Below are 60,948 nucleotides of genomic sequence, written 5' to 3'. Positions count from 1 at the left end.
AAGTGCATTTAATTGGACTCAATTTCAACCCTGCCTGTCTGAGGCACCCAAACACCTGGTCCAAATTAGCTATTGCCTGGGGGAATGTTTTAGCATGTACCAGGACGTCATCCAGGTACACAGGCAGGACTGCCATGGCATGCGGCCCAGTCCATGCTCCATTGCTCCATCAATCGTTCAAAGGTGGCGGGGGCGTTACACAAACCAAACGGCATCACGTTGAACTGATACAGCCCCTTACCTGTGGAAAATGCCGTTTTCTCCTTCCCTGCCCTATCCATCTCCACCTGCCAATACCCACTCTTGAGGTCCAAAGTTGAGAACCAATTTGAGCCCGCAACGGCATCGAGGGCGTCATCAATTCTTGGCAGGGGATTTGAGTCTTTGAGTGTCACGTTGTTTAGCTGGCGATAGTCCACGCAGAAACGAGTGGTCCCATCTTTCTTTTTGACCAGCACAACAGGTGACATCCAAGGACTTCCCGAGGGCTCGATGATACCTGCATCGAGCATTTTTTCTACCTGCTCGTCAGCTTCCTCCCTCTTGCTCCAAGGGAGCCGTCAGGCGGGCTGACGAATAGGCCGGGCCTCACCGGTGTGGATCTGATGTTTCACCAGGCCCGTCCGTCCAATATCCTCGGAGGACATGGAGAAGATATCCAAATGGGATTCAATTAATTTGTGTAAGGCCTCCCTCTGGGTACCTCCGAACTCTGCACTACTACGATTTACCATCTCGCAAATGGGCTCGGGCCAATTCCTAATACTTTTTGAAGGCTCCCCCTGGGGCCGGCTCGGCTGGACGTTCTCGTCCCTCAATGGCACGACTTCGTTAACTGGGGTGCAGCCGGCTATCTTCGTGCCCCTTACAAAAGTGTGTGGTTTTGCACTCATATTAATTACTCGGACGGCCACCACTGGCCCATCCGTTTTTACGAGGGTGCGGCCCACGATTAAACCCGGGATGGACTGCGCTGCCACCAGTTCGATCAGGCCGCAGGACTCCTGCCATGTTGGGCGAGCTAACCATCGGGCCGGCACTACGGCCTCGGCCCGCGTAGGGATGGTCACGGCCTCAGAAGCCTCCAGCTCCATCCTCTCGGCCATGCTCACCCCCTCCAATGGTCGCTCTTCTACTCCCACTTGCAGGGTCCCCCGGCACAAATCGATTTTACAACCGCTGGCAGTCAACAGATCCAACCCTATGAAGCATGGGTCGCACAGCTCCGCAACCCAAACTTCTATATCCCTCTTTACCGACCCCAACTTGAGGGTTACAAAACCATGCCCTATGATCGGGGCCGTTACCCCGGTAGCCAGCTGCAAACTATGATTTTCCAGACGCTGGATTTTATCCCAGCCATCTGCGCTCGAATTGAGGATCACAGGGCTGATGATCGTGGCGTTTGCTGCTGTGTCCACTACGGCGTCTACCCCCACACCGGCAATTTTGCACCAAATTGTCAAACTACCAGTACCAATTTGGCCACAATAGATGACCTGTCGCGTCAATGAGGGCGCTTCACCATCCCCTACTGCCGAACACGGCCCTGTATGTCCGGCACCTTCTAGTTTCCCGGGCCCTGGTGGGGGGGGGGGGGGGGGGGGGGAGGTGGGAGGTGTCTGGGGTCGGCTAGTCCGACCCGTTCGAGGTGGAGTTGATGGTCTCGGCTGTCGGGGTCCGTCCCGGCGAGGAGCTCGACACTCCCACGCACGGTGGCCCAGCTGGCTACAATTAAAGCACCTCACCTGGTAAGGTGCTTGCCTCCGGAATTTCAAATTTCTCCCCCCTGAAGGTCCGAATTGGGGCATTTGATCGTGGCCTACCGTGTGCCACCTCCGGAGCCGCCTGCCATGGTCCAGGTCCCGCCAGACGCTGGTCCACCAACCTCCGGACCATGCTCTCCAGTTCAGGGCCCCTTTTGGGGGCAGACCCCCGTGGGGGGCCACCACCAGCCACGGGCCCTGCCTGGCACACCGCCACGGCGTGGCGCTCGCTTCCCCGGGCCAGGGGCCTCGCTGCTTCCCAACGGGCTGCAGCGTCACCCTCCTGGCTCAAGGTCTGCGGGCACCACATGGCGAGCTGTTGTCTGAGATCCGGGTCCAGGAAGGCCTGGATAAAATGATCCAGCGCCAGCCTTTCCTGGGAACCCGCCGCCATGTCTGCGTGTGCAATCCCGACTGCACGGCGAATTTCGTATGCAAGTTCTGCTGTTCCACGCCGAACCTGTTAATTAAGGCCGCACGGAGGGCTGGCAGGGTGATAGCACCCGGTGGTAAGGCTGTCAGCACCTCCGCCGCCGCGCTGCACAGTGCCCCCACAAGGTGTATTCCACCTTCGTCCGGGTTCCAACCGTTACCCCGACACACATGGTCGAATTGCGCCAGATATGCCCTCAGATCACTCTTACCATCACAAGACGCGAGTGGAACCTTATAGCTACCCGAAGGCCGGACCCCGTGCGTCCGGCTTCGTTAACTTCTTGTGGGGTTAGCACGGGGCCGAACCGTTCGGGCCCCCACAGTACACTATTCCCGGGGGACTCTCGCGCATCCCCCGTCCCTCTAAAGACTACCCCTGTCGGTGTCGATGCCTGGGCTGCCCCTCCGCAACCCGCTACCCACTCCATACTCGCACATCCTGGCTCACCAACACCTCTCACACTCCCCATGATTGGACATCCTTGCACACATTCTCCTTCCACACACTCCGGACCAGTCGCACACCTTACCCATGGCCTCTCACGAACGCCCGGGTCTATACCAACCCCCAAGCTCGCTGTACCTCCCCTCACACCATATGCATTTCCGATCATATCGCCACTCACCTAGGCGCCTCTTCTTCTTCGCTCCTCCTCCGCCACCTGCAAACTCTTTATTTGGTTATTCAGCACGTCATCACGATGTGAGCACAGACCTTGTACCATTTCAATCACCTCCTCCTTTATTTCCTTCTTAGTCTCCCCCCGTCTCTTTTTAATTTCACTCACCCCTCTTCCACTTCATCTAACTTTTGTTTCACCTCTTCTATCTCCCGGTGCGCCCCCACAATTTCTTCTTCTAAGGCCACCTTAGTTGTCTTTATATGCCTCCTAACCTCTTGTTCTCTTGCCCCCAACGTCTCTACCACCGCATCCAACCTCTTTGTCAACCCCTTGTGTTCCATCTGACATTCTGTCTTCGTCGCTATAAGTTCTTTCTTAATTTCTTTTTGGGCTGATTTCAGGCCCCCTATCACGGCTGTGTTCTTACCTACTTGCTCCCCTAACTCCTTTTGTCCCACTGTCAGCTTCTCTACCTCCCGTGTCAACTCCTCTATACCCCCCTGTGACCTAGCCGTACTCTTCCTCACCTCTTTCTCCATGCGCTCCTCACACTGCTTTACCTCGCCGCGTACCCCTCCGACCTCCTCGCTCACCCCACGCCTTATAACCTCCCCCATCTCTCCCATTTCCCTGGTAGATGCCACCCTCATCTGTTCCAAATCATTCTTTTGAGCGTCCAATTTGCTGTCCATCCTGTTTTTGACCTCCTCTATCTGATCCCCCATTCGTTTGATTTCCCGGGCGGATTGATCCCCCATTTCCCTCAATTTGCCTCCCATCTTGTTTTCTAACCCCGGTAACCCATTCTTCACCCCTTCTATTTGGTTCTCCTGGGTGGCCATTCTATTTTCCAATCCCGTTAACCCGTCCTTCATTTCCCTAATTTGGCTACCCACGTCCTCCAATTGGCCCCCTAATTTGCCCTCGAATCCTCCCAATTTACCTTCTAATCCCCCAATTTGACCGCCCAATTCATTTCTCAACTCACCAATTTGACCTCCCAATTGCTCCCCCATTCTATTTTCCATTCCCTCACTATTGGCCCTCATTTCTCCCATTTCTTTCCTTAATCCCCCAATTTGGCTTCCCATGTCATTTCTCAATTCCCCAATTTGCTCCTGTGTTTTGTCCACCCCCATTTGTATGGCTGCCTGTATCTGTGCCATGAAGGCCTGCATGTCTACCCCCCACCCCCCATTTGTGCAGCGGGCGCGGCCCTCGTCGCCATGTGTGAGGCGCCGTCATTTTTTGCGCCTGCAACCCCCACTACCGCACCTTCATTGTTCTCCTCCTCCATTACTCCCACCTCCTCCCTGGAGTCTTGGGTTGACTCTAACCCCTCTTCTATTTCCCCCAACGGCATCCGATCGCCTTGATTATCCATGGCACGATTCAATTTGGTTGTTAATAAAAATTTCGGCCGCTCGTAATTTTGACCAAATCTTTTTCGGATTATAAAAAAATTTGGTTCGGGTCCAAATCCCACTCCTGACACCAATTGTAACGGTTTTGGGGGTCGGCTCTCCCCTTATCAAGGGGGGGTTAATCCCCTTGTCTTTTAAGCTGGCCGTTCCCAGGTCCTGGAAGCTATGACGTCACTTCCGGTCGGTGGTAAGTAGGGTTGTAAGCCGAATTAGTCTTAGTACCTAAGTATGACCACCGGCCGTAAAGCGAGGAGATAACTCCGACCCGAGCCGCGGCGGTAATGGACACGCTGAGCGAAGTGAGCCACGACTCAGGCCATTAACAAGAACTAAACCCGATCCTGAGCGGTTCCGAAATCATGCCACAGGTACTCAATTGGGAAAAGACTAAAGCGATCGGATGGAGAGGAAACCAGAGTAAAGGAAGAACAAAGCGTGGTTTATTAATTATGTACAAAACCAAAGAGGAAATGAAAGGAAAGAATGTACAGGAAGGAGAAGAAGCAAAAGGACACAGGGCAATTTTAACGATACAGTCTTAACGTATTACCCCGGACAAACATACACACACACGGGATGGTAGCTGGTCGGGGGGAAGGTCCAGGTAGATGGTTCCAGGTAGGTCGACTCCGTCCAGGCTCCGGTTCCGCGGGCGAAGAACGGCAGGCAGCTTCGCGTGTCGTCGACCACGAGCGGACCTTACATATAGCGGGGGGACCGGGATGCTGGGTACGTAATACGTTTATCGTGCCCAACGCTCTCTCTCTCTCTCCCGGTCAATGCTCATATCAAAAAGGCAGTTCGTATCAAAGAGCAATCAGCGCCGCTCAATAACTCCTCGCGCGGTTCATGCAAAGGAGTCCCCCCAGCGCAGTCCGTATAATCGAGCTGTCTCCACGCAGTCCGTATCAATCAAGCTCCCTCACGCAGTCCGTGCATACGTGCGCGCTCCCGACAAGTCCGTTAACAATGGAGTTCCCTCGCGCAGTCCGTGATAGGGCTTGGCGCGTGCGCTTATATAGTGCGCCTCCAGATCAATCCGCACGCTTGGAAACCACGCCCGCCAGCGAGCTCATCTCAGCCCTGGTTGGTTGGCGAGGGCTTACCGGCTCCGCCCTTGACGGCGAGTTGACAGGGCCACACCTTGTCCTTGGTGCTCCACCCCCTTCTTCCTTGAGCTTGACCACGTGCGTAATGGCGTCTGTGGCGAGCGCTAAGGCGCGTAACAGAATTGGGAGAGAGACAAGCCTGGCCTGTAGGGGCGCATAATGGCGTCACATGGAGAGACAGAGACTGCAAAATGACCGGAATTGGAATGGGAACTATTCTTATTTAATTGACGCAACGCAGATTCGACTATTGGGAACACAGCCTTAACGAAACACATAATAAGGAAATAACTGAGATCCTAAGGTGACCTACGTGTTGCTGTGGCCTAACTATGGGTGCTAGCTTTGACCTTTTAATGATGAGAATTATTTACAAGAGTGATTATTTATTTAGAAAAGTGTGGGTTCTCAAAACCGCAACACTGCACCCTCCTTTCCTCCAGGCCCGGCCCGGGCCGAAACAAAAAGGACTATTTTTTTTTAAATTAATGTGACACTGAGGTGTGGGTACCCTCTACTTTTAACCTCACCCTGAGTGCGACAGTTTTAATATTAAATATGTCCCACCTGCTGCGTTGGTCCTACCTAACTCTCAACCGAATTACGGAATGATTTTCAAACTACACATTTAGCCGGTGGGGAGCATTAGTTACAAGACACTAATTTGATTATTTACAAAACTGAAAAGTTCTGAATGTGGGGGACGGGGTAGCGGTCGGGGGTGGTGGCGTCGTTGAGGCGCCGGTAGTCCCCGCATGGTCGCCATCCCCCGCGGGGCTTGGGCACGATGTGGAGCGGGGATGCCCACGCGCTCTCGGAGCGCCGCACGATGCCGAGCCGCTCCAATGTAGCGAACTCCGCTTTCGCTACCGCAAACTTCGTCGGCTCGAGGCGGCGTGCCCTGGCGTAGACCGGTGGCCCGGCGGTGGGGATGTGGTGTTCCACCCCGTGCTTGACGGTCCTCGCCGAGAAGGTCGGCCGCATGAGGGCCGGAAAACCCGCGAGGAGGCGGGCGAATTCGTCCGCTGCCGGAATCGTACAGATGAACCTGGCCGGAACGGAACCGCTCAGCAAGCCACTCGGCGAGCCGCTCGAGGAGCCGCTCTGTGAGCTGCTCAACGAGCCGGGCAGTGCACACGCGAGCGAGCTGAACGTCTCAGCCTGGACAAGCCTTCTGCGCTTTACATCGACCAGTAATCCATTAGCACATAAGAAGTCCACGCCGAGCAGTGCCATGGGCACGTCGGCCGTAACGAACGACCAACAGAAAATCTGACCTCCGAACCGCAGGGAGAGACAGCGTTTTCCGTACGTGCGTATAGACGTACCATTGGCCGCAAGCAGCGCGGGACCTCGGCCCGCGGTGTGCTTGTCAGACGTACCGGCAGGAACGACACTCACCTGCGCTCCCGTATCGCACAGGTAACGGCGCCCGGACAAGGTGTCCATTATGTTTAGAAGGCTGTTGGAATTGCCGACGCTCACCGTTGCCACCGAGCGCCGGCTCGCCCGTTTCCCGACCTGCCGAATGAGCACGGCGGGTGACACTGCCGAGCCTCATGGCCGAACTTGGCGTGGAAGAAACACCAGGCGGGCAGCTGCGGCGTCGTAGGCCGCGGTTTTCTTCGCGACGGCGGTGGTGGTCGGGGCGTGGCGGCGGACACGAGGTGCGGTGCATCGGGGAAAACTTCGGGAGCCTCGGGAGCGGCAACCGCGCCAAGACTCGCCTGCGTGGCTAAAGCCGCGTAGTATTTGTCGGCCTCGGCAGCGAGCGCACGGGGTTCCGTTAACGCGGAACCAGCCAAAGCGAGGCGGACTTGTGCTGGCAGCTGGCGTCAAAACAACGCCCGGAATAGAGCGTTCGGGGTTTCGTCGCCCATGAGCACCAGCATATGGTCCATATGGACCGACAGTCGCGTGTCCCCGATCTCGGGGAGGTCCAAGAGGCGATCGGCCCGTGCGTCCACCGTAAGGCCGAACGTGGCGAGGAGGAGACGCTTGACCGCCTCGCACTTGCCGTCGGCAGGTGGATCCCTTAGGACCGATGCGACACCGGTGGCCGTGCCGGGCCCGAGGGCGGCGACCACGTTGCAGTACATGGTCTCGTCCACCGTGATGCCTCGAAGTCGGAACTGGGCTTCCGCCTGCAGGAACCAAACTTCGGGTGGTGACTCCCAGAATTCGGGGAGCTTGATGGAGACTGCGTTGGTAGCCATTGTTGCGGCGGTTTCGGGTAGTCAGCGATGGCTGACTCGAATGTCGGAGGTCACCAATTTAGCACGCGGTGCTACGCGCGTGACTTGCTACCAAGGAGGAAGCGGACAACGCGGTAAGTTTGATGTTCTTTATTCAAAGAGGTCACTGTAGCACTGGCGCGCTCCGGGCTGCGCACCCGGTGTATATCCTGAGGCCACGCCTACCCCTCGGGCGTGGCCGCCGCCCACTTGGTGCGCAGAATGATGTCACCACGCCAGTGGGCTTTCGTGTACGCCACAACATCATTTATTCATTCATATTTATCCTTAATATCCCTATTTCATTCCAAACAGCACTACTCCAATCACAAATTGAAACTATAACGAAACACCCTGCTAAATCACAATTGTATTTAGGTATTAACGGACACTTCTAATCTTGGCTCTCATGGATCGACACAACCATCGTATTCCGAGAACTTTTTGAATCTGCGTATGTAATATTTTTCGTATTAAACGATATTTCTTGAACGCATTATCTGATCTTTCCGATTCCTTCACAAGATTAGTTCAATTCCCGTGCTAAATCTTCGTGGATATAAATCAACGCATGTTATAAACTTTTAATTTCAATGCCTTTGACGTCCTCACTGTTCATCGTCTCGGTAATTCGTTAACGGCCTCTGCTAAAATATACTACACGTTGCACACAAGGCAGACCAATTCCAAATCTCCCCACATTGGGGAACACCATCGCTGGGCGAAACAGCTCACGCCTTTCGAAACACATTGACAGGCCAGATCTGCATCAAACGCAATGAAAACATAATTACACTGTTGTAAACTATTATGTTTTGTATGATGTTTTACCCGAAATTAACTTTTCCCATTACATAAGCCACCAAACTAAAAGAAAGGAACTACAATCTGTGTCGCACACCTTTGGTGTGTTCAGTTACCAATCAGCTTGCTATCACTTGCCAAGCCAACAATTCCTCACCAATGCTTTTGTTGGTGTGCTTGCTTGAGTACTGAAGCCACTTGGCTTAAGTACTTGCTTGCAAAATATTAGTGTTCTATCTTTCCATACAGTGCACACATATCGAGATGGATGTGGTGATATTTTTTTGATGGTTTGACCATTTTTACACTGGATCACCGATTCGATTTTTCTGACTTTTCCTTTGGAAAAAACAAGCTTAATTATTTTTGCTGGCGTGACTCGACGCGCACCGTGCCCCTCACCACACCTCGTTTCAGAGGGACAGGCATCTTTGATAATTTCGGTGTCTTTTGGGTCTTCGTGGTGTTTTGGGTCTTCAGGGCCATTTGGGTCTTCAGGGTCTCTTGGAGCCTCAGGGCCTTTAAGGGTATTTTGGGTCTTCTGGGACTTTGGGGTCTTTTGGGTCTTCAGGGGCTTTGGGTTTCTGGGGTCTTTTGGGTGTTTTGGGTCTTGGGGTATTTGGGGTCTTCAGTGTCTTTTGGGTCTTGGGGGACTTAAAGGGTCGTCAAAGGTCTGAGGGGTCTCAGCAGTCTAAACGTAATTAAGAGTTCATTGACTGTGTTTTGCGTGTTCATTTTATTTGAAGAAGACGTTTTGGTCGCATATAAACAAACATACATAACCATATACGTTTCCTCTATTATAATATAGATTCTCAGATTTTATGATTTTCACAGGCTTTGAAATTTTATGGGTCTTTTATTCATCCAATGGATTTCTCACACCTGACAACTGCCAGAGTGTAACATTTTGCCAGACCTGTGGAAATATCATCCAAATAAAAGCATCAATGAAGCATCTTCTTTATTTACCAAATACCCATCCACAAATTATGTATGCTATTTCAGTTTTCCAGTCAATTTGACCTTTATAGCAATCGGAGTCACTGCATACCTCCAGTACCCTTTATCAACTGAGTGACGCACACCCTCAGGACAGTTTGGTGCTGCAAATAAAATCTGTTTCCTTTTATCTTCATGAATTCACTTCACCACTTTCCTCACAGCACAAAACAAACAAGAAAGAGCAATCTGAGATTGCAGACCCTCACCAGGACGTGTTTTCAGTGTTTTTTTGTTTTGTTTGTTTTTTGTATACAAGTTCGAGGCTCGTGGAAGAGCTAACAATAATCACAAAAAAAGAAACGGACACACAAAACATACAATAAAGGGAGCGGGAGACAATATGGGGAGAGAGAGGGAAGCATACAAGTACAACAGTAGAGAACAGGGTCATCGGGAGATCTGTGGGAGGGAGAGGGCTGATTCAGTGGTTTTTCAGGCTTTTGTGTTAAAACAAATATGGCGGCCGAACCACGTGACCAATAACGTCATTATTTTTTTTTCTCAACCAATTATCCCAAGATGATGCTCAACAAATTTCATCTTGATCGAATGACATTTTGTAGTTGTCGAATTATGACGTCACAATGGAGGCACCTATGACATCATCATTAACCTATTTTATCCACATGGAGAGTTCTTTACAATGAGCCATGTCTCAATTTTTTCTGTTGAGCACTTTCGGAGATATACTTTCACGTGAATAAGTACGTACACCCCATGTAAAGTTTTGACTTTTTCAACATATTTCAACATAAAGCTATTTGATCTTCATTTCAACAATATTGAAAGATAAAGGTGATATTGTGGTGTTGCGCACACACGTCTCGATTGCCAGAGAGGTAGGCCACAACACGTTGGTACAAACAAAGAGTCTTCATTAAGAGCTCGCACTTCAGCACTGGGCGGGCTCGAACTCAGAGCCCGCATATATGTCCCGAGGCCACGCCTTGCCCGCGGGCGTGGCCGATAGGCGGGGCATGCATTACAGTTCCCCGCCTGGACGTTCGCGCCACCCACTGGTGCGCGTAATTATTGTCCCTTGTGCCCGCCACACACGCGCCCCCAGAATTCCCGCGCACCTGAAGGGTGAGTTTGCGGGGAAGCCGGATGACCCGGCCGAAACGCCCCCTGGCGATGCGTGCAGGGCTGGGGGGTAGCGGGACGGCGGGACTGGGGGGTGCCGGGGGTCTGACCGCCGGGGGGCGGCCTCGACGCGGAGGCAGAGCTGCCTGCGGGGGGTGGTCCAGATCGAGGTGGGCCGGCTTGAGGCGGTCCACGGAGATACGATCCGGGGCACCGCCGATGTCGATGGTGAAATATTTGTCCCCGGTCTCCAGCACGCGGAAGGGGCCGTCATACGGGGGCCATAGCGGTGCCCGGTGGGCGTCGTGCCGGACGAAGACGTACTCCGCCGTGCGAAGCTCTGGGGTGATGTGGGAGGACGGGCAACCGTGGTGTGCCGTCAGCACCGGGGCGAACCTCCAGGCGGTCTCCTGCAGGGTGGAGCGCTGTTGCGCCGCGGATCAAGGAGCCATGGAGTCGGGGATAAATTCGCCCGGTACCCGCAGCGGTTGCCTGAAAACCAGCTCCGCCGAGGACACGCGCAGGTCGTCCTTGGGCGCCGTCCTGAAGCCCAGCAGGACCCATGGGAGCCTGTCAGCCCAGCTGCCGTCGCGGAGGCTGGCCCGGAGCGCGGCCTTCATCGAGCGATGAAAGCGCTCGCACAGGCCATTGGCCTGGAGGTGGTAAGCCGTGGTGCAGTGCAGCTTTATGCCAAGCCCTTGCGCCACCGCGCCCCAGAGCTCCGAGGTGAACTGGGGGCCGCGGTCGGACGAGATGTCCGAGGGGGCATCGAACCGGGCAACCCAAGTGGCGATGAAGGCTTGCGCCACCTCAGCCGCAGACCTCGCCGCCAATGGCACGGCCTCCGGTCACCATGTGGTGCGGTCCACCATGGTGAGGAGGTGGGTGAATCCCTGTGAGGGAGGTAGAGGTCCCACCAAGTCGACGTGAACGTGGTCGAACCGATGCTTGGGCACCGTAAACGGGGCCAATGGGGCCTGGGTGTGGCGGTGGACCTTTGCACGCTGGCACGCGAGGCACGTCCTGGCCCAGTCGCGGACGTCCTTCCTGAGGCCATGCCAGACGAACTTCGCCGCGACGAGCTTCTGGGAGGCCTTCGTGCCCGGGTGGGACAGGCCATGGATGGCGTGAAAAACTGGGCGCTGCCAGCCAGCGGGCACGATGGGGCGAGGCCGGCCGAGGGAGACGTCGCACAGGAGGGCCGCTACCGCAACGTCGAACGGCACCTCGGTGATGCGGAGGCCCGTGACGGCGGTCCGCAAGGCCTGGACGCCGGGGTCGGCGGTCTGGTCCTCTGCCATCCGGGTATAGTCGATCCTGAGGTGGACCGCGTGCACGACGGACCGGGAAAGGCAATCCGCCACCGGGTTGTCTTTACCCGCCACGTGACGGATGTCCATCGTATACTCGGACATGGCAGAGAGGTGACGCTGCTGCCGTGCCAACCATGGCTCGGCGACCTTGGCCATCGTGAACACAAGTGGCTTGTGGTCAATGAAAGCCGTGAACGGGCGGCCCTCGAGCAGATGGCGGAAATGTCGGACCGCCAGGTGGAGCCCGAGCAGCTCGCGGTCGAAGGTGCTGTGGCGCCCTTCGTGCGGGCGAAGCTGCCGGCTAAAAAACGCCAGCGGCTGCCAAGCACCACGCACCCACTGCCCGTGCACCGCGCCCACCGCGTAGTCCGATGCGTCGGTGGTGAGGGCGATCGGTGCATCGGGCACCGGGTGCGCCAGCATGGTGGCGTTGGCCTGGGCCAGCTTTGCGCCCGCAAACGCCGTGGCCATCGGCTCCGAACAGGCGACGTCACCTTTGCCCGGCCTGCCCCGGAGGGCCTCGTGCAGGGGGCGGAGGAGCTGGGCGACTTGGGGCACGAAGCGGTGGTAAACATTTACCATGCCCAGGAACTCCTGGAGCCCCATGATCGTGCGGGGGCATGGGAAATCCCTGACCGCCTCCACCTTGGCCGGTAAAGGGACGGCCCCGTGCCTGGTGATGCGGTGCCCCAAGAAGTCGATTGTGGCGACGCCGAAACGGCACTTTACGGGGTTGATGATCAGGCCATGCTGGCCCAGGCGTTCGAAAAGCGTGCGGAGGTGGAGCAGGTGCTCCTCCCGGGACGCGCTCGCGACTAGGATGTCGTCCAGGTAGAGATTGATGAAAGGTAAGTCACGCAGGACGCTGTCCATGAGCCGTTGGAACGCCTGGGCCACATTCTTCAACCCGAAAGGCATTCGCAGGAACTCAAAGAGGCCGAAAGGGGTGATGACGGCCGTCTTTGGGACATCGCCCGGTTGTGCGGGGACCTGGTGGTAGCCCCGGATGAGGTCCACCTTGGAAAACACGGTTGTGTTTTCCAACCGGGCGGAAAAGTCCTGGACATGCGGGACCGGGTAGCGGTCGGGGATGGTGGCATCATTGAGCCGGCGATAGTCATCCTCCGCCGGGCTTTGGCACAATGTGCAGAGGAGAGGCCCAAGCGCTGTTTGAGCGCCGCACGATACCCAGCCGTTCCAGCGTGGCGAACTCCGCCTTCGCCACGGCGAGCTTGGTGGGGTCGAGTCGGCGTGCCCGGGCGTAGACCGGTGGCCCGACCGTGGGTATATGGTGCTCCACCTCGTCTTTAAGGGCCACCGCTGAGAAGGTGGGCCGCGTGAGGGCCGGGAAACTGGCGAGGAGGCGGGCAAACTCGTCCGCTGCCGGAAGCGTACAAACTAAACTCGCCGGGACGGAACCTTTCAGCAAGCCGCTCGGTGAGCCGCTCAGCGAGCTGCTCAGCGAACAACCGAGCGAGCTGAAGGTTTCGGCCTGGACGAGACGGCTGCGCTTAACGTCGACCAACAGACCCATGCGCACATAGGAAGTCTGCACCGAGCAGGGCCATTGGCACGCTGGCGGTGACGAACGACCATTGAAAGCGCTGCCCTCCGAACCGCAGTGAGAGGCAACGCTTCCCGAATGTGCGGATGGGTGTACCGTTGGCGGCAAGCAAAGCGGGGCCCCGGCCTGCGGCTTGCATGTCGGACATGGAGGCAGGGAGGACACTTACCTGCGCTCCTGTGTCGCAAAGGAAACGGCGCCCGGACAAGGCGTCCGTGATGAACAGGAGGCTGCCGGAATGGCCGACGCTTAGGGCCGCAAATGAGCGCCGGCCCGGTCGTTTCCCGACCCATCAAAAGAACACGACGGGCGGCACGTTTTAGCCTTGCGGCCGAACCTGGCATGGTAGTAGCACCAGGTTTGCGACAGTGATGGCCGCGTCGGCTGTGCCGGCGGCGGCGGTGGTGGTGGTGGCGGCGGTAGTGGGCGGGGCGCAGCCGCGGCCACGAGGGAAACCGGGGGCGCTGTAGCCTCTGCACCGAGATCCACTACGGCAGCACCGTAAACCGACCGCGTGTCGCAGGCCGCGAAAACCTTGTCGGCCTCTCCAGCCAGGGCGCGGGGTTCCTTTATTTTGGAACCGGCCAGCGCGAGGCGCACCTGTACAGGCAGCTGGCGTAGGAAAAGTGCCCGGAATAAGAAATCCGGGGGCGGTCTCCCAGCAGGGACAGCATGAAATCCATCCGTACGGATGGTCGTGTGTCGCCGAGGGCGGGAAGGTCCAGGAGGCGGTCGGTACGTTCGACCTCCGTGAGCCCGAACATGGCGAGGAGGAGACGTTTGAATGCCTCGTACTTGTGGTCACCCGGCGGGCACTGAAGGATGGACACCACGCGGGCGGCAGTGCGGGGCCCGAGGGCGGCGACCACGTGGTAGTACCAGGTCTCGTCCACCGTGATGCCCCGGAGTTGAAATTGAGCTTCGGCTTGTACAAACCAAACGTCGGCTTGCACCTCCCAAAAGTCCGGGAGCTTGATTGCGACGGCGTTGGTAGCCATGGCGCGTTCGGGGGTCAGCAACGGCTGAACCCAAGCGGGGTCACCAGTGTGGTGCTGCGCACACACGTCTCGATTGCCAGAGAGGTAGGCCACAACGCGTTGGTACAAACAAAGAGTCTTCATTAAGAGCTCGCATTTCAGCAGTGGGCGGGCTTGAGCTTAGAGCCCGCATATATGTCCCGAGGCCACGCCTTGCCCGCGGGCATGGCCGATCGGCCGAAAGGCGGGGCATGCATTACAGTTCCCCGCCTGGACGTTCGCGCCACCCACTGGTGCGCGGAATTATTGTCCCTTGTGCCCGCCACAATATAATACATATCCAGCTCAAACAACCAACAATGGCAGACAGGACAATTCGAGAGACAGCATTTATGTTTAATAAACATAAATGCAAATTTCGCATGTGGAAAAAGTAAGTACACCCCTACATTTATCACGACTTCAAATACCTAAATTTTTCCCTGTCGATGTCAGAGACTGGCAGACAGTTATAAGAAACGTCGACTTGAGGTTGTTTCTGCCAAAGGGGGCAATACCACCTATTAGAGCCAAGGGTGTACTTACTTTTTCCACATGCGAAATTTGCATTTATGTTTATTTAAATGACACAATGGACTACAAAATGTAAATGTTTCATGATATTTGATGTATTATATTGAAGGAGCTGCGCTCCAACGCGAGTCGAAAGAATTGACGCGACCAAAGACGGAATTCGTCCGAGTTGCTGTATTCCAACAAAACAGCTCAGGTATTCTGACAAGCCCGTTTATCGGGCAGCAATATATATACACATTTATGCCCGGGCGTTTGCCTGGGAAAACCGAGACCGGGCATGCCCGGGTGTCAAGGGCGAGTCCTGGAAAGGCGAGTCTGGACATGCCCGGGCGTCCTGGACGCGGCCTGGCAAGTCGAGGCTGGGCGTGCCCGAGCGCTCTGGGCGAGCCCTGGGAAGGCGAGAGCCGGCATGCCCGGACGCTCTGGGCGAGCCCTGGAAAGGCGAGTCTGGACATGCCCGGGCGTCCTGGACGCGGCCTGGCAAGTCGAGGCTGGGCGTGCCCGGGCGCTCTGGGCGAGCCCTGGAAAGGCGAGAGCGGGCATGCCCGGGAAAGACGAGACCGGGCGTGCCCGGGAGGTTCGGGCATGCCCGGGAACAGCGAGTCCGGGCATGCCCAGGAGAGGCGCGTCTGGGCCCGTCCGGCCGAGCCCGGCATGGCGATCGTGCCCTGGCCGCGTCCTGGCAGGTGCAAGGCGATTGTGTACATTCAGCGGGAACCGCTACAATATCACCTTTATCTTTCAATATTGTTGAAATGAAGATCAAATAGCTGTATGTTGAAATATGTTGAAAAAGTCAAAATTTTACATGGGGTGTACTTACTTTTTCACGTGACTGTATGTACTATATATACAGCACGTATAAAAAAAAAAGGTAATCCGAATTCAAGGGGTTAATATGCAAAGGTTATTTATTTTGACAATTTACATGTGGTTTACTAATTAAGAGGAGATCCTCAGCTTTCCATTGATACCTTCCATGCATCATTGCTGTCTGGCATGACCGAGTACATGTTCATTGAAAATGACAAGTTCAAATCGCATTTTCACGATTTACAGCATGACAAATCACACAAATTACAGCATTTTTACACACAAAGTAAAAACAGAAAACTATGTCATACCAGACAGCAAGATCAAGCTGTGAGCATCAGACAATCAAAATGTTTTAAGATCAAGACGACATGTTATTTTCACAGCTCGGCCAGACCCGGAATGGACCAGGACCATTGTCAGGCTCTGCAAAGGAAGCAACATGGACAAACTGGCAGAGACTTCTGGGAAGGTTGATGAACTATCTCTGCTCTGGCAGTGAGAGTGATGTCGCAGTCCTGATTCACAGGTTTAACTCCGGACCCTGCATGTAGTTCACCATTCCTCGGTGCAGAATTCTCTTTTTGATTTATAGGTTGATGGGACACCGCAACACATTCTGGAAGCCGCTGAATGTGAATAAGGATCACCTTACCCTCTTGTTGGAGTTGGGGGAACGGGTGGGAGGGATGTTGGAGATCGCTTTACGCTTCTGCTGGCAAGGTGTGAGGAAGATGCTCAAGATGGACTGAAGCTCCTGTATAAGGGTTGGGGGTGGCGGGGAGGGGATGCTGAAGATCACCTTGAAGGAGCGGCGCTCCAACGCGAGTCGAAAGAATTGACGCGACCAAAGACGTCCGAGTTGCTTTATTGAAACAAAACAGCTCAGGTATTCTGACCAAAAGCCCCTTTATCGGGCAGCAATATATATACACATTTATGTCGGGAAGTTTGCCCGGCAAAAGCTATACCGGGCATGCCCGGGTGTCAAGGGTGAGCCTTGGAAAGGCGAGTCTGGACCTGCCCGGGCGTGTTTGGCTGCGGCCTGGCAAGTCGAGGCTGGGCGTGCCCGGGCGCTCTGGACGAGCACTGGAAAGGCGAGAGCGGGCATGCCCGGACACTCTGGGCGAGCCCTGGAAAGGCGATAGCGGGCATGCCCGGACGCTCTGGGCGAGCCCTGGAAAGGCGATAGCGGGCATGCCCGGACGCTCTGGGCGAGCCCTGGAAAGGCGATAGCGGGCATGCCCGGATGCTCTGGGCGAGCCCTGGAAAGGCGAGAGCGGGCATGCCCGGGAAAGACGAGACCGGGCGTGCCCGGGAGGTTCGGGCATGCCCGGGAACAGTGAGTCCGGGCATGCCCGGGAGAGGCGCGTCTGGCCGTGTTCTGGCCGGTGCAAGGCGATTGTGTGCATCCAGCGGTAACCGCTACACACGCCCCTCCAGAATCGACCTGCATCAGCAGGGTCAATTTAAGGGGGGTCCGGATGACCCGGCCGAAGCGACCCCTGGAGGGTCGTGGGGAGGGGTCCGACGTGGTGGTGGGTGGTCGAGCGGGGGGAACTGTGGATGGGGGGCGGCCTCGCCGCGGAGGAAGGGCCAACCGTGGTGGTCGGTCAACGTCCATGTGCGCCGGTTTGAGGCGGTCCACAGAGATCCGGTCCGACCGGCCGCCAACGTCGACGACAAAGGACTTGTCGCCCCGTCGCAGGACCCGGAAGGGCCCGTTGTACGGCGGCCGGAGTGGCCCCCGGTGCGCGTCATGACGCACAAAGACGTACTCCGCTGCGCGAAGCGCCGGGGGGACGTAGGACTGAGGGCCACCGTGGCGGGACGTTGGCACGGGAGCAAATCGGCGGGCGGCCTCCTGGAGGTCCGAGCGCAGCGCTGATGTGCGGCGGACCAGGGACTGGTAGCGTCGGGCACGAACTCGCCCGGGACGCGGAGCGGCTGGCCGTAGACGAGCTCGGCGGCGGATGCCCGGAGGTCCTCCTTGGGGGCCGTGCGGAGGCCCAAAAGGACCCACGGCAGCCGGTCGGTCCAACCGTCGTCCTGAAGGCCGGCCATGAGTGCGGCCTTCATGGAGCGGTGAAACCGCTCGCACAACCCGTTGGCTTGGGGGTGGTAGGCCGTGGTGCGGTGCAGCGTGACCCCCAACGAGCGGGCGACGGCGCCCCAAAGTTCGGACATGAACTGTGGGCCGCGGTCGGACAAGATGTCTGCCGGTGCGCCGAAGCGCGCAACCCAGGTGGCGATGAACGCCTGCGCCACGTCGGCGGTGGTGGTGGAGGTGAGGGGCACGGCCTCCGGCCACCTGGTGGTCCTGTCCACCATGGTGAGCAGGTGGGTGAACCCCCGCGATGGGGGCAGGGGACCCACCAGGTCCACGTGGACGTGGTCGAAACGCCGTGCAGGCACGGTGAAAGGTGCCAGCGGGGCCTGGGTGTGGCGGTGGAACTTGGCCCGCTGGCAGGCCGTGCAGGCATTGGCCCAGTCGCGGACGTTCCGTCGAAGGCCGTGCCAGACGAAACGCGCCGACACCAGCTTCTGAGAAGCTTTCCGGCCCGGGTGAGAAAGGCCGTGGATGGAGGCGAAGATGCGGCGCTGCCAGGAAACGGGCACGATGGGGCGAGGCTGGCCCTGGGAGACGTCGCAGAGCAGGACGGTGCCCGCGAAGGGGATGTCGGCCAGGCGGAGGCCCGTGTCCGCCGCCCAGAGGGCCTGCACCGAGGTGTCGGTGGTCTGGTCGGCCGCCATGAGCGCGAAGTCCACGCCGAGGTGGACCGCGTTCGCGCTGGCCCGAGAAAGACAGTCGGCCACAGCGTTGTCTTTGCCGGCGACGTGCCGGATGTCCGTGGTGAATTCCGACACGGCGGAGAGGTGGCGCTGCTGGCGGGCCGACCACGGCTCTGTGACTTTGGCCATTGCGTAGACCAACGGCTTGTGGTCGACGAAAGCCGTGAACGGGCGGCCCTCCAGGAGGTGTCGGAAATGGCGAACGGCCAGGAATAGACCGAGCAGCTCTCGGTCGAACGTGCTGTACTTTAACTCGTTCGGCCGGAGCTGCCGGCTGAAAAAAGCGAGTGGCTGCCAAACCCCGTCCACCCATTGTTCATGGACAGCGCCCACCGCGTAGTTGGAGGCGTCCGTAGTGAGGGCGATGGGCGCGTTGAGCACCGGGTGAGCCAGCAGCGTTGCGTCGGCGAGGGCCCGTTTTGCGCTCGCGAAGGCCGCGTCCATGGCCGCGGACCAAACGATGTCATGCTTGGCCGGCTTGCCCCGGAGGGCCTCGTAAAGGGGCCGCATGAGCTGAGCAGCGCGTGGCACGAATTGGTGATAAAAATTCACCATGCCGAAGAACTCTTGTAGGGCCTTGATGGAACGGGGACGCGGGAACATGGTGATGGCCTCGACCTTGGTCGGCAGCGGCACGGCCCCGGTCTTGGTGATGCGGTGGCCCAAAAAGTCAACGGTCGTCGTGCCGAAGTGGCATTTGGCCGGGTTGACAATTAAGCCGTGCTCGCTGAGGCGACCGAACAGTGTTCGGAGGTGGAGGAGGTGCTCGGCGCGGGACGTGCTGGCGACGAGAATGTCGTCCAGATAGACGAAAAGAAATGGCAGGTCGCGCAGCACGCCGTCCATTAAGCGCTGGAACGCCTGGGCCGCGTTCTTGAGGCCAAACGGCATCTTCAAAAATTCGAGCAGGCCGAACGGCGTGATGACAGCCGTATTCGGGACGTCGGCCGCCCGGACAGGTACCTGGTGGTATCCCCGTATCAGGTCAATTTTGGAAAATATGACCCGTCCCGCCAAACGGGCGGAAAAGTCCTAGATGTACGGGATCGGGTACCTGTCGGGGGTGGTAGCGTCGTTGAGGCGGCGGTAGTCGCCACACGGGCGCCATCCGCCCCCCGGCTTTGGCACGATGTGCAGTGGTGAGGCCCACGCGCTATTGGAGCGCCGCACGATGCCGAGGTGCTCCAATGCGTCGAACTCGGCCTTTGCCATGGCGAGCTTGGCCGGGTCGAGGCGGCGGGCCCTGGCGTAGACCGGCGGGCCCGTAGTGGGTATGTGGTGCTCGATCCCATGCCGCACTGCGACGGCCGAAAACGTCGGCCGTGTGAGGGCGGGGAATTCCGCGAGCAGGCAAGCGAACTCGTTCGCCATCTGGAGGGCGTACGCCAGTTCGGTCGGCGCGGAGCTGCTCATCGTGCACGCCAGGGAGCTGAAGGTCTCGGCGTTGACAAGGCGACGACGTTTGACGTCGACCAGCAGCCCGTGCGCGCAGAGGAAGTCGGCGCCCAGCAAAGCCATGGGGATGCAGGCGGTCACAAAGGTCCACTGAAAGCGCTGGCTGCCGAAGCAGAGGGTGACGTTGCGCGGGCCGAAAGTGCGTATGGCCGAGCCATTAGCAGCGACCAAAGAGGGGCCGCAAACGGCGTCCCGCCTGTCCTGCTCGGAGGCGGGTATGACGCTCAGTTGGGCGCTGGTGTCACAAAGGAAACGCCGCCCGGACGCTTTGTCCCGAATAAAAAGCAAGTTGCCCGAGTGGCCGGCGCTCATGGCTGGGAATGAACGCCGGCCCGGCCGTTTCCTGACTTGCCGAAAGTGCACGGGGGTCGGCACGTCCGAGCCTTGTGTGCGAACCTGGCGTGGTAATAACACCACGCCTGGTCAGGTGGAGGCCCCGGCCGTCGTGTCGGAAGCGGTCGGTGCGGCGTGGCGGCCGCCAGTTTCACCGGCAGTTCGGCCTCCAACCGCGCAGGGTGCTCGGGCGTTGTGGGCGTCGCCTCGGACGGCGGCAGGCTCCAGGTAGCCGCGCCGATGTGTTGGCCCGCCGAGGAGATCTTATCGGCTTCCCTGGCGAGGGCGCGGGGATCGGTGATCGACGTGCCAGCCAGGGCGAGGCGTACCGGGTGAGGCAGCTGGCGAAGGAACAACTCGCGGAACAGAAAATCCGGAGAGTGCTCACCGAGCAACGAGAGCATATAGTCCATGCGCTCGGACGGGCGCGTGTCGCCGAGCTCGGGCAGGTCGAGCAGGCGCCGTGCGCGTGCCGCCGGTGAGAGGGCGAAAGCGTCGAGGAGGAGCGTCTTCAGTGCGTCATACTTGTCGGCAGCCGGCGGGTGCTCGAGGAGGCTCAGGGCGCGGGCCGCGGTGGCGGAACCGAGCGCTGCCACGACGTGGTGGAAGCGGGTGTCGTCCGCGGTGATGCCTCGCAGGGCGAACTGGGAGTCCGCCTGGGCGAACCAAACAGCCGCGTGAGCCTCCCAGAAGGTAGGCAGTTTAAGAGTCACTGCCGTGTCCATGTCGGTAGGTCACCAGTGAAGGAGCGGCGCTCCAACGTGAGTCGAAAGAATTGACGCGACCAAAGACGGAATTCGTCCGAGTTGCTTTATTGAAACAAAACAGCTCAGGTATTCTGACCAAAAGCCCGTTTATCGGGCAGCAATATATATACACATTTATGTCGGGAAGTTTGCCCGGCAAAAGCTATACCGGGCATGCCCGGGTGTCAAGGGCGAGCCTTGGAAAGGCGAGTCTGGACCTGCCCGGGCGTGTTTGGCTGCGGCCTGGCAAGTCGAGGCTGGGCGTGCCCGGGCGCTCTGGACGAGCACTGGAAAGGCGAGAGCGGGCATGCCCGGACGCTCTGGGCGAGCCCTGGAAAGGCGATAGCGGGCATGCCCGGACGCTCTGGGCGAGCCCTGGAAAGGCGATAGCGGGCATGCCCGGACGCTCTGGGCGAGCCCTGGAAAGGCGATAGCGGGCATGCCCGGACGCTCTGGGCGAGCCCGGGAAAGACGAGACCGGGCGTGCCCGGGAGGTTCGGGTGTGCCCGGGAACAGTGAGTCTGGGCATGCCCGGGAGAGGCGCGTCTGGCCGTGTTCTGGCCGGTGCAAGGCGATTGTGTGCATCCAGCGGTAACCGCTACAACCTTGTCTTTCTCCGTTCTGTTGGGAGGGATGGACAGATGGCCTTACTCACCCGTTGGGGGCTGGGGAGGGGGGGGGGTGGGGGTTAGGGTGTAATGCGAAAGATGGTCTTTCCCTCCTGTTGTGGGGGGGGGGGTGGGGGGTGGGGGAGGCGGTTGGTGCAAAAGACTACCACCTACTCTCCTGTTGCGTGGGAATGGGGACCTGGGGGTAAGGCGAAGTATGGTCTTAACCACCTGTTGGAGGGTGGGGTAATACTGAAGACGTCCTTGTCCTGTTGCGGGGATGCGAAAGATGGCCTTACCAGCAGGGGGAGGGAGAGCATGGTGAAGTTACAATTCTCTCAATTCAACATGCAATGTTTCGACATTTTGCTGTCTTAACCTCTAATCTTTCCCAGGTAAGGTCTCGTTTCTTGGACTGTATTATTTATTGCAAATAATCCATAGGCCTAACTGTATTTATTGTAATCCTTTGTGTTGTGTATATTTTTGTGCACCCGTCATTCTGATAGACTTTCCCCCTCCTCGTGTCATAAAGGAGAAAACACAAATAAAACTGCTGTTCGTGTAGTTTAGTAGATCGACCAGAATTTTGGTTTCGGTGTTTCCAAGAACAGTTGGATCGGGGGCAGGGTGGGACGGGGTGTGACGGGGTGTGACGGGGTGGGACGGGGTGGGACGGGGTGGGGTGGTGTGAGGGGCGAGTGGCACTCCGAAGGGCGCGGCATTGCTGGAAAGGGTTCTGATGTTCTCTCGTTCACTACGCGGTCAGTAGAAGGGGTTGTGTGTAACTCCAAACTTCTTGCCAAGTCGACGATCAAACAACAACTGAACGAAAGGGAATAACTCTCATGCATCAAGAATGGGAGTGGAAAAATGGCCGATCTGTGACTTCAGTTCTTTATGTGACGCCAATTGGTCAATGAGCCATCAACTGCAACATCATGTGGTGGAGCCCACGTCAGCCCTCCTCCTCCACCACTGATCTCGAGATCAGTGGGTGGAGTTTGGTGAATGCGGGGAGGAAGAAGAAGAATGAAATACTGTTACAGGAAAAATTGAATAACGAGGATAAACTTCCGGGTGATCTTGCAAACTTTGAACTAACTGTGACGAAGTGCTCGGTTCGGATCTTCTGAGGAAAAGGTTTGTTCGGAGTTTCTCATTTTTTTATTAATACTAAGAAAGATCTGTAAAACGATCATTTGAAGGGATTCTTCACAACAGAGAGATGGGGCCAACATTATGATTATACACATCACGATATGTCAAAGAGCGGTAATAAAAAATAAGCATCACATCCGGTCATGAAGGAACATCATATCCGGTATCGGCCCTCTGGTGAATTTCCACCTGCAGTCCATTTTTCGTCGGACGATCTTCGTTGTAAAAACACGATTATAATCGCTTTTTTTTGTAAGTATGGCATCATAATGGAAGTTTTAAAAGTTTCAATTGTTGTTCATTGGTATTTTATTCAAGTGATGCATTTATGACGTGAATGAATGACGATTTTATTTGCTTGTTTTATCCAATCTATCGGTGACTGATCGAGGCCTGTGTGGCAGGGACGGTTATCTGTAATCGATATCTGTCCGAGTTTTCAAAAAGAGTCCGGAAACATGAAATTGAAGTTCTTGTTGAAGTTTGATCAGGAAAACTCCTTCATTTCATGTGAACCCGGGGGCCCATTGGCCTTTTGGACCAAATTTCGATGGTTCATGGTTTGCAAGCTCTTACATTATCAAATACCAGTTAAACAAGATTTGATTCACAAAGATTGGCTTTCTACCTTCAGTACTTTATCAATGAACTAAGTTTCTGCATCGGAGATACTTTTCATCGAGTTCACAAAGTTAATTTATTCACGAAAGTAATTAATATCGCTAATTAGCAACATGTTAATTGCTTGATTATGAAGTATAAATTGAGTCATTAAAATGTGTGTCCCATTATCCCATGGGCTTTGTTCACTGAAAGTTTTATTTAAATATTTCAGGTGTTGAGGAAGTTGTATGTTCTGATCCTTTCTTTTCAATGACAATGAGCTCCCGCCTCCCCCACAATCAAAGAACTCCAAATGATCACGTCATTGCAAGGATCAGAACATGCATGATATTATAACATGTTAGATCAGGTCATTGAAAGGATCAGAACATGCATGATATTATAACATGTTAGATCAGGTCATTGAAAGGATCAGAACATGCATGATATGACGTGTTCAATCGGGTCATTGAAAGGATCAGAACATGCATGATATGATAACATGTTAGATCAGGTCATTGAAAGGATCAGAACATGCATGATAATATCACATGTAAGATCAGGTCATTGAAAGGATCAGAACATGCATGATATTGTAACATGTCAGATCAGGTCATTGAAAGGATCAGAACATACATGATATAACATGTTAAATCGGGTCATTGAAAGGATCAGAACATGCATGATATGATAATGTTAGATCAGGTCATTGAAAGGCTCAGAACATGCATGATATTATGACATGTTAGATCAGGTCATTGAAAGGTTTAGAACGTGCATGATATTATATCATGGTACATCAGGTCATTCAAAGGATCAGACAGTGCATGATATTATGATGTGTTCGATCAGGTCATTGCAAGGATCAGAACATGCATGATATTATAACATGTTTGATCAGGTAATTGAAAGGTTTAGAACATGCATGATATTAAAACATGTTAGATCAGGTCATTGAAAGGCTTAGAACATGCATGATATTATATCATGTTAGATCAGGTCATTGAAAGGATCAGACCGTGCATGATATCACAACATGTTCGATCAGGTCATTGAAATGATCAGACAGTGCATGATATTATGACATGTTCGATGAGGTCATTGATAGGATCAGAACATGCATGATATTATAACATGTTCGATCTGGTCATTGAAACGATCAGAATGTGCATGATATTATGACATGTTCGATCAGGTCATTGAAAGGATCAGACAGTGCATGATATTATAACATGTTCGATCAGGTCATTGAAAGGATCAGAACATGCATGCTATTATAACATGTTAGATCAGGTCATTGAAAGGTTTAGAACATGCATGATATTATATCATGTCACATCAGGTCATTGAAAGGATCAGACTGTATGATATGACATGTTTGATCCAGTCATTGCAAGGATCAGAACACGCATGATATTATAACATGTTTTGTCAGGTAATTGAAAGGTTTAGAACATGCATGATATATAAAACATGTTATATCACGTCATTGAAAGGTTTCGAACATGCATGATATTATAACATGTCAGATCAGGTAATTGAAAGGATCAGAATATGCATGATATTAAATCATGTTACATCAGGTCATTGAAAGGATCAGACGGTGCATGATATTATGACGTGCTCGATCAGGTCATTGATAGGATCAGAACATGCATGATATTATAACATGTTCGATCTGGTCATTGAAACGATCAGAATGTGCATGATATTATAACATGTTCGATCAGGTCATTGAAAGGATCAGACAGTGCATGATATCACATGTTCGATCAGGTCATTGAAATAATCAGACAGTGCATGATATTATGACATGTTCGATGAGGTCATTGATGGGATCAGAACATGCATGATATTATAATATGTTCGATCTGGTCATTGAAACGATCAGAATGTGCATGATATTATAACATGTTCGATCAGGTCATTGAAAGGATCAGACAGTGCATGATATTATAACATGTTCGATCAGGTCATTGAAAGGATCACAACATGCATGATATTATAACATGTTCGATGAGGTAATTGAAAGGATCAGAATGTGCATGATGTTATATCATGTTACATCAGGTCATTGAAAGGATTAGACAGTGCATGATATTATAACATGTTCGATCAGGTCATTGAAAGGATCAGAACGTGCATGATATTATAACATGTTAGATCTGGTCATTGAAACGATCACAACATGCTTAATATAATAACATGTAAGATCAGGTCATTGAAAGCATCAGAACATGCGCAAGATATTATAACATGGTAGATCTGTGCATGTTTTCGTGTTTAATGTGTTCGCTCTTGCACGAGCTTTGGCTTTCGATACCAAAATTTTTTTTATTTTAAATGATCAGAACATGCATGACATCATATCATGTTAGATCAGGTCATTGAAAGGATCAGACCGTACCTCACCATTTTAAATTACTGATCGTAATATTTACTTCAGTGAGGATTTTGAGGTGGGGGAGGGGGGAGGCAATATCTCAAACCACAAAACCCTTTGAGGAGTGGGGTTATTGTTTCATAACATAATTAATATTATGTGATCATCATGTTTTATTACTTTTGTAAAAAGAAGGAGCTTCCACACAAACGCCACAAAAACGCCTTGAAAGAACTCCACGGAAGCGGCAGGAAGGGTCGTGTTATTAACCCTTGGTGGGTATATTGAGTGCAGTAGATCTACGATCAGATGTGATAAGCATGGACAAATGTCCGAGTCTAAATCTATTTCAGTTCAGTGTGGAACAGCATTATCGACTCTTCATATAGGTAACCAAATATGTTTGTGGTTTATAATATTTTTTCTTCCTGTATTGGCCGTTACTCCCACAAAAACGGCACTTTAAGCGATTTATACACATTAACACGGCAGGGAAAAACCACTTGTGGAGGTGGGATATTATTACGATTAATGTTGTTTTGTAATTACATCAATCTTATGCTATTATCATTAGTTTTGTTAGTAGAAGCGGCCTTGAAAAAATGTAACAATATAGCTAACTTAACATTGATATACGCCTCAACACGTGTCACCAATGGTGGGAAAACACCTTTAAGGGAGAAAACCCCCCTTGGGAATGGGGGGGGGGGGAAATGAATGTGCTACAACCTTCATTGTGTGACTATTAGTCCTGTCAAGTTTGGTTGAGATTGGATAAGTGACGACGGAATGTATCGCGGTCAAAAATCATCAGACAGACAGACAGACCCCAAATTGGGTATTTTAATATGATGATTAAAATAAATGCATTTCCCCATTTGTATTTCATGCGCTTGGGATATGCCTGGTCGTGCCACAACGGCTCATCCGCATTCCTCCTCTCATTCCCCAAATGAAATTGCATTGTTTTGGCGGATAAAATTGGTTTGGTGTTGATGTAGCGCAGCATAATGGGTCGAATGGTCTCCTCTTGTGTTTACTCTGGGTTTATTTTTGTCTCTGTAAATAAAAACTTGCATTCATTAGATCCTTATTGATGGGAAAACTTACAAAATGGGACACAGTGGGTGAACAAACTGAATACAAACATGATCAGTGCATGATCAGTGCCCGTATTTATTGGATAATTATTGACTGGATTGTCCATGGAAATGAATCACAAAAATTCCAAACAGAGTAAGGAATATATCATGTTTAACTTTTCTGTGAGTAACATAAACATTGTATCCTTGGCAGGTCATCGGTGAAATGGAGAGCTTCTTGGAATGGCTCCAATCACAAGGCCTGAGAGCAGAAACAGCCCAAGCAGTGATCGACGAGCTTGGAATTGAGAATCAGAAGGTTATTCGAGCTTGTACGGAGTCAGATTCATTGCGGGATGAGCTCCTTGCTCTCTCCAAAGAGAAATTTCAATTTGCAATGTATGCTGACTTCTGTAAATTTATGAATTCTTTTTTAAAGCCACAAGATGTCCAGATTGCAGGTTCTTCTCTGTTGGGAAGTATTTTCGTCAACTTGGATAATGTTATTCGGGAACTTTCCAGTTTCTGCCAAAACTTTGTTCGATTCCAAAATGTGCAGCTGGAAAATCGTCCTGGTGTCTCTGGAATTGGGTTCAGTGATGTCTGCAGCCTCCGCTCTCAGGATGGATTAAGATCCACATCTGGTATGTGACAGGTTCCTGCGATATAGCATGTCAACAAATATCTTTATCTTCTACCATTGCTTTTTTAAAATTATTTTAACTTGTATACACTCTTTTGGTGCAGCTTTGTGTTGTCTAATATGAATGTATTTTTGATGTATGGTACAAAGTCAATTTTTAGCTCACCTGGAACATATATCCGGTTAGCTTATGGGATGGCGCATCTTCAGTTCGTCCATAAACACTTGCAACTTCTTCTCCTAAACTGCTGATGGGATTGTGACCAAACTTGGCTAAAATTATGTTTCTTGTGTTCGAACTTAAGTTTGTTCACGGCATTAAAAAAATCGAAGTCTCAGAGGTCTATCGGGGGTCAAATTAAGTCCAGATTTGACCCAACCCAGCCCCCCAAAGTGGAACTACCGGGGGTCAAAGGGGAGGGAGAGTGGGGGGGATCAGATTGGGTCCAGGTTTTAATCCCCCAAAATAGGTATTTGCTCTCTTCTCTGAAACCATCCACACGATTTCGATGACACTTGACCACAACCGTCATCACCTGTGATGTACCAAAATTTGTACACGACATAAAAAAATCGAGGTCTCATGAGCTCAATGTTGTTGGGGGTGGGGGGGGGGGGGGGGATGGGGGCGGCGCGGCGGTTGAGTTCCCCAAAATAGGTATTTGCTCGCTCCTACAAAACTACACACACAATTTCAATGAAATTTCACCACGACGTTCATCACCCGTGATGCACCGAAGTTTGTTCACAGCCTAAAAAATAAAAAAATCAGAGTTTAAGGGGAAGTGTGGGGGGAAGGGGAGTGGGTTATGATCTCCTAAAATTGGTATTTGTTCTTTTATCCGAAACTACACACAATTTTGATGAACCTTGATCACAACCTTCGTCACCTGTGATGTACCAATGTACCAAAGTTTGTTCACAGTTTTCGAAAAAAATTGGGGTCCATTGCCCCTATTTTTATTTTTGTTTTGTAAATTGTATGACATTCCTCAGTGTTCCGTGTTAAACGGTGCATTTAAGTTATTGGCATGCAAGAAGTGGTTTGTTGTCTCTCTTTTGTCATAGAAGGCTTATCCTTGTTTTCCCACACTTTTTGAAAAATATGAATATGCTTCATCGAATTCATATTGTAATCAGCTCCGTCCATCCGTCAGTTTGTCCGTCTGTCAGACATGCTATCTTCTCCTGAACGGTTGTGTAAAAATTCACAAACTTGGTTGTTTTGATCATATGGCAATAAGGTGCAACATCAGTATCCTTTTGACCCCGCCCCTTGGGTACATTGCCTAAAAAATGGAATACCATGAGGTAGAAAACCAAAAATTGTAATTTGAGGCACATTTTTGAACATTTTTTTTATGGCATAGCCCATAGGGCAAAGCCGTCTCGAACAGTGTTTGTCTGTCTGTATGTATGTTTGTATGTGTGTATGTATGTTCCCTCAAATGTACACCAATCAAAGCTGAGGATCTGGTCAAATGACAGGGGTGATGTGATGTCATGATGGCAGCACGACGCCTGACACCACACACCGCCATTTTGATTCCTTCGCCGTTCAAGCCGGACATATTGTTGAACCTGTCACGTATCACAATCTGCATGCTCTACCTTCATGTTTTTCATTCAGTCTGGAACACATGAAGTGAAACACGTGAAAATATGGATCTTTTATAACACTCAATTGTTATCATGGCTGTGCTTGTTGTTGTTTGTGGGTTCTTTCTGTGTAGTTTTATATGTTTCTATTGCTTCGCAAAATATCTCTACTCTATATTAGTGCTGGGCGATAATCGTGCTTTAGATTTACTATCGCGATAACGATAATCCATATTTGTTATCGCGATAGGTGCTGCGCATGCGCAGTCGGGATATAACTCACCTTGAACTGCTTTGTTCTGCTTTGAGCGGTTGGTTGTTTGGTTTCTCTCAAGGGATATACCTGTATTAAATGCAGCGCTATAAAATTCACCAGATAATATAATATGGAATGTATATTGTTATGTTTGTCGGGGGTAGGCAGTGATTACTTTTGTCCAGGTAGAATTGCACATGGGGTGTGCTCCGACTGTCGTGAAGAAGAAGAAACACATGTATCATAAGTAGGGATTCTGGAGACCGTATGTCGTGCAAGCGCGTGTTTTCGATCCCATCACGAGAGGTGGGGTTATGTTAATTAGTTGGGGATTAATTGAGAATCCCCTCTATGTAATGGCCTCTGTTATTTTTCCTTGTTCCTTATGGCACACACTGCACACACAAGAAAGAAATCGCGCATTTTCCACACGACATAAAAGCGACCGGAACTAGGACATTCAACTACTGCTGGTGCCACAGGCTTCACATCGCACCACAAGCAGGCAGGTCCGGGTGGTTACGCCCCGAAGAGCAGTGATTGGTCCAGGATTGATTGGTCAAGGACTGCTAAGATGGGACTATTGGATTGGTGGAGAAGGCACGGATAACGTCAGCGCCTTGAGTATAAAAAGAACCTTCTGCCCGACATTCTCTCTCCTTTTCGCCTTCTCGTGGCTGGCTCTGGTTTTCTGGGTTTGGTGGCGAACGGTCGTCTCCCTGGCATTTTGTCCTCTCTTGACTTCCTCGTATCTTCTGGCTTTGGCAGTGAGCGGTCACGATTTGATGTCTTGCTCTGCTTCGGGAGTTCACGGCGAGTGGTCGGAGTTCATAGCGCTCCTGCGCGAGGGGAATTCATTGAAGAGCACATGAACATTTTGTGGCGCTCTTGCACCAGGGACATTGGAAGTCTGGATGATCGGGAAGACGAGCGCGGCTGAGCGGACTGCGCAGCGAGGCCCAGTTCCCACCCATGGGCAGTACAGTCTGCGGTTTCCTGCGCAAGGACGTCAAGGCCTGTGACTAACCGGGACAATTCCTAACTAGTTTCCAGAGCAGATCAGAGCTAAGTGCCCACAAAAATAACACGCATTTAATTTTGTTCTTTTATATTTCCCTTTGTCTGTATTCGGGTCTGCAAGGGGACGTCCCATTTAGGATATTAGTCTTATCGCGCATTTTCTCGTTTGCTGGCATTTATTTTCATTAAACCTGTTTATTTGTACATTTTAATTCCGTGTCGGTTTGAGTTGATTGATTATCCAAGTGCGAAGACGTCGGGTGCATGCCGTCCAGGCAGGCAAGTTCATCATCCTCCTTTCCCTCACGTGTCAATAATACCGTCATTTTTGGATTGAACGCCTCGGAGTTAAAGCTCGTTTGGTTATCCGTGTCGCCCTGCGGTGTTCATTTCAGGGTAGTCACACGACAATATTCTCCAAGATGTAATTTAAATGGTATAAACATTAAAACAAACAACCGATTAAGGAACGCACCGAAAGGCTGCCGATGTCGAAATCGCCGATCTGTTTGAGTTCACTTTGTCTGTGCGCGAAGTTGAGCACTAAAGGCAACATCTTGTTGAAGATCGACAAGGTGAGCGTACTCTGTGTGTGGAGTTTTGGCTTTGAAGACAAGGATAAGCAGGTAATCTCGTTATTCTCCTCACCGTTCACGATGGACCAGACGAGAGGCAAACATGGCAACTTTATTTCGTTCATTTATTTGTTTTTACATTTTTGTCACGACATGGGATTGCTTGGCAATTATTATTCATGAAGTGCAACATCAAAGTTGTTCTTTAACGGCCACTATTATCCCACCTTGTGGGGTCTGCCGGGTGAAGCTTAGCCCAAGTCATTTAAGAACCGGCTGGTGAAGCCTGACATTCGCTAAGTTAGTTTGCTCCCACCTTTTGTTCATATGTTTGTTGTCCCGTCCACCATACAGTGATGACTCCATTTACATCTCGCTGTCTGACGACATCGACCAATTCTATCCACTCATCCCAACTCTCTCTTCCTCATATATGGCGACTTCAACTGTCATCATGCCAGCTGGCTGGGTGTGGATGCCTCTCACACCAGCCATGGCACCTCAGCAAAAGACTTCTTTGACTCATTTGGACTGACACAATCTCTCACTTTCCCAACCTGGATCCCAGTTAATGGTACGCCATCTCTTCTTGACTTGGTTATGACTAACTTCCCTGCAAATGTCTGATGTTCTTCTTCTGCTCCAATCGGTTCATCTGATTGTTGAAGCTTGTTAAAGTGGACGTCTCTTTGGCCGTTCTCAGAGAGCCTCCTCAGCACCGATGTGTCTGGCATTTCAATCAAGCTAACTGGTATTGTCTTCAAGCAGCCAACAAACATCTGGACTGGTCTCCCATCTCGACTGCCTCTGACATTCTGACATGAATGGAATTCTCTCATCCCCTTCCTGTCCAGGCTGGAGTTCCTCAAGGCAGTGTTCTGGGCGCTTTGCTGGTCTTCATTAATGATCCATCCGACTCTGGAAAATCCTCTCTATCTTTTTGCTGATGACCACTCTGTGCCGCTCCATATATCATCCCTCAGATCGGCAGGCAGCAGCCTCTTCACTCTCTGCAGCCCTAGATAAAATCACAAACTGGTCAAACCAGTGGAACATGTCTTTCAATCCTGATATATCTCACACCCTCACGATGTCTCTCCAAAAAGACCGACTGGACAACCCTCCCATCCAATTTCTGAATAATCCTCTCCAAGAAGTTATGTCACTCAAGCTTTTGGGTCTCACTATCTGCCATGATCTTTCCTGGGAAAACCACATTTCAAATCTGGCTTCCAAAGCCAATCGCCGACTGGCCATCCTCCGTCGTGTTTTCTTTGCACGACTTTTGCATGGTCCTTTCTTTGCACGACTGAGGTTCTCACCACATACAAAGCGTTCAGCCGTTCACCCGCAGCTCAATGGAGTACTGCTCTCCCCTCTTCATGTTCTTCATGCTGTGGAAACGAAAGCTTTTAATATCATTGGTGTCTCACGTAATTAAGCTGATTCTGAGGGCCTTTCACTCTCTCACCGCAGGCAGATTGGTGGTCTTTCTTTCTTCTACCGACTCCTCTCAGGCCGAGCTCCCCCTGCTCTGTCTGTGCTCTGTCCCCCAAATATTCCTTTAGGATGCATATGATCTGCCAGCAACCCTCTTCTGCTGAAACAGTCAAAATCATGACTTTCACTCGACATTGCTCTTTTCTCCCACCTTTGGAAGAAACTCCCACACTCTCTTCAATCCTACTGCTCCTTCCAGGTCTTTAAAACAGCTGTTCACCACCATCTCTTATCTTCCTTCATCCACAACCTTTCTTGGTCTTTTCTATCTCTGTTAATTCACCCCAAATTCACCTTTTTTAAACTCCAACTTCTTTTGCGAAAGTCCTAGTCGTGTCCATTTGTCTTGTACGTCTCCCCCACCCCCCTCCCCAACCCCATCCTTCTCCCTCCCACAGATCTCCCGATGTCCCTGCTCTACTGTAACTTGTGTGCTTCCCTCTCTCTCTCCCCCTCTTGTCTCCCACTTCCTTTATTTTATGTTTTATGTGTCAATGTTTAAATTTTATGTGTTGGCGCTCTTACAGTGCCTCGACTTTGTATAAGAAAAAAAAAAAAAATCTCCACCCTTGAGGAAATTCTGATCATGTCCACATCAAATTGCAGGTTTGTTCTTCTTCACCATCAACTGTTGTTCATCCTGTCCATTGAACTGTCTTCCAATATAGCAAGGCTGACAGGGATGTCTTGCATTCTTTTCTTGTCGATGTTCACTGGAACTCAATCCTGTGTCACAACCCATCTGAAGCTGCCAAGGAAGTCATTGAGTGGATCCCTGTTGGTGTGGATCTCTTTCTCCCTTCTTGGACCCACCAGGTGAAACCATACTCTCAGCCATGGTTCACTCCGGCTTGTTCTGCTGCCATCGCCCATCGCAATCACTTTTTCAACCAGTATCGAGCTCGAGAGAGGCACATCTTTTGTGAGCAACCAATGTAAACGAGGATTGGAAAATGCGAAGCGACAGAATGCAGAATCTGTTTGTAATTCTATCTCAAATAAACAGCTTGGTTCTCGAGATTTTTGGAGAATTGCTGACAGCATTTTCAACCGTAATCAGTCATCGATTCCTGTCCTCTTCAATTGCCCTGAAGTGCTTTTGATAAAGTCAACCTCCTTGTTGAGCATTTTTCTCCAAACTCCACACTTGAAGACCACGGACAAACATTGCCTGTTTGTCCTTCCCGTCTTGACACCAGGCTTTCCACCATCATCAGCACACCCAGGAAAGTTTCTAAGATTATTCAAAGGCTTGACATTTCAAAATCTACTGCACCACATAGAATCCCTACAATTGCTTCGAAGATGTATTCATTTGAGCTGTCTTGTGTCCTCTCAAAACTGAATTGATTGTGCATGTCAAAGTCTGTATTTCCACTTGGCTGGAAGCAGGCTTCTGTAGTCCCTGTCTTTAACGGCTCCTGTGAGTAATCAGATCCTTCTAACTATCGGCCTGTTAGCCTTCTACCTATTATCAGCAAAGTGTTTCAATCCTTCATAAAACAACAACTCATGACTCATCTGGAAACCCACATCCTCCTAATTGATATGCAGTGTGGCTTTCGACTGTCTAGGTCGACTGGTGATGTTCTATCCCTTATCACTGAATGTGTGAAGAGGGCTTTGTATCATCGTGGACAAGCCAGGGTTGTTGCTCTTGACATCTAAAAGGCTCAAATCAAAAGGCATTTATGGAAAATTGCTTGATACAATCTCTGATTTCCTTGCAAATCATAAAATATCTGTGTTACATGAGGGACAGTAATTCCCTGTCCATAATACAAATTTGAGTGTTATCCAGGTTCTGTCCGAGCTTGGGCTAGGAGTTGGGGCTGGGAGTTGGGGCACGGAGTTGGGGCTGGGAGTTGGGGCACGGAGTTGGGGCTGGGAGTTGGGGCACGGAGTTGGGGCACGGAGTTGGGGCTGGGAGTTGGGGCACGGAGTTGGGGCACGGAGTTGGGGCACGGAGTTGGGGCTCGGAGTTGGGGCTCGGAGTTGGGGCTCGGAGTTGGGGCTCGGAGTTGGGGCTCGGAGTTGGGGCTCGGAGTTGGGGCTCGGAGTTGGGGCTCGGAGTTGGGGCTCGGAGTTGGGGCTCGGAGTTGGGGCTCGGAGTTGGCGCTCGGAGTTGGGGCTCGGAGTTGGCGCTCGGAGTTAGGGATCTTTGGTCTTTTCACATTGCTTTTGACTTTTTCATATTTCTCTTTCGTCATTCTAATTCTTGCTGCTTCTTTTTTTCCCTCCGCCAGCAAAGGTGGATGGAGGTTATGTTTTCACCCCTGTCTGTCTGTCTGTTTGTTTGTTACTTGGAAAAAAGTAAAAGGTCAACACAAAAAAGTTTACTATTTTGAAATCAGCATTGACCAAAAGGTCAACATATGCCAAAGGTCAACCACTTTTTTTCAAATTTCTAAAATCCTCAATTATAATCCGATTGACTTGAAATTTGAATAGGATTTACATGTCAGCGGACTGAATTCAACCACCAACTATTTTGAAGATCAACATTGGCGAAAAGGTCAACATAGGCCAAAAGGTCAACATTTTGAAATTTCTAAAATCCGAAATTTTCATCCGATTGACTTGAAATTTGAATATGATTTTCATATCAGTTAACTGAATTCAACCAACAACTATTTTAGGTCAACATATGCCAAAAAGTGTATACATAGGTCAACATACATAACGACAACAATCAACATATAACATAACATATATGCATAGCAACATAGGTCAACTATAACAATAAACACCAAAACTATATCAACTATAACATAACATAGTCAACTTTAACATAGGTCAACATTTTCAAGTTTTTATAATCCTCAATTTTCATCTGATTGACTTGAAATTTGAATAGGATTTTCATTACAGCAAATTGAATTCAACTACCATCTATTTTTGAGATCAACATAGGTCACAAGGTCAACATAGGCCAAAGGTAAACACTTTTTTCAAATTCTTTAAAACCTCAATTTTCATCCGATTGACTTGAAATCTGAATAAGATTTGCTTATCATCAGACTGAAATCAACCGCCAACTATTTTTGAGGTCAACATTGGCTAAAAGGTCAACATAGGCCGGATTTCTAAAATTGTCAATTTTCATCCGATTAACACAAAATTTGAAGACTATTTGTATATCAGGTCACTGAATTCAACCACCAATTATTTTTGAGGTCAGAAGGATGCTCTAGTCAGTGCCATTCTACTTTGTTCTCCTTTGCTAAGTGTCACGCCATGAGTGATTTTTCATTTGTTTGTGAACAAGATATCTCAAAAAGTTGTGGACGGATTCGGACGAAATTTGGCACAAATGTAGCGTATGTGACAAGGACGAAATGATTAGATTTTGGTGAAGATCCGGACTCGGATCCGGCTACTATAGTTTTTGAAGTGATTCTTCACCATTGGGAGATGGGGCCAAAAACGATACATAGCAGGATATCTCAAAAAAGTTGTGGACGGTAGTAGAAGGAAAATCTTGGTTTTGGGACACATGAAATTTAACATTGAAGTCAATGGGGAAAATTAAGGAAACTTATTGACTCACACCCCCTCTCTCATAAAATTACATGCCTTTTTCTCATTAAATTGTGCACCCTTATTTCTCCCCCACTGAGACATGATCAAGTCTAGCCAGTTTCATATTTATCAAATCAACCCCCTGGTGTGTATTGACAACTGTTGCAAACTCAAACAAGGAGCCAATGAACACCCCTTCAACCTTTGGCATCAACCTAAGTTTATTATCCCTCAGGAGACTATTTGTATATCAGGTCAACCTCCTTGTTGAGCCACCATATCATTGGTGTCTCACGTAATTTCAATCCTTATCCATCCCTCAGGAGAGCCAGGAAACAATATCTCTCCGTCCTCAGGACCGAACTCTCTTATCTGTCTCCCTCTTCCAAATCCTGGTGGCGTCTGGTGAAATCTGTTTCTGGTGTTTGTTCCCCCTCCATCCCCTCCCTCACCTTAAATGGCCACACGGCTGACTCCGCACGTTAAAAAGCTGAATGCCTCAACTCTGTGTTTGCCTCTAAATCTTGTGTCCCAAACCCATCCCTCTCTGTACCCACCGTACCCAGTCGTACCCAGCTGCTCCTGGACTCTGTGTCCTTTCCTCCTGACAAGGTGGAAAAGTTTCTGTCAACCCTCGACTCTGATTCTGCAACTGGACCTGACGGCATCAGCACGGGTCCTAAAATCATGTTCTTCCGCTCTTTCACTCCCCCTCTCTGTTCTCTTCACCCTCTCTTTTGCTCAAGGTCATCTTCCATCTGCTTGGAAATCTGCCAACATCACCGCTTTGCACAAAAAAGGTGCAAAAACAGATCCCAGCAACTACAGACCAATCAGCCTTCTCCCAATTATCAGCAAAGTCATGGAATCCATCATTGCTTCACATATGAAATCTTTCCTCTTCTCCAATGGCTTGATCTCTGATCATCAATTTGGTTTCAGACCTGGACACTCCACTCTGGACATGCTGCTTCTGCTTTCTCAACAATGGATGGAGGTCCTCAATGCCAAACAGGAAATTAGAGCAGTCTCCCTTGACATATCACGTGCCTTCGATACGGTCTGGCACCCCGCTCTGCTCACCAAACTCTCCTCTTTTGGTATCCATGGAAATCTCCACGCATGGCTGGCGGACTTCCTCTCTAGTCGTAGTCAACGTGTGGCCCTGAATGGGTTTCTCTCATCTCCTCTTCCTGTTCAGGCTGGAGTTCCCCAAGGCAGTGTTCTGGGCCCTGTGCTTTTTCTGGTCTTCATCAATGATCTCTCTGACTCTCTTGAAAATCCTCTCTATCTCTTTGCTGACGACTCTACTCTCTGTCACTCCATTCTTCATCCCTCAGATCGGCAGTCTGCAGCCTCCTCACTCTCTGCAGACCTTGACAAAATCACAGACTGGGCAAACAAGTGGAACATGTCTTTCAATCCTGACAAATCTCACACTCTTACGATGTCTCTCCGAAAAGACCGACTGGACAACCCTCCCATCCACTTTCTGAATAATCCTCTCCAAGAAGTTCTGTCACTCAAGCTTTTGGGTTTCACTATCTGCCATGATCTTTCCTGGAAAAACCACATTTCAAATCTGGCCTCCAAAGCCAGTCGCTGACTGGGCATCCTCCGTCGTGCGAAGTCCTTCCTTGGCACACCTGAGCTCCTCACCACATACAAGGCTTTCATCCGCAGCTCAATGGAATACTGCTCTCCCCTCTGGGCTGGTGCTCCTGCCTCACACCTAGCTCGCCTTCACGCTGTTGAAACCAAAGCATTCAGAATCATTGGAATCTCCCGCGATGAAGCTAACTCCAAGGGCCTCTCACTCACTCACCGCAGGCAGGTTGGTGGTCTTTCCGTCTTCTACCGACTCCTCTCTGGCCTTGCCCCCCCAGCTCTCTCTGGGCTCTGTCCCGCAAATATTCCTACAGGTCGCACAAGATCTGCCTGCAACCCTCTTTTGGTTAAACTGCCAAAATCAAGACTCTCTGCTCACCTTCACTCCTTCATTCCTGTTTTCTCCCGCCTCTGGAACAAACTCCCTCACTCTCTTCAATCCCACTCCACCCTCCAAGTCTTTAAAAGAGCTGTTCACCACCATCTCTTATCTTCCCCCATCCAAAACCTTGATCTTTTCTACCCCCGCAAATTTCACCCCAATTCCACTTTTTGAAATACCAACTTTTGTCCTGGAAGTCCTTGGTGTCCTTGTGCTTTATACTTCTCCCTCCCACCCCCCACCCCTTCCTACGCCTCCTCCCCCCGGGCCCTCTCCCTTCCACACATCTCCCTGCTCTCGGATGTTGTGTGTGTGTGCTTCCCCATATCTCCCCATCTTGTCTTCCGCTCTCTCTTTTTGTGTATTTTGTTTGTCTGGTAGATTTGTTTGTGAAGTTAATGTTAGCTCTTTCACGAGCCTCGATTCAGTATACAAAAAAAAATAAAAAATAATTGTGACATTCATCTCCATCCAGTATATTGATGAATAATACATTATCATTTTGTTCCAAGTATTTCTTTTGAACCAAGATAAAATGATACACCTCTCTTTATGACCTTGTTTGACCACCCCCCGAGCCACATATCATTTTAAGATTATAGTAATAGGGCGGGCCATACTTCTTTTTTTTTGTAAATCAATCGAGAGGGGTGTTCACATTATGTATTTTTGTGTGTAGAACATAAATCTGAGGTTTAAAAAAATTCTGATAACCCTAACCTTCATCAATTTGCAGTTGATTATTATTAAATTTTTGATTATTTTGCTATTCTTCTGGAAAAAAAGAGACATTTTTTATTTTGAAGTTAGGGCTTTTATTTTGGTAACTTCCTGTTGGGATGGCAGTTGTAGCCATCTTGTTGCTGAAAGCTCGATGTTGAGGAGGTTGGCAATCCTTATCCATCTCTGTCTTCTCTTCTCTTCTTATGGCATTGCCAGTAAGTACGTTTTTGATTAGGAACCTGAGGAACAAATAGATAATAATTTTAGATGTAAATTACCTTATTTTATATTATATTTGTAAATTGATTTGTGTACTTACCTATTGCTAGCCTGATTTACATGTGAAGGAAAATAGTGACCTGTGAAGTGAATATTTTGACGGTTTTCTGTAATACCTGTGTAATACCTTAATATCTGTCTGTAGTGGATACTTACCTGTGTATTACTGTTTTTATTTCAGTGTGAACTACTAAAAATGGCTCAAGTCAGAACAAGGATGAAATCAAGTTCTCATTTAAGTAATCTTGTTGGCACTGGGCATGAGCTGTTGGTGTCTGAACTGCCAACTGTGAGGGATATCCTGAGGTATGGCCTCTACTTGAGGGAGCAAAGTGAAGATGACAGGAGGAACTACCCAGTGGACCAGCTCGTATCTGACATCTACCCTGGTCTGATTTGTCAGTGGAGCAAAGCTAATGCTCTTTTCAAGCCTCCTGTTATCAATGAAAAGGTGACCATCATGTCCAAGCTCAAGGAGGTCTGGAATCAGGCAGTGAAGTTTTCTCTTGGGAAGGGCAACCTTGATGCCAAAGAGAGGTTCATTGTCAAGTTAGACAAGTTATTTGATATTTTGACTTGCAAGTGTCAGATTACCAGTTGTGAGGGGGGAGGCTGTGAGGGCTGTGTGATCCAAGTCCACATTAACTGTTCCTGCAGCAGAGAGAAAATGATTCCTGTGAAAGATCTTGCCTACATCAAGGGACAGAAAGAGAAGGTTGGAAGTAAAGGACCCCACCAAATGGGGAGCCCTGATCTGCCAGAGCACAAGAGACAGGTGAGGACATTGGAAAGGCAGGAAAAGAAAAAGAATGCAGAGAAAAGGAGAAGGAGCAAGGAGGAAAATGCTGCAGCAGCAGAGAAGGCAGCCAGGAAGGATGTTGAGAGATTTTTGTCAGATGGTGATGAGGATCTGGAATTGGAGAGAAGTGGTGCTGAAGATGAGTTTGTCACTGAAGTTGAGCTCTTCCCTGAAACTGACACTGAGCCTGCAGCTTCAGCAAGGTCCAGAAAAACTATGATGAGATTCCAAACATTGCCCTTGCTAGTGTAAGGTATGGCATAGGGCTGAGGCCAACTGCAGCGATAGCAACTGCAGCTCTGATTGATGCAGGAGTCATCACAGAAGACAATACAAGTAAAGTGATTGATAAGAACAAGGTCAATAGAGCACAGGAGAAGATGTCCAAGAATGAGTCAAAGCAGGACTTGTGCAACCTGGTAAAGTTCAAGAAGTAAGGAGATTGATCTTTGTAATTGTAACCAGTGATATACATGCAGTTCACCTGTGAATAAATATGTGCATTTGATTTGGTTGTGTCAATATGAATGATTTCCCTTATATATTTTAATATCTTATAAAGGGGTTCGAAAGGGTAAAATTGGCCATTTAGAAATACAAATTGATGTAGGTTAGAGTTATCCTATCCAAAAAATAAACTCATATTTGAATTCCCCATTAAAAAAACATGATATAGACACCCCTCATGTTAGGATTTCCTTCAGATTCATTTTGGCACCTGAGTATGACCCGCCCTATTATAGTAAATTATTTTTCACTCGATTTCTTGACAACCATCAAAGTTTTCTGTCCACTCAAGGATATTACTGCCCAGAGACTCCAACTTATTAGTATTTAAATTTATTCTTTTATTTGTTTTCTTCACCTTCACCCCTGTTATCTCCTCAATTATACCTATTTGGTATTTCTCACATTCGTTATGCTTTCCATTTGGACCATGGAATGAAGGTATTGGAAAGGGTGTTGGAGAGGAGGATAAGGAAGAAAGTGAAGATCGACGAAATGCAGTTTTGATTTATGCCAGGAAGAGGAACGACAGATGCGCTTTTCATTGTGAGGCAGTTGCAGGAGAAGTACATGGATAAGAGGAAGAAGTTGTTTTTTGGGTTTGTTGATCTGGAGAAAGCATTCGATAGGGTTCCACGCAAAGTATTGACATGGGCATTGAGGAAGTTAGGAGTAGAGGAATGGTTGATCAGAGTAGCGATGGCAATGTATAAAAGAGCGCGCACAGCTGTAAGGACGAAGGACAGGAACAGTAGTGAGTTTGAGGTGAAGGCGGGCGTGCATCAGGGGTCGGTACTAAGTCCACTACTATTTGTAGCTGTGATGGAGGTGCTGGCTCAGAACGTAAAAGAGGGTTTACCGTGGGAGTTGTATGCAGATGATCTGGTGTTGATTGCGGAAAGTATGGATGGACTGAAGGAAAAGATGAACAAGTGGAAGGAATGTATGGAGACAAAAGGTCTGAAGGTGAATATCGGAAAGACAAAGGTGATGGCAAGTGGTAAAGCATGTGGTGAGTTGGAAAGAACTGGGAAGTGTCCGTGTGCTGTGTGCAGGAAGGGTGTCGGAGTGAACTCCATTCAATGTACAATGTGTGCTGAGTGGGTTCATCAAAAATGTAGTGGTCTGAGAGGGTCATTTACCAGTGTGGACAGCTACATTCAAATGTAAGGTGTGCACAGAGGGAGCTGCAGATGGAGGAAATGTTGAGTTGGATCTTGGAGACGGCATGAAGCTGGAAGGTGTGAAAACATTTTGCTACCTCGGAGACATGCTGAATGGAGAAGGTGGATCAGACTCGGCAACGGTTGCTCGAGTGAGATGTGCATGGAAGAAGTTTCGGGAACTGAGTGGCGTGCTGATGAGGAGGAGAGTGTCGCTGAAGCTGAAGGGAAAGGTGTATGCTGCATGTGTGAGAAGTGTTATGATTTATGGGAGCGAGACATGGGTAATGAACGTAGAGCAGCAACGAAGGCTGGAAAGGGTGGAAATGCGAATGGTTCGATTGATGTGCGGAGTATCGTTGAGAGAGAGGAAGACAAATGTTGAATTGCGAAAGATGATGGGAATATTGCCTGTGATTGATGCTGTGAAGAGGAACAGGTTGAGATGGTTTGGTCATGTGTTGAGGAAGGATGAAAGTGACTGGTTGAGAAGAGTGATGGAAGTTAATGTAGAAGGAAGTAGAGGACGGGGAAGACCGAGAAAGACTTGGCTAAAGATGGTGGAAGAAGAAATGCGGGCAAGGGGGTTAACAAGGAGAGATGCAGAAAATAGGGCAAAATGGAGAAGATTGTCATGGGGACCGCAAGGCTAACCCCCGCTCCAGCAGGGAAAATGGCCTTAAAATGCATGTTGTTGTTGTGTTGTTATGCTTTCCATTTATATACCAAAGTTGATTACACCATTCCTTGGTTTGGTTATAACCTGGTTCAATCATTTATATAATGGTAAAAAAGGTGGCAGAAGCCCGTTGAAATTCCAACACACCCCCCCCCCCCCTTTAAAAAAAAAAAAAATCTTATCACTGATAACCATGAGGGACACTGTCAATTCCATTCTCTGAAATAAATCTCTTATCATCAAAAGCCCCCAATGCTTTCTTATTCACCTCTTCAGTATATAACTCATGCTTATAACTTCTTATCGTATTCATTTTTCTAAACTCTTCTTTCTTTAAAGTTAAACAATTATAATCATTTTCGAAGTTTATTGTTTCTTTAAGAACATTTTTCTTTATTCCTTTCAAATTTTTGTCACTTTTCAATATTATTATCAATATATTTATAAGCATAAGCCTTAGACCTCAATCCCACAAATTCACTCATAACATTTCTTCCTAATTCATCCTTGAACTTTCCAATCACCTTTTTATTTTTAGAAGAGAACAACTCACTCTCTGGACTATAATTACTAGTGTCATAGATATTAGTCTTTTTTCATGTCTGAATAAACACCATCAGTATTAATTTTCAAGATGAAGCCATCTGAATCCGTGTATGGAAGATTAAGATCTTTTTGATATTTCTTCTTTAAATTATAATAACTAGGGCATGCCCGCACTATATATATATGCCCGTACTTCTATATATATATGCCCGTACATGCCCGTACTTCCTAGGGCATGCCCGTACTATATATATATCTAAAATTATATCCCCCCCCTCTATTTACATGAAATGGTTTGGTCCATTCGCAAAGCCAGTAACGACCACAGAACCCCCCCCCCCCCTCTATTTACATGAAATGGTTTGGTCCATTCGCTCGCGCCAAAGTGAACGGCGAACGGCTAAATCGCCATAGCTCGGTAACTACTTGTCCGATTAATATGAAACCTTGAAAAGGCACATCCTCGGGTCCCCAGCAATATACCTGGCAAGTTGCAAGTATATCGGACCCGTGGTTGTCGAGAAACAGCGGTCACAGACACACAGACACACAGACACACAGACACACACACATACACACAGAGATTACTGGAATTATAGATAGATAATAATCATACATCAAAGACTTTGAAAGATCAAGAATTGTTGTTCCAATATAAATCGGTTTGTTCATTTCTATGCTTTCCTTAACCAAATGGATCGCACAAAAGTTCTCTGTAAACACCTCGGCTCTTAAAAAACTCGGTCTATTAATTCATTTTGATGCTTGTTCCCAAGATGTTGCAAGTCTTATGTTTTGTCTATTCCTAACATTTTCCATGGTCTTACCAAAGACCGCATTATTCATCAATTTATAAAAGTCCTTTTCAAAATCAGTTTTTGCTTCAGTTCTCTGGAGTGTATTAAAATCAATATACTCCTTCAACCATTGGCTTTGTTTAAACTGTAAAACTCCATGGATCTTCTTTATTCTCAACCCTGCTGATAAACATTGTCTCAAGTTCCATTGATGTAAAACATAATTTCCTTTGTTATATAATGTAGTAAGTAATTTTTCTGTTGATTTGCCTTTTGTATAAAATGATTGTTGATAATCGCTTAACCATTCTTTTCTTGGTCTTGCTTTATCAGGAGCGTAAGGCAGATCTTTATGTTTATTATGAAGGTCTTCAGGATATTTCAAATCGACCTCAAAATAATATCCAATTTTAGCTTTATCCAATTCTTTTTGTGTAGAGATAACGATATCCTGTAAAACCTTTTCATAATCTTTCTCTTTAATCCATTTGAGTTTTCCATAAGGTAGGGCTTGAGACATAGCCCATCCATACAATTATTAGCATCATAATACAACAAATACATCTCTCGACGGATGTGCGGAGTATCGTTGAGAGAGAGGAAGACAAATGATGAATTGCGAAAGATGATGGGAATAGAGCCTGTGATTGATGCTGTGAAGAGGAACAGGTTGAGATGGTTTGGTCATGTGTTGAGGAAGGATGAAAGTGACTGGTTGAGAAGAGTGATGGAAATGGATGTAGAAGGAAGTAGAAGACGGGGAAGACCGAGAAAGACTTGGCTAAAGATGGTGGAAGAAGAAATGCGGGCAAGGGGGTTAACAAGGAGAGATGCAGAAAATAGGGCAAAATGGAGAAGATTGTCATGGGGACCGCAAGGCTAACCCCCGCTCTAGCAGGGAAAATGGCCTTTAAAATGCATGTTGTTGTTTGTTGTTACAAACTCCTCTGGCACATTTGAGCCTCTATACTCCTCAGTAGGGGAAGAATGTTGGTTCTGGGGCACAATCCATTTAACATGTAAGTGAATGGGGAAAGCGCATTGAAACGCACTAAATCATCCCTTTTTTTCTCTTTTTCTGAGCCAATTTACCTACTACTAAAACACATTGAAGTCAATGGTCCGCATTTAGCTGATTAACTCTCCCCATTTTTCATAATACTCGTACAGAGACCCAACTAATATTTGTGTTTCATTTTGAGGTAACAGCTTAATTCTCTTAAAAGAACAATCACCATCTAAAATATTGATAAATATGGTATTGGAATTTAACTCCTGGTTTGGGTATCGCCACTGAGCTGATATAAAATGATACACCTCTCTTAATGACCTTGTCTGAAATCCCCCTGAGCAACATATCATTTTAAGATTATAGTAAATTATTTTTCCCTCGATTTCTTGACAACCATAAAAATTTTCTGTCCACTCTAGGATATTACCTCCCAGAGCCTCCAACTTATTAGTATTGAAATTTATTCTTTTATTTGTTTTATTTACCTTCACCCCCGTTATTTCCTCAATTATACCTATTTGGTATTTCTCACATTAGTTATGCTTTCCATTTATATACCAAGGTTGATTACACCTCCATTCCTTGGTTTGGTTATAACCTGGTTCAATCATTTATATAATGGTAAAAAGGTGGCGGTAGCCCTTTAAAATCCCTAACCCCCCTTTAAAAAAAAAAAAATCTTGTCACTTTTAACCATAAGGGCCACCATCAATTCCATTCTCTGAAATAAATCTCTTATCATCAAAAGCCCCCAATGCTTTCTTATTCACCTCTTCAGTATATAATTGATTATTATAACTTCTTATCGCATTCATTTTTCAAAACTCTTCTGTCTTTAATGTGTTACGTGGTCCTCCCGGTAACTACCTGGTCTTGGTGACCCCCGGACCGTGGGAGGACCCCGCCAGAAAGATCTCTGATTTATACGCTTTCGTAGCGCAATCAATATGAAAGACACAATAATTCAAATCAATAAGAAACCCCACACCAAGGATCCAGATTACTCAATAATATATTCCCCAATCAATCAACAACCATCAACAATCAACCACCAATATTACTAAGATGGCCATCTCATATATTTCCCCCCTTTCCCCACTCACGACCCCTCAATGGTCACTGTCCCTCACAATGTCTCTGGGCCCCTCCAGACCAAGGGGAAGGTCGACTTCTCCGCACACGGGCGGTTGAACGAACCCCTGGCTGACGTGCTCCAAACGTGCACGTCGCGTACCGGGAACAGCTGCTGCAGCGCACACCTCCTTGCAAAGCAAAGCGGGCAAAGCAAAGCGCGGCTCGCAAAGCGCCCGAGGCCCAAGGTGCGACCCGTACGCGTCCTTGTAGACGTGGAGGCGAACTGTGCCGGACGCTTGGTTCCGTGCACGAACCCACGGCAACTTGACGTGTAACCGGTAATTACCCCGCACAGGTAACTCCTCTCGCCAGACGGGCTTTCAAACGCAGCGTTACCCACGCTGCTCAATATCGACACCGCTCGCGTCGGAGCTGGGCGATGAGACGAAGATGGCCGCTTCTCCCGGACCTTGTCTTCTTCTTTTCTTCCGGTTCACCATCCCGTTTCCGGTCTCCTGTTATCCAGAGCGCCTCTAACCATTTAACCACAACAACCTTTAATAGAATAAACATTAATAAGGAATGACCTGAATAGTAATTCACATAAATTCACATAAATCCGTAACACTCCCCCCCCTTCAAGAAAGAAAGTTTGAACCCAGCGAAAACTTTCTTTGCCGGCCAACTTTGATAAACAAACCCGATAACTCACACCCCCAAATCCTCAGTTCCCCCCGGGCACAATTATCACTTAAAAATAAAGCAACAAAATTTCACAAAAACCCCCAGATTAATTCACTCTGGACAAAGCGTCAACAACTTCTAGTTGCTCTTGGATGGAGGCCCAGCTGAGTACTCACTACATGGACGCCTTAAGGAATGTGGGGTTCACGGTTAGTCCGGGGAGGAAAGTTCATTACATGGACGCCTTTAAGAACGTGGAGTTCACGGTTAGTCCGTGTAGGAACGTTCCCTACCGGGACGCCTTTTAAGAACGTGGCGTTCACGGTTAGCCCGTGTAGGAGCCCAGGCTTGGCGGCTCCGCCGTATATAGAGTGCTTCAACTTTTCCGGACTCCTAACAGTTACGGTGGGACCCCTTGTCCCAGCAGTCACCAGACTGGCGGTCTCCTTCTCGGCCAGTCCTCTGCCAATCATTCTTTCGGGAGATGCCGTAACTCTGGGAGCCTCCATAGTAATATCGGCTGCTGCCAACACCAAAACTACCGCCAAGTGGTCCTCTTCTGTAGACCTCTCGACGCCTACGAAATGCCTTCCCTACTGTTATGGTCCGACCCTCCAAATCCTTACCATTCCAATTCTTCTCTGCCTCCCTGGCGTCTCTTGTGCTTGCAAACGTGACAAAGCCGAATCCTCTTGACCGTTGCGTTTCCCTGTCTTTTACCACCCGCACTTCCACCAGCGGCCCATATCTGTTGAAGACAGAGGTCAGAACTTCTTCCTCTGTGTTGAAGTTCAGTCCCCCTACAAATAACTTGGAACTTTTGTCGCCATCCCGAGCTGGGGTGGTGTTATTTCCCCTGCGGGGCTCTTTACCCACCCTCGGGTTACCATAAATTTGCCCCCCGGCCAAATCATTCCCGATAATCACCGATACTCCCTCTACAGGAAGCGTGGCTTGCAAACCGACGGTGACCGGTCCTGACACCAAATCGGATTCCAAATGGATGACATGAAGTGGGGCACTAACACAGCCACCGATCCCTTGTAACCGAACACTATCACCAGTTGCGGTACTCTTTGACAATGGCAAAATGCCTTCAAGCATTAAGGATTGATGGGCGCCTGTGTCCCTCAATACCCTAACAGGTCTTGGGTTAGTCAAGTCTCCCTCGAGTGAGACAAACCCCTCGTAAATAAATGATTGGTAACTCTTCTGTGGGCGATTTCTTACGCTAGCCATCGCATTCGGAGTTGTAATAGTCGGACTCTGCTCTGGGTTGTCCCTTTTCATGAGGTAACAACTGGACATCAAGTGTCCAGTTTTTTGCAAAAGGCGCAAGTAGGCCCGGAGGAAAAACTTGTGGTCTGCCTCGGGCCCCCCAGGAAATAAGTTTGTCTTGGGCCCGTAGCCCTCTGATTTCGAACAGTTGGGGTATCAGCGTTGTCCCCATAATCCTCTCGAGGCCGCCGCCATGTATTGTCGTTCTCCGCAACGGGTGTTCCATAACTCCCCTGCTGAAGTCTAGGCGAGGAGCTAGGTGTGTGGACCCCTATCCGGTGTGTTAAGGCATAATCATCTGCCATGGTGGCTGCGTCCCACAACTTTGGTACTTTCTTTTCCTGCAGGTACACTTTGATGTCCTCGTGGACACACTGTTGAAATTCCTCCACCAGCATCAGGTCACGCAATGCTTCGAAGTCATTCCCGACTCCTTTCGACTCACACCACCGATCAAACATGTTTTCTTTCACTCTGGCAAACTCCACATGGGTCTCACTCTCCCTCTTCCTGGCATTCCTGAATTTTGCCGGTAAGCTTCAGGAACCAACTCATAGGCTTTGAGGATGTGCTTCTTCAATACCTCATAATCTGCACATTGGTCCATTGGTAGCGCCGAATAAATCTCTTGAGCTTTACCCACCAGCACACTTTGCACTAGTATGGTCCAGGCCTCCTCCGGCCAGTTTAACTGTCGAGCCACTTTCTCAAAGTGTGGAAAAAATTGAGTGACTTCCTTTTCACTGAAGGGTGGAACCAGCCTCACATGTCTGCCCACATCCCAGGTTTTCTGGCTAGGTGTCGACTCCGTCAGCAAGGGTGGTACCTCTCCCCGTTCTCTCATTAAATCCAGCTCCTTGAATTTAATTTCTTGCTGAAGCGCCATGTCACGTTCCTTTAATTCCCTTTCGGCTTTTCTCTCCTCTGCTTCGAGTTCCCTTGCAGCTCTCCTCTCCTCTGCTTTTCTCCCTTCTAACCTTTCCTGGAGTTCTCGTTCCACTCTCCTTTCCTCTGCTTGTTTCTCTTCTCTCCTCTCTTCTGCTTTCCTTTCTTCTTCTGCTCTTTCCTTTTCCGCTTTCCTTTCTTCTTCTGCTCTTTCCTTTTCTGCTTTCCTTTCCTCTTCTGATCTTTCCTTTTCTGCTTTCCTTTCTTCTTCTGCTCTTTCCTTTTCTGCTTTCCTTTCTTCTTCTGCTCTTTCCTTTTCTGCTTTCCTTTCTTCTTCTTTGATCCGTTCCTGGAGTTCTCGTTCCACTCTCCTTTCCTCTGCTTGTTTCGCTTCTCTCCTCCCTTCTGCTTTCCTTTCCTCTTCTGCTCTTTCCTTTTCTGCTTTCCTTTCTTCTTCTGCTCTTTCCTTTTCCGCTTTCCTTTCTTCTTCTTTTAACCTTTCCTGGAGTTCTCGTTCCACTCTCCTTTCCTCTGCTTGTTTCTCTTCTCTCCTCTCTTCTGCTTTCCTTTCCTCTTCTTTGATCCGTTCCTGGCTCCGTAATTGCAACTCCAGTTTCCGGAGCTCAACGTCTTCTGGTTCTTCGGGTAGCCACTGCCAGGCTAACTCGTCCCATGTTCCTAATCCCACCATAGATTGTATCACCGTGGTCTGCAACTCTGCCTTCCTCAAATTAGTTCGGACCTCCAAGTTAAAATGTTTGGCCAATTTCAAGAGGGCCGCTTTTAGTAACGCTCGGAACTGTGCCTCACTAGGTGTTACCGCAAAGTTCTGTGCAACAAACGCCATGGTGACTATCGTTAACACCTGTTAACCTTCACCCAAGACTTTACCACAATTTCTAAAAAATTTACCAATTAATAATTAATTAATTAATTTTAATTAATAAAAAATAGTATTTTATTATGTTATACAATTTTAGATCCCGGAATTCAATTGGACGAGCCCCCAATTTCTGTTACGTGGTCCTCCCGGTAACTACCTGGTCGTGGTGACCCCCGGACCGTGGGAGGACCCTGCCAGAAAGATCTCTGATTTATACGCTTTCGTAGCGCAATCAATATGAAAGACACAATAATTCAAGTCAATAAGAAACCCCACACCAAGGATCCGGATTACTCAATAATAGTGTTGCGGATATGAGGACTGTATTTTTTTTTGATTGTGTGCTTTATTATTATTATTATTGTTATTCTGCGCCTCCTGCCTCCGGAGCTGTGTAAAGGTCAAAGGGCATCCCATAATTAGTCCACAAGCATACACGTCAGCCAATAATAGAATACCCCTGTTCGATAGTTATATCTTATTCTGTGTTTTAGGGTAAGGCTGTGTCTCCCATTAATAGAAGTACTCCATTGCACCAAGCAAAAGAGATAGATTCCCTTCATTCCCATTCCCAAAACCTCCATTCCCCCTTTTCGTCGATTAGAAATTACCTCCCCTCCAATAACCGCCATTGACCACGAGGCAGGGTCGGAGAAGAAAGGCGTGTCTCCACCTCGTCATAGAGGGGAGGAGTGAGCCAGCCCCACTCGACCAACCATGAGCCAGGGGTTTGGCTAGGGAGGGCGGAGGAAGAGCTATCGGGGAGGTTCGCAAAGGTTGAGGGGCGGGGCCTATATAACCCGCAGCGCGACGCTCCCCAAGCAGTCGAGCTTTGAAGAAGAAAGAGATGAGTACTGAGCATTGAGATGAGAAGAGGCTGCGCTTTTAGAGAGAGGCGCTGAGAGGAGGGAATGAGGAGGCGTGACCGCAGCTAAAATCCGCAGCGCGACGCTCCCAAAAGAGAAGCTGAGACAAGCTTTGGCAGAGATGAGCTTTTACCGGCAGAGAAAAGGGAGCCCAAGCCGTTGAGGAGAGAGAGGGTCCAAGAAGCAGAGCTGAGTTGTGTGGTTTTGGTCGTCAGTGGTTGCGTTGTGGTGGTCAGTGGTTGCGTTGGTTGCGTTGAGTTGTCGGTGGTGAGGAGTGATTGGACCAAGAGAACATAGAGAACATCCAAGGAGAGGACATCCCAGAAAGTACAAAGCCTGCTGTCTTCCTGGAAAAGCACACGACGTCCACAGCAGCAGCAGCAGCGGCGGCCACAGCAGCAACCACACTCAACAGCCGCTTGGGGCCTGGACGGCGGTTTTGAGCAGGGCCGTGAAGGAACGGCGGCTGCTAAACGCGCCGATCGTGCTGCACAATACAACTCCTAGCCATCCTCTCCTTCCAGCCAATTCCTGTCATCATTCCCCGCGTGAGTCTGTCTTTTGTTTGTTCTGTCCCTGGGTTAATTAAGACTGTAGGTAAGCTAGCGTTGCACTGTGTATCTAATCTCGTCTGTAAATAAACGTGACTGCTTTCTTTTTGCTTGTGTGTATAATAAATCCAATTACTCTTCTGTACGTCTTCTCGTCTTATTCCTTTTCCTCTTTGCATTCAGTCGTTTTAGAGTTTTCCAGATTGGGCAGCTGCGGTGCGATACGGCCAAAGTTTGGGGTGAATCGGGTGAGTTGGGGAAGAATCGGGGGAACTGTTAGGTCGCGGTAATACACCACCGCTCGGTCAAAATAATATCTTGTCCGCGACCCGTAACAATATATTCCCCAATCAATCAACAACCATCAACAATCAATCACCAATATTACTAAGATGGCCATCTCATATATTTCCCCTGTGCTGTCTTTCCCTCGCGGTCCCTCTGTGCTGTCTTTCCCTCGCGGTCCCTCTGTGCTGTCTTTCCCTCGTGGTCCCTCTGTGCTGTCTTTCCCTCGTGGTCCCTCTGTGCTGTCTTTCCCTCGCTGTCCCTCTGTGCTGTCTTTCCCTCGCGGTCCCTCTGTGCTGTCTTTCCCTCGCGGTCCCCCTGTGCTGTCTTTCCCTCGCGGTCCCTCTGTGCTGTCTTTCCCTCGCGGTCCCCCTGTGCTGTCTTTCCCTCGCGGTCCCCCTGTGCTGTCTTTCCCTCGTGGGCCCCTTGTGCTGTCTTTCCCTCGTGGTCCCACTGTGCTGTCTTTCCCTCGTGGTCCCTCTGTGCTGTCTTTCCCTCGTGGTCCCTCTGTGCTGTCTTTCCCTCGCGGTTGTCAGCTCTTTCACGAGCCTCGATTCAGTATCAAAAAAAAAAAAAAAAAAAGCCATACCAGGTTTGCCACAGTGTATTCTGTCGACGACGAAACAGCTAACCTGCCGCTGAAGTGGTTTCGGTGGGAGACAATTGAGCAGCAGGCCACAAAAGTAGCTAGAGATGGGACTGTTCAGGATGCCCTGCATGAGGTATTGCAAACAACTTCCATGCTTCAGCTTGCACTCATTCATCAAGAGGAAGCAGAGCTACTTCTTTGAAGATAGAAGGAAGGCAGTTGATGGTGATCGCATTGTCGTCCAGGTCGATTTTGCGGAGAACTATGCTGCGATAGAACAGAATGAAATCCAGAGTGCTCATTGGAGCCACGTCCAAGTCACTCTATTCACAGTGCGCGCCTGGATTGATGTTAATGTTACCGAGTCTTTCGTTATTGTTAGCGATGACCTCCAGCATGGCAAATATGCTGTTCATACCTTCTTGTCCAATATCATCACCACACTAATATCACGCCACCCCAGGATTAGGGCGAGTGACTTTTTTTCAGATGGGGCAGCCAGTCAATTTAAACAGAAATTCTTGTTTTCCAATCTAACATTCCTTCAAGAATTGTTCATGATTCAATTATCCTGGAATTTCTTTGCGACATCTAACGGTAAGGGCGCTGTTGATGGGATAGGAGGTGAGGTAAAGAGGAGAGTTTGGTTGGCAAATCTGGCTGGGGATCCTGTATCTGATGCAGAATCCTTCTTCCACGTAGCAGCGGCACAGTGCAAAAAGATCGAAGTTTTATTCATCGCAGCAGGAGACATTCAGAAGTGCCAGTCGCAATTGGACGAGCGCTGGCAGTTAGTGAAGTCGCTTCCGAATACACACCAAACACAGTGTGAAACCTGTGAGGAAATATGTTGTGAGCGCCTCGATGTACTCAACAGCGGCAGAATTTGAATTGGTGAGTCTTCACCCCGAGTGCCATGTATCATCCATGGAATGTCAAAATACTGCTAGTCCAGCACCTGCTGAGCGCCCCAGGTCAGACAGTCAACCCCAAGTGCACCCTGGTGACTTTGTGACTGTGCAGTATGTCACAAAAAAATCTAAGAAGTTGTTTGTTGGCCAGGTGACTCAGATAGTAGATGATGGTTGTTTGGAAGTATCATTTTTGCGAAAAGCGGGCCTATCTGACTTGGCATATACATTCCCAGAGGTGGAAGATAAATCCTGGATTGATCCCAACCAAGTCGTCAGATTCCTTCTTCAGCCATCCCTCGACCATCGCAATCATCATGTATTTGCTGAATGCCCTTTGGGAAAGGGAACCTTTTGCAGGGCAGTCATGTGAAGTTTTGTGATGTGGCCAACTGATTAATTCCAAACTTTGTTTTGTTTCTGGTCATCCACTCGTAAATTGTTCTCAATTTGTTTAGTCTATTTCTTGACTTTTGTATATGTTTATTGTATATTTTCTCAGTTCAGATTTTTATTTTTATTATTTTCTAACGTGTTAGATGTTGAAACGCCAGCACAAGTCAGTTGGGTTCAGAATGAAAGTCTGGCGTAATCTAGAAATGATTTGTTGCTTTGGGAGAAATCTCAAAATTGACGCGTCACTCCGTAACGGGATTTTACGTCACTCCGTAACGGGACTATTGTAATTATTTCAGAGTAATTAGGTCATGTCTGGAATTTTGAAACCCCTGTACTGAAGGTACAACTATTAGTGTATCTTCCCAGTATTTCATTACAATTTTATAACTATTGTGAGAGCAGAGTTTTCAATAAATGTTGTTATTGTTTAATAAATCACAAAAGACAGTGTCACTCCGTAACACAGTTTTTGAATGTTAATTACTTGACAATGGTCCAACTTACAGGAACTCCATTAATATCTCTGGAAAGTGCAATTCTTCCTTTACAATATGATAGATAGAGAGTAGGTACTAGTGGCTTTATCGCTGTGCTAGAGCAATCAAAGTTCACAAAAATGACTCAAAGTGTCACTCCGTAACGTCGTGGAATTGCCCTTTTCTCAAATTAATCTCCTTTTCATATTCTAATTTTGTAAATGTTTCCGATGGTTTTGATTTTGTTGATGAATGAATTGTATTATTGTAATGATCGACAATATCCTGAATTAAATATACCCATTGTTTAGAACCGAGTTGTGTGAATTTTTTACATAGTTTCTCTTTCAAAGTACGATTAAAACGCTCAATAACAACTGCCTTCCCTTCATTAAAGGTGCTGTATAATTTAATACCCTCCCCCTGAAGAGATTTTATGAATATTTTGTTATAGAGCTCTGCTCCCTCATCAGTCCATAACTTCTTTGCTTTCCTTTTGCTTTTACTAAATATTCCACTGAAAGCTAAGATAAGAGTATCACCCCTTTTGTTGTCCCCTGTCGCACCGCGGAGCGAAAGGGGGACTATGGTTTTCCCCTCCGTCCGTGTGTCCGTCCGTCCGTCCGTCCGTCTGTGCGGGCATGCATGAATGCGTAAGCGAAGGACCGCATTCGAATTTGGTGTGGAGGTGCAACCCACGTCAAAATCCAAGATGGCCGCCGCCATGTATGTCTGAACCCATGTATGTCTGAACCTTGTGAGCTGAATATTTTGAAAAATAAGTGAAGTACCAACTTCGAATCTGGTGTGTGGGTGGATCTCGGCACAAGGAAGAACGCTATTTAAAATTCTGCTTCTGCTTCTTGTGTTTGTTCCCCCATCCATCCCCTCCCTTAACTCAAAGGGCTACACAGCTGACACCGCACGTGAAAAAGCCGAATGCCTCAACTCTGTGTTTGCGTCAAAATCTTGTGTCCCAAACCCATCTCTCTCTGTACTCACCGTACCCAGTCGTACCCAGCTGCTCCTGGACTCTGTGTCCTTCTCTCCTGACAAGGTGGAGAACTTTTTGTCAAACCTTGACTGATTCTGCAACTGGACCAGACTGCATCAGCCCACGGGTCCTAAAATCCTTCTCTGCCTCTTTACCTCACCCTTTCTCTGTTCTCTTCACCCTCTATTTTGTTCAAGGTCATCTGTCATCTGCTTGGAAATCAGCCAACATTACCGCTTTGCACAAAAAGGTGCAAAAACAGATCCTTGAAACTACAGACTAATCAGCCTGCTCCAAACAATCAGCAAGGTCATGGAATCGATCATCGCTTCTGACATAAAATCCTTCCTCTTCTCTAATGGCTTGATCTTGGATCATAAATTTGATTTCTTAGCAGGACGTTCTACTCTGGACATGCTGCTTCTGCTCTCAACAATGGATGGAGATCCTTAATGCCAAACAATAAATCAGAGCCGTCTCCCTCGACAGAGCACATGCCTTCGATACGGTCGAGCACCCCGCTCTGCTCACCAAACTCGATGGAAATCTCCACGCATGGCTTGCGGACTTCCTCTAGGTGGTCTTTCTGTCTTCTACCGACTCCTCTTCAGCCTTGCTTCCCCAGCTCTCTCTGTGCTCTGTCCCACAAATGTTCCTACAGGTCGCACAAGATCTGCCAGCAACCCTCTTGTGGTTAAACTGCCAAAATCAAGACTCTCTATTCACCTTCACTCTTTCATTCCTCTTTTCTCCTGCCTCTGGAACAAACTCCCTCACTCTTTTTCAATCCCACTCCTCCCTCCAGGCCTTTAAAACAGCTGTTCACTACCATTTCTTATCTTCTCCCATCCAAAACCTTGATCTTTTCTTCCCCCGTTAATTCACGCCAGATCCACTTTTTTGCTATACTGACTTCACTCCTGGATGTCCGAGCAGTGTCCATGTGGTTTTTTTTTTTTAACTTCCCCCCCCCCCCCCACCCCCCTCCCCATGCTTCCTCCCCCAAGCCCTCTCCCTCCCACAGATCTCCCAATGTCCCTGCTCTCCATCTTCTCTCCCGATCCTTCCTTTTATCATATGTTTTATGTGTCAGTTTCTCTTTTTGTGATCAATGTTAGCTCTTACACCAACCTCTATCTTGTGTACAAAAAAAGAACAAATGGTAACATAACTTAACCTCTCAATCTGTACTTGGATCTCAACGTGCTTCTTTCAGGGCCTTTCTTCGAATGCAGTTTTGTTATTCTTGTCTCTGTCCTTCCCATGTATCCAGCCAAGTTCCATTTGAGTTTTTTGATTGTGACCAGTGTCTAGAAAATTTGTTTTCCATCTGATTTAGTTGTTTTTCTGGTCCCGTTTTAGTTCTGCTCAGATGGCATCTTTCCATGGCAGTTTGGACATCAATTTTTACTCGATCTTTGCTGTAGTCCATGTTTCATTGCCATGTGTGATATTGGGAGAACACCCTTGTTGTAAAATTGTTTATCAGAAGAAGAGTCCTGCCTATGTTTTTCCTTAAACTTTAATTTGTTCAGGGTTTCACAATAAAGAGAGGTCCTCAAAGTACAAATGCACTGCCTGTGTTCTTGTGAATATTGTCACGCGATTGCCCTCGGTTAAGACGGGGGAATAGGGGATGGAAACGAGCTTAACGAGGCGTCCGGGTCAATGGCGGATTTGCTATACACACGCGGGTGGAAGGAAAGAGGAAGAAGAAGCGGCGAGATTTACCTGGCAGTCCGCGCGCATTCTCCAACCTGCGAAGTGATTAGATTCACACGAACACTGAATTATGTACAAAAAGAAATAAGGTTTTATTGCCACAGATGCCAACAAGAATGGGCCGGCAAAATACAGGTCCTAAATTGGGACGTCCCCACACCTCACTTCAAATACACGGACGAAGGAATATTCAAATAAAATAATTGTTGTGTTGGGGTTTGTGTGGTGCGAGTTTAGCTTTTGTGATTCGTCAAGAATCGTCAGGCATCGAGCGCTTTCGTCCGACGCAGCGCTGGTGTTGGCGGGAACTGCCTGGTCGTAGGCGCTGAGCAGCCCTTAGCGCGCCCACGCGATCACTCGTCAGGTCCCGTGCGTGAATGCAGTGAAGGAGGATCGTCAGCGCTCCAACAGCAAGCCTAGCTCGTCATTCGTATGTGAGCGCAGGGGAAAAGAATCGTCGGCGCTCCATCTCTCCACCAAATTCTGAAGGCAAGAACAGGTCCAAGCGCAAAATATGCCAAGAATTGAAGAGAGGCAGAGGCGAAGAGAGAAAATGTCGGTCAGTGAGTCGTTTTACTGATCGTCTTCTGACGTTACCCTCTATCTCTCCCAATCAGTGTGTCATTTCTTGGTGGTCTTTCGCGCATTCTTGCATCACCGGCGCTTGTCCTTCAATCAGCGCGTCGCTTGTTGTGGCTCTTTCGCGCCTTCCTTACTGATTGGCCGAGGTGTCATCAGTCGGTGGCCAATCAGTGTCGCTCCTTTACCTTCCTTACTCCCAATCCCGGGGAAGCTTTTTGTCCCTTCCCTGACCAATCACACGTCCTTCCCTGCTCTGCCAATTGGTGGCCTGCTCTTTGCTTGCCCCTCTCCTGGCCAATCACGTGTTCTCCCTGGATGTGGCTCTCAGCCGGCCTGGTCAATGTTTGATCGCCATGGTGTACCACTGTGCGGCCGCTTGCTGTCGGTCTTTTCGGTCAGTCATTGTGGCGGCGGGGGAATTAATGTGGTGCACTAATGGATCGAGCTCATGTATGTGGTGTGTTGCCATAAGGGACAATGGATGGAGCACAGAGGTTTCACACACAGGGGAAGTATCATAGTCCCTAGTCTACCTATCACCGGATCATCCTCGTATGATCACAAGTACACACTTGATCCGACAAACCACCTAAACACAGAACATATCACATTGAGATTGTTCTAACTCGACAGACGAAGCATGATACCTATGCAGATCTACCTGGATCTATATATGCCTACACAACCGACATAACACAGCCCCATCCCCAACCCCCCCCTCCCCCTCCACCCCCCTGGAACTGGAGCCCCTGCTCGGTTCACTGCATGCGCTACCATTCCAGTCTTAGCACTTATGGTCTCACACCTAATTACCCTATGAAATAAATCAGGAGGGCTGTGGGAAGTGAGCCGAAGCTACCGACATCGGCTCCTTACATGCTCATCCCCTTTTCAATTATGCATTTCAAATATTTACAATGATTCTAATTTATTGTTCCTGCGGAGGAAGGGAAACGAGCAACACGCAAAACTAACAACCACAAACTTAACCTTAACCTGCAAAAACTCAAAAATTATATAAACATTTATACAACCCCTTCCTACAGACCGCGTCCCACAGTGGATGCCACAAGACTAAACGTTACCTTCGGGGCTATCCCAATGCACCCCAAAATTTCCGTGGGCCCTTTCCTGGTGTTACAGGTGAGTGACATGGCTCGGTGGATTTCGCCCACATTCATTCAACACAAACCCATTACCACTCATACACATTCCATCAACCAAACATTTCAAAAGTCAACAACACTTAATCCATCCCCCTGCAGGACCATGGCATCGATGTCATCTCACGTGTGTGTTGCCCTCAACTAGGCAGCGGGGAGGTACCACACAATCAAGATGATGGGGGCACTTCAGGCTATGGTGCCTGCAGTCCAAACACAAGTCACTTGACTTACAAATTCATTGCCCCCCCCCCCCCCCTTTACCTCTTCGCCCGTGACATTCAAACAGCCCCTTTCCGCCGTTACCCCGCCGGTGGGGGTCTCCACACTCCAGGGTCTGTTGCCTCCTGCTTCCGCGCAGCTACACGGGTCGCCGGGAGTCTTCTAACCCAAGGCGCCCAATCGGACCCTCCACCGACGGGCTCCAATTTCCAGTCACCACTGGTTGTCAGGGGTAATTGCCGCAGAGGGGGGTCGCAGTCATCGCTCCTCAGAGCTTGATCTGTACCTGCGGACACGCACACCTTCCCCACTCACAAAATCCCCAAAACACATTTCCTCCCCTGCTGCCATTCAATTTTCAAACAAATTTCCAGAGCAGATGTTTCAAAAGAGTCGTTTCCAAACGTTGCTGCCATGGCCTGCCATGATGTGAAATCCCATATTCACATTTAACCAATACTTTTCATAATCACAGTAATCATCACTCATCCATAATCTCAAGCCTCACGACCACATAAATACACATCACCTTTACACAAAAACAAACGCCCACCCACAAGACACTGTGTGGCATACATTCCACCCCTCACCGACCATGCCATCAATTTGAAGACCACATCAGTCACCTGCCGAAGTACCACCCCTGGGCCCTTCTCGGGTGAGGTGAGTTTTGGACACACCCCCTTCCTCCTCCGGGGCCAGTGGAGCCCAATAAGGTCTCCGGGGAGGAACCGAGGTGTGTGTGCCCGAACGTCATACCGCACTTTCATATGTGAGGAAGCCAAGCCAATTTGCTTCCTTGCAAACTCGTGAGCCCTTTCTATGCTCTTTCTCAAATTGGTTGCATAGCCTTCCACAGATGCTTCACCCGGTTCCTCTGGTGACAGTCCCATCAACAAATCTGTGGGGACTCGCATCTCCCTACCGAACATCAACATGGTGGGGGTGCAGCAAGTGGTCCCATGCTGTCGGGTCCTGCATGCCATCAGTACAAAGCGGAGGTGCTCATCCCAATCCTGCTGGTTTTTGGATGTAAAGAGGGCCAATTGTGTCAAAAGGGTCCGGTGAAACCTCTCCACCATTCCCTCCGGATTGAGGCCTAAGAGAGGTCGTCCTGGTCTTGTGAATTCCTGGTCTTGTGAATTTGGAGGATCTCACACATCGACGGCAGGAGCACGGTTTCAAAGTTCTGGCCCCGGTCGGCGTGTAGCTTCCTGGGAACGCCAAATCGGGAGAAGAATCCCTCAACTCGTACCCAAGCTACCAGCCGGGCTTCCTGGTTGAGTAATGGGTAGGCTTCTGGCCACTTTATAAAATAGTCCATTGCCACCATAATGTACCGGTTCCCTTGGCGGGTGACTGGTAGGGGGCCCACTACATCTACTGCCACCCGCTCAAGTGGTACTCCCACGTTGTACACCTGGAGCGGGGCCTTGCGCGCACGTGGGGGTCCCTTACCGCAGCAGAGGTTGCAGGATCTCACCCAATCTTGAATGTCCCTGCCCGAATTCACCCAGTAGAACTTCTGTCGCAATTTGGACAAAGTTTTGGCCATGCCCAAATGTCCCATCGTCCTAGTCCCATGTACGTGCCCCATAACCACTTCCTTCAATTTGTTTGGTACAATTATCAACCACGAAGCGACATTGCCCCCGTTGGTGTGACCCATTTCCAATACAAATGGCCATCTTTCAACCCCAACATTTTGCCACTGTGCCCAATAGGCCTCCTTTAGCCAATGAAAAAGGGGCCCCAAAACAGGATCCTCCCTTTGACTCTCTCACTAATTCTAACACAATGATACTTGTGTCTGCCCCTGGCTCAACTCTATTTCAAAATATGTTTACTTTTATGCTCTGGAACAATTTGTTCCACCTTTTGATAAGCTGTATAATCCAAATTAGTATTTACTCTTCCCATCGTTCATTCATTTTCTGAGCCCAAACCTCCCATTGTGATGCTAGATAGCACCAGGCGGATTGAATTTGCCCATCATCCCTCAAATTTGACAAAAGGCACTCCAGTTTACTCAAATTGGGACACTGCATCACCGGCACCGTCGTGTTATTATTTTGCAATTTCCCATTTGTCAACATCATGTCACATTAAATTTTTCCATTCAGGTACTACGCATAGCATTGTGTTCCCCTGCAACCACCTGTACTCCACCTGTAATAATGCCTCCGGCACCTCCCTTTCCAAACCAGTTAGTGTGCCTGCAAATTACTGGAGATGGCGCCACCTGTTGGAGCTCACCAATATGCCAGGCTCTCCGAATTCTCCTGGAATAAGCTTCGACAATTCATGTGATTTAAAACATCTCTGAATAACTCCATTAGTCACGCATGCTGTCCCAACACACATGTACATCCATGGCCCATGGAAGGGTTGTACCCACATTAATTTGGGATTCCGCAACTCAATAGCTACTTTTACACAGCTGTTCAGAATTTATTATTCGTATGACCATGAAATTATTTGCCACCCTTGCCAGAGGTTACCCCACTTGGGCCCGTTTGTTTGTTTCTACATTTTTCTCTGCAACTGTTCGGCCATTTGACAATAAATTTTCACCACAGGCCCACATCCACCTGTAAAATCTTAAATGATAATTATGATATCTTAGGTCATGTGGTTTGGTGGTTACAATTCGAACAAAAATTCTTCCTTAAAATTTTATCTCTTGAACCGCTTTATTGATTAATGCAAAACTCCAAGGTAATGTAATAGTCGTAAAGCAGAGCACGCATCCAAATCCCAATATGATTGGCCTCACAGTTTTGCAGCCAAGAATTGTTATTGTTTGGGAAAAGAAAAACTCCCACCTCTTCTTCTCCTCCAGTCTTCTGGAAAGGTCTTCTCCAGTGGAAGTCTATTAACCATC

At 49.1% G+C, this 60,948-nt stretch overlaps 1 protein-coding gene across 1 annotated transcript; it reads left to right on the top strand.

The window, feature by feature from the left end:
* Nucleotides 1-22,989: 22,989 nt before the first annotated feature.
* Nucleotides 22,990-42,298, top strand: LOC137421447 (uncharacterized). Its single transcript, XM_078784803.1, has 3 exons — nucleotides 22,990-23,074; nucleotides 27,105-27,534; nucleotides 39,179-42,298. The coding sequence occupies exon 3, from the start codon at nucleotides 39,194-39,196 to the stop codon at nucleotides 40,046-40,048; it is 855 nt and encodes a 284-aa protein (XP_078640929.1). The 5' UTR covers nucleotides 22,990-23,074; nucleotides 27,105-27,534; nucleotides 39,179-39,193; the 3' UTR covers nucleotides 40,049-42,298.
* Nucleotides 42,299-60,948: the final 18,650 nt, after the last annotated feature.

The sequence above is a fragment of the Myxine glutinosa genome, chromosome 1 (genome assembly GCF_964187855.1).
Source record: "Myxine glutinosa chromosome 1, kmMyxGlut1.1, whole genome shotgun sequence".
NCBI classification, from domain to species: domain Eukaryota; kingdom Metazoa; phylum Chordata; class Myxini; order Myxiniformes; family Myxinidae; genus Myxine; species Myxine glutinosa.
Note: the sequence above shows the minus strand (reverse complement) of the source record. Positions and strands in the feature narration are given on the sequence as shown.

Coding starts and splice junctions, on each gene's coding strand:
- LOC137421447 (XM_078784803.1), top strand. CDS start 39,194: ATGGCTCAAGTCAGAACAAGGATGAAATCAAGTTCTCATTTAAGTAAT.